Genomic DNA, 72,089 nt, shown 5'->3' with positions numbered 1-72,089 from the left:
ACACAAAGCTGAACATCACAAAACGGACTTCCTGTTCAACAGCATAAGCATCATTATTTCCAGGTACAGTTCAACATTCTACTAGGGGTGTCCAGCCTTTCGGCGTCTCTGTATTCATGACTGGAAAAAGAAGAGGTGTCCTGGACCACAAATTAAACACACAAACACTAATGAAAACCAATGAGCAAAAAAAATAGGTTTTAAGTAGATTTACCACTTTGTGTTGGGCCGCATTCATAGCCATCGTAGGCCACATGCAGCTCGTGGGTCATGGGTTGCACACTTGGTCCTAGGTTTTTTGCAAATCACTATTACACCAGTTAATGCATAATACCACAAATATCGCCACTTGCCTATAAGCTCACAAAGGGAAAGGACTGTGTTTTGTCTATTGCTGTATCTTCAGTGCCTTGCATAATGGCTGGATCCTGGTGGGAAGTCAGTAAGTAGAGAAGTGGCAACACTTCTCCCAACTTTTTGTGTTTTCTTCCATAGGCATGGAGTTCTACCAGCTGCAATGCTTCTTCTGACTGCTTTTCCTCTCTCATCTGGTTCTTCTATTTTATTTATTTTGTACAGAAACTGAGAAGGCAAAGAAGTGCTATTTATTGCTCCCCCAAACCCACCCAGATCTGTAAGTGGAAAGATGGATAGAGCAAATGAACAAATAAACCTGCTTCACGTTCCTACTTCACTTCTAGTTGTCATTGAATCTATAACCACCAACTACAGAAAGAGAGAAAATACTTCTAAACTTCAAAAAGCTATTCTCACCCTGGCCAGCTCTCAGCTGGGTGGAGCGTCTTCCTGTTAGCCAAAGTTGCAGGTTGAAGCCCTGATCACTGTACATACTAGAATCAACCAATGAATACATGAATGTATAAATAAGTGGAACAACAAATCAGTGTCTCTCTTTCACTCTCCTTTTCTCTCTTTAAAATCAATAAATAATAGACAATTTTAAATAAAATCTATTCTGGTCAAAGCAGATGCCAGAAATAGACAAATGAGTTAAGAAGACTCTGATTTACCTGAACCCATTTATTTTACTCTCTCACAAAAGAATTGCTGCCCTTACACACACACACACACACACACACACACACACACACACAACCATACTCATCAGAGATCCAAGACACCATTAATAATGGTAATACATATTGATAAATGTTTTGAAAGTGTATTATTTCTGCAATTGACATAGACCTTTGAGCGCTATTCTAATCTTGTATTACAAATATATATATTTATGACACATTATCCATAAATTTTAAAATTCAAAAAATAGGTTTGAATGCATTATGTTTGCTCAACAGCTGAGTTTTAAAGGTTGCCTCTCAGATTGAACATGTAAAACTGGAAGATTCCCAGTTGAATCAAAGAACAGATTCTGTTTCCTCTACTTCTAACTCAGTTATGTAATTTGGGACAGTCTCCTTATTTCTGTGCCTGTTTTTTACTGTGTAAAACAAGGGTTTACTAGATAGTTTCTTAAGTCCTGTTTTAGCCCAGAAGTATTATAATTTAAATATAATCCTGGTAATTTATGTTTTAACTGCCTTCCTAAGCTAGTCTTAGAACCTTCTATCTTTTCTTTCACTCTGGCTGGTGTAGTTCAGTGGACTGAGCACAGGGCTGTGAACCAAAGGGTTGCAGTTCGATTCCCAGTCAGGGCACATGCCTGGGCTGCGGGCCAGGTCCCCAGTGGGGCCCATGTGAGAGGCACCCACACATAAATGTTTTTCTCCCTGTCTTTCTCCTTCCCTTCCACTTTCTCTAAAAATAAAAAAACACAATAAAATACTTAAAACAACAACAAAACCTTTTATCTTTTTTTTTTTAAATCTGAATTTCTGTTAACATTACTTTATGAGACAGTGCTCCAGTTATGCTACTCATACGGTTTTAGAAGGGTTCTAACTCCAGAATCTGATTAGGGTAAAAGCAAAGAATGTCTGCAGCTGTGTAAAAAGGAGAAAAAAAACCCAATATAATGAAATAGCACAATCAATAGCTTAATTAAGCCACCAATAATAGGTTTTAATGGAAGGAATATAAAAGGGTATGATGGTTTAGTAAAGAAGAGAGAGTGCCTTTTATATAAAATAAAGAGAAATGGACCAACAGGTGGAATTCCACTTTCCAGAACACAGACAACGTACATGAAACTGGCCTGACAAAAACAAGTGGTCTATCCAGCAAAAAATTATACACAGAAAATACTATAGTAGAAAAAAAGCCATTCAGCAGTACCAGTTTTGAGCATCAGGGGCGACAATATTATTGACAGGAGCTTTACCTTTAAGCTCCCAGCCTCACTGGAACTACAAAATTACAAAACTCACATGCCTGGGAACGTGCAGGCTATTATTCAGCAGGAGAAGGAGGGGGTGTCTTCTTGTAAGAAAGCATGAAATTTATTTAAGGTACATTATGAAATGGCTTGGCAGAATCTTGGTGTGTAAATACTAAGGTTAGCATATTCTTTGTTGTAGCTCTACAGAACATAAAGCACTGTATTTTAAAAATCTTAACATTTTAGAGTGCTTAAAATGAGTACTCTTCCCATTTAATTGGAGCCCTTTTTCCCCTCTGATGGGCAGAGTGTGAGGTTTCCTAAGTGCTTTCCTTATGTCTCTGAATCAAAGAGGTTTGATTGGTTCCTTCCTTCACCAGCTTATTTTATTGTGTTGGTGATGACTTGGCTTTTTATGTAACCCTGAAAGAAAGGGATTTGTTTACACTCCCCTGGGCTTTGGGAGGGGACTTAGGTCTCTGAGGAGGAAGGCAGCTTTGGCTCACATTGAGAAGCTAGGATTTGGTAGTGAAGTTGCATAATGAGACCTCATTCTCTCCAGGACCGAGCACACCTGGCAAAGGCAACCGGCTCAGAGCGTTTGATGCCGGAGTTAAAATTGATTCAGTCTTCTTTGTGAATGAAATCGTATTCTTTCCTGTGTTCCGGAGGCCCAGTTACAATTAGCCAGTTATGATGACATACATCATGGCAGCTATAAAAGCTACAACATCCTTTCACCACGAGGCAGAGAAAGCAAAAGAACTGACAAAACTGAAGGAATGGTACAGCTAACTCCTTCCATTCCTGTAATTTATAAGAAAATGATTAAGATGTTAATATAAACAACATTAATGAAATACTTAATAGGATTAATCTCCTGCAAAGAGGAGAAAAAGTGTTGAAATAACTTTGTGCTCCGCTCTGCTGGGTTTCGGATGGCCCCCCTGTTACTGAGGCACTTGCTTTAACATGCAGGAGGTTAACCCCCTCAGACAGGACCCAATCAGCTGTGAAAGGCTTTCTATCCCACAGAAAGATTATGGTGTATCCAGTAGCATCCACCTTAGAACTCATAGCCAAAGGACCAGAATTGCCTGTCCTAGCCCAGTGTCCTATCAGTTCAGATGGTTTTCCCCAATGACAAGGCTATCAGGAGAGCTTCAATTTCAACCTTCTAGTGCAGGCAACAATGTGTACATTCTTGTCTGTGTTAACTCTTCAACTTCTTAATAGAAGGCAGACATTTAGAAAGAAAACCATCACAAAATTGGCAATCCCTCCAGAGTTGCCTCACAATTTTCTCTATTAGACAACATGAATGTTTTCATAGTTTCTCTTTCTGCTTGACACGTGAATATGACTGTTAAACTAAAGATAAAAAGTACAATTCCTCATAACCACCATGATATTTGGGGGGTAACTGCACTGATGAAGTAATTAAGTGTTAAAAGCTAATGGAGAATAGCACATATGAGTCTACTGACAAAAAACGATGGAAACGTATCTATTTCTATCTAGAAGGATACACGCCAAACACTCCAGCTTGGAAAGGATATTTTGCTTTGTCAAGAACGTTTAAATTTTTAAGAAATGAAATGGATTAATGTGTTACTTGCATTGAACTGAAAACAATTTATAACATAAAGCACTCAAACTTCAGACCCAGCAAGACTTAATAACATACGTATTTTGCTCTGCTTTGGCAGGATTATATTAGTCATTACATTCTCCATAATAGTGTATTGAAGAGGCATCAAGGACTCAGGCTGTCTGAAGTTAAAGGGAATTTTGCATGCTGCTGCTTCACCCAGACTACTCTAGTATACCATTTAGCCCACAAGAAACGGATGGATGAATGGACAGACAAATAGATGCTAAAAGCAATATTGCTAAGGCCTTTTGGACTTATCATTCATCTTGGCTGACTAATAAGAGAAACATATAAATATATGGGCCTGGTAGTTCTTTTGAGCAATTTTGATTTTGCAGTAGGTTTAGAATTGCTAGTTTTTACAGTGCCACTGACTGCCTTTGACAGAGAATCCTGATCCTGTTCACGGACAGCTTTTCCATATTTGGTGTGCTCTGCAAGTCAAAAAACCACAAAGCAAAATTTTAAAGAGTTTCTTAAAAGCAGTAAGCCCTAAAAATTCTATTTGCCTCACCAAATGTAAAGCTTCTTCTCATGGAAATACCTTCCTACAGCAGACATTGGAACTCCATGAATTCCTATGAAAACCAAAAAGAGAAAATAAATAGAACAGGGACCACTTGTCTGTTTCACTAGTTTTACTCCTCCTCAGCTGAAACTATGGTTTGGTTAAGGGAAAGACAATCAGTAAAATACCTAAACCATTTTAAGTTTTCTTTAAATATTAATGCTTTTTCTTTATGGCCCATACTTAAATTTAAATGCTTTTTATTGAGATTAGAAGCAAGGTATTAATTAATTAATTAATTAATTAATTAATATTATCAGACCTCCTTTAAACAGACTTTTTAATATAAATTTTTAAATTTATTTTTAGAAAGAGGAGAGAGAAGGAGAGAGAGAGAGAGAAATATTGATGATAGAAGGAAACATCAACTGGTTGCCTCTCACATACACCCCAACCAGGACTGGGCCCACAACCCAGGCATGGGCCATCACTGGGAACTGAACCAGCAACCATTTGCTTTGCAGGATAATTTTTTGTTTTGTTTTGCCTACTTTATTAAACAAACATTAAAATAAACCTATTTTGAAATAAAAAGCAAATACAATGTATATTCATGATGCTCTTTTGTATAGTACTAATTTTTAAAACAAAATTCCACTAATACAAATTTAACTGCATACAAAAACTTAGACAAATTCAAATGAAAGAAAAACTAGGTGAGTATAGACTGTTAGGAAGCCATGAAATCCTATGAACTTTGTAGCTCAAATGACTAAAATACTTTATATGGTCATGTAACTATACTGTCCAAGTTATTTTTATAATAAATTTATTGAAATCACTCAAGAGAGTTAATAGCTCATTGAAAGGAAAATACTTTCTATGAAGGAATAATTTATTCAATTTCAGGACTTTTCCCTTTTCTATAAATTACTGATAACAGTTATATTAGGAGATAATCATCTTTCCTCATAATTCTCAGGTGGCAAATTTAAGACTTACCCTATGAATGAACATGATAAATGAATTATCAGCATTCTCTGGCCCCCTGTTACATCGGAAAAGTTTTACCCAGAGTCATTATGGTTAGAATGTCTCTTAGAAAGATCACTCTTGCCTTAAAACTTGTAAGAATTTCTAAGGACGAGCTTAATAAAATTCCTATAGTAAAATGACCAACCAACAAAGGCACGCTGGTCAGGGCTTTATTTATTTATTTTTTTAGAGAGAGGGGTTGGGAGGGAGAAGGAGAAGAAGAGAAACGTTGATCAGTTGCCTCCTGTACATTCCCCAACCAGACACCCAACTGTAGCGTAGGCATGTGCCCTGACTGGGAATCAAACTGGCAACCCTTTGTTTTGCAGACAATTCCAAACCAACTGAGCCACACTGGTCAGGACTTAAACAGATTTTTAAGTGGACAATACAGTATTAACTATAAACGTAATGTTGTAAAGAGAAATAGAATTTATTTATCTTTCCTGACTATAACTTGATACCCATTGCTTAGCATTTCCCCATTTCCCTCTTTGCCTAGATCCTGGAAACCACCATTTTACTCCCTGCCATTCTGAATTTGACTATTTTAGATATCTCATATAAGTGGAATCACACACTATTCTTCTCTGACTGGCTCTTTCACTTAGTATAATGTCCTCAAGTTTCATCCATGTTGTCACACATTTCATGATTTCCTTCTTTTTGTTTTTTTTTTAACTCTCAATCTGTTGTCATTACACTGCAGTAAATAAATGAAGTCAATGGTCAAAATGTAAATTATCACACACACACACACACACACACACACACACACACACACACACACACAGCCTGTAAGTCACCAGAGAGGTCATGGAAATAGGCCACAGACCACAGAATTTGGGACGAACATGTAGCCACGTTCTAACATCTGGGAGGAATAGCTGCACATGGTGTAATGAGGCAGGTACATAACAATGATATTGCCCTTTGACTACCTTCTCTAAGTTTCCCTCATTCTTGATTTTTCACTGAGTCCTCTAATGTCCTTTCATCATAGTCTTAACATAGTCTTGTGAACTGCTTCTTCTACTTCCCATTTCCTTCACTCCCAGCCGTGCTGCTTTTGCCTGGGGATCCTAGAAACCATACCTTCATTAGCTGTGTAATCTTAAATTAAAAAATCAGTGAATCACTGTAGCTCCCTACCTGTAAAATAAGGGTACTAGCCTGGATAGACCAAGGTTACTTCCAGGTCTAACATTTGATATTTCCATGCCTTAGTAGTAGAATTATTTCAGGTAGAAGCAGCAAGACTCACCACCCTTGAGTTTCCAACCCCTTTTCTTGCTGATGATTTCCCTAGTAACGACTGGCAGACCTCAGACTGTCCTCACAAACCCTGTCCCAACAATTCAGATGCTCCTGGGTGTCCAATGATGATTGAATCAAATCAGGAAAACATGCCACTGGCTCAGAGTCACAGGATTAAAAAACAACATAGGTGGGCATGTTATAACACAGATTTTTGTTACTGACAAATGTTACGTCACCATTAAAACAATAATAGTGGCAAAGGGTTGGCTCAGATTGTGAGAAATCATCTTTGATAGCTTTAATTAATTGTTGTGGACTGCTCTGCCTGATTCTAAGAATTGTAACTCTAACCCCTGTGGCTAAGGATGAGCGAGCCTGGAATTCAAGCCACAGGAGACAAAGGCTTGTCTCTGGTAGCAAATGCTGCCTCAGTTTCCTCTCCCTGCCCCCAAAGCATGGTCGGAAGTCAATAACAGGTGAGACCCCTCACAGCGGGGGGCAACCTAAGCCAGACTCAATCACTTGTGAGGCCTTCATGGAAGGACTCAGGGGGCTGCAGCAAAGAGCAATGGACTCTTGCCCCCTGGCTTTGACATAGCCCAAGTCCCGATGTCCTCTGGGAGAAGCGCTTCCTGAATCTAATCCCCTTAAGCCTGAATACCTGATGGGGAGAGGTACAGCTCCTTGCCTGGCCAGAGGGTGCCCTGGGGGAAAATCTGGCATCACAAAGACTTCCTGATAAACCTGTGAAATCTGCTCTGCTAAGAGTGCTTTCATTCATATGTTAAGAGTTCGAGCAGGAAACCCTAAAACTCTGTTCCTGACAGACTCTGACTCAGACTAAGCCCTCAGATTTCTTTGAAATGTTATCTACTGTTTGATCCTTGCCGCCCTGTATTCCTGTGTATTAGAACCCAATAAAAGCCCCTATAGGAAGGGGCTCATTGCCTTTTCCCCTTGAGAAACTGGCCACTACTCAAGGCCTTTTTCCTCTGGGAAACTGGCCACTTCTCCTCCCCAAGCAGATCATATCAAGTCTCAGTCATGTTTACTCTCATCCGTGGCACACAGGGGGACTTGCGAGGAAAGTTGCCCCCACAATTAATAAATCTTTAAAGGTTGTGATTCTATGACTACCAATATATTTTTGCTCCAATAATAGAGGGAGCAATCTGGCACTGGCTTATCACATTCTGGTTAAAGGAAGATAGGCTATTACCTGAAGAAATAACTTGTCCTATGGCATTCATTTCATCAACATTAAGTACCTAGGCTATGAGAATATCATCCTCCCAGCTATTAAAGGTGGGGGAAGCATAGGGTGCAGTGGGGAAATGTATAGGTTGTGATAACCAGTGTTTCAAAGTGCCTGTCTAGATCTGATAACTGAGAAGCAATAAATCCACAGTGTCTAAGTATAGGTAGCTGTTTTATAAAAACACTTGTAATTTTTATTCATGTTAAGAGTTTTACTGAAAAATTTTCTAATTTAGCATAATTAAAAGAATAGCTGTTTTTTAAAATGCAGCTGAAGAGCCAAATAAATTCCCTTTATAAGAAAATAACACATGGATGCAACCTAGTTCAGGATTGCAACTTTGTGAAATCTTTCTACCAACCAATACTGAAAGTTTTCATAACGACTTATATTTCTCCTTTCAAACAAATGCTTTAACCTTAGTACTTTGCTAACCCCTTCCTTTATATCTTTGCAAATCAATCTCTACTTCTATGAGAGACATTTAGTAAAAGATATATGATTTATTTTGCCTGTCTCATTCTATGTTATATGGACTCTAGGTCTTAAAACTACAGGTGGAACCTGTCTATAGTAAATTGTTCCTATCTATAGTTTCCCAAATATTTCAGTGTTCAATTAACCATAGTTTAAATTAATCAGAACATCCAGGAAATGAACACTGGTAAGACTGAATGAGGCAGAAAATTTGATTGTGTTATACATGAAATTCAGCTATTCAGTGAAATTCCCCAATTGTGGTAATTCCACTGTCCTGATTACAATTATTTCCTCTATGTGGTGCATATGTATTTTAATCTTCTCCTGACACTGTCTGTTGTTATAAATGAATTTGTCTTCCCAGCTATTCATGAATACATTTGCATTATTGAGGGCATGTCTGACTATAGGTTTGGTTTCATGATTTAAACAATACTTAACACTAGCTCTTGGATTATTTTTACATTAGATGGTAATTGATTGGAAATCCGCTGACAAATAATAAAGATAAGCTTTGTTAATGAGCCTGCCAAAGGAGGGTTCATATCCCCATATATTTTTAAAAGAAACATTTCTTGACCTTGAATACATTGCTAAAACTCCCTTCTATCATTAAACAGTCACAGTGGAATGTTAAATTTTGCTATTTTTAGTCAAAAGTCCATTTAGGTATGGGCATAATTCCTCTAAAATTGAAGACTCAATATGTTTTCAGCCCATGATAGTCTTGATCTCTGGAAGTGAGTCCACTTCTATTAAATTCTGCATCCATATTTTCCTTTCTTCTTTTCTTTCTTTATTCCTCCTTTCTTCCTGCTTCCCTCTTTTCCTCCCTTCTTTCCCTTTGCCCTACTTTATTTCTTAATTCCGTAATTTCTTTCTTGTTCTTCCTTTCTTTCTTTCTCTACTGGGTATCAAAATTGCTTTTTCTACTTTCCATTGTTAAGGCTGGATTCCACAGGGGAAAAGGGGAAAGGAATTGCAACAGCTTCAGAAGAGCAGGAAATATTTGGGGGTGGGGGGGCACATGACATATTTTTGTGTCTCCTTTTACTTTCTCTTCACTTAAGTTTATTTTTATTTTATATGTCACTCCATTTATACAACAAAACCCAAGTCTTACTTTAAGTTTTAACTTCATTTTTCAATTCTTAAGCAGCTATTTTAAAGATTGTTTCATTTTTCTCCAAAAGGAAAAAAACCACTGACATTTTTATTTAATAAAATTTTTGAAAATTTAAAGACATCTTTTTTGAAGAGACCTCACATAGTCTCCAATCAATACCTAGATGTTCCCACTACCAGTTCAAATTCCATTACTGATGGACTCATAGCATGGTTTTAGAAATCACTGAACTTCTTTTTTATCCTTGTTATTGCTACTTAACTTTCTTATTAGCATTTTTTTTTTGCCTAAAGTAGGGACAGTGATAACATTCTAACCAAAAAAAAGTATAAGAGGATCTGTTATGGATTGAGTATCTGATAATACAAATTGCTTTCACCAATAATTTTATTGTGTGATTAAAACTAACAACAAATCCCTGAAAGATACTGCCATCACCCTGGGCATCCAAGTCTAAGGACTACTTTGTGGAATTGTGTGGGACACAGGGAAAGGAAGGAAGATATTTTCAATTAAGCATTTCTAGCAATAAGATTTGCCAGACTCAACTGTGCAGATGGGTTGAAATTTGGACTTCTTCCATTATTGATATATTCTCTATTAATATGTCATCTAAGAATCATGAGCTAATCAAACTGCCTCTTACACTGCCAGTTATTGTAATTTAAAGACTGATGATTCATATAAAAATATGTGCATTTAAAAGCCACTCAAAAATTCCTCAGGAGTTGGGTAGAGAGGAACTATTTATTACCTAAAGCAGTTTGTGTATCATCATCTTAGGTTTTCTTGATAAGGAAAGCTTTTACTGCATAATCTCAAAATTGTTGTTAAGGTCTCTTTCTTCAATGTCAGTATCTTTTCCCTTTATTCACATTAGATATGTTGATAAAGGGGAAAATACTTTCTTGGTCATCTAATTACTTTGGAGATCCAATAGTACAATTCTTTTGTTTTTGAACTCCAGAATTTTTAATGATGATGCAATTATAGCTCTCAACCATTTAATCTTCATCTTCTACATTCAGACATTGTCTTACATAAAGTTGGGTCTTTTTTCTGGTGGGTAATTAGTGTCATAGAAATTCACCTTAGGGGAGATAAAGTACCCACAGAGAGAATCACACTCATTAAGGCACTTTTTCTCATTTATATGATATTTAGAAAAAACTCATTTGTGAATGCACAGGGCCAGGAAGTGAAGGAATATGTTACTGGTAAAAATTACTTTATTTTCTGACTTACTTAATTTAGTTACATTGAATAAAGTATTAAATGATAATCATTTAAATGATGAAATTAGACATTACGAGTAACAATAAGAACTGTTTACAGTACGATACTCTGCCTGGATATGCCAAGAGAACCCAATGCCAATGTGTTTCAAACTAAACACACACACACACACACACACACACACACACACACACACAGAGTTGACCAGACTTTTCACTCCCCTCGCACTCCTGATTTCAGCTGCTGGCACCTGCTCCCTTGTCAACCACACTATCTCAGTTCAGGCCCTCCTCCCCTCTCACAGGTGCGGAGAGCTGTGGAGAAGTGGAAAGGTGCAGAGAGGCACAGAGACGTGGAGCAGCGCAGAGAGGTGCACAGAAGCACAAACAGGTGCAGAGACACTGAATGGGTTAGTTCCACATCCACGTGTGGTGGGTAAAAATCTGGAGGGATACCTTTGGAGCAAGAGATCCCAGCCCCAGGCCAGATCACACAGCCCATGGTTCCAGCACCAGGAAGACTAGTCCCCATAACTTCTGGCTACAAAAACCAGTGGAGGTTAGGGCAGCTGAAGAAATAGCAGGATCCTCAAGAGACTCCTCTTAAAGGGTCTGAAATGGACTTAGAACTCATGCAGGTTCTGGGATTCAGCACCAGGGCAACAGTTGGAAGGGCACAGGTGGCATAAGGGGAGAAATTAAAGTGACTGCAACAAGGCGAGTGCCAGGAGGCAGCTTCATCCAGGGCAAAACTCCAGAGGCCAGGCAATGGCATTGTCTCATCTCCAAGCCCTCCCCCACATAGAGCCACAGAGCAGTGAAGTGGGTTGCCCTGCTCTGGCAATTACCTAAGGCTCTGTCCCATATGACTTACAGGTATGCTTTTCTACAACAGGCCATACTACTAACACAGGGAGTCAAAGCAACTCTACCCAGTAACAAATACAGGGAACCTGCCAAATGAGGAGACAGAGAAATATGGCCCAAATGAAAAAACAGAACAAAACTCCAGAAAAAGAACTCTGCACAATGGAGATAAGCAACCTATCAGAGGCAGAGGTCAAAACACTGGTATTAGGATGCTCAGGGAACATACTGGGTACTTCAATGGCATAAAAAAGACCCAGGCAGAAATGAAGGTTACATTAAGTGAAATAAAACAAAAAACCTACAAGGAACCACCAGTGGAGGGGATGAAGCCAAGAATCAAATCAATGATTTGGAACATAAAGGAGAAAAAAGTATTCAATCAGAACAGCAAGAAGAAAAAAATACTTAAAAAAAAAAACAAGGATAGACTATGGAACATCTTAGACATCTCCAAACATACCCGCATCTGAATCACAGGGGTGCCCTGATGAAGGGAATAGACATACAAGTCCAGGAATCACAGAGAGTCCCAATCGAGATGGACCCAAAGAGGACCACACCAAAAAACATCATAATGAAAATGCCGAATGTTAAAGATAAAGACAGAATCTTAAAAGCAGCAAGAGAAATGCAGATAGTTCTGTACAAAGGAGTTCCCATAGGTTGTCAGCTGATTTCTCAAACTTTGCAAGCTAGAAGGGACTGGCAAGAAGTACTCAAAGTGATGAAAAAGCAAGGACCTACAGCCTACATTACTCTATCCAGCAAAACTATATAAGAAAAAGAAGATCAAAATGATTAACATTAAAATGGCAATAAATTCACAACTATCAGCAATTGAATTTAAAAAACAAACTAAGCAAACAAGCAGAACAGGAACACAATTATAGATGTGGAGATCTTTTGGAGGGTTATCAATTGGGAGAGGGAAGTGACAGTATGGGGAAAAAGGTATCAGCATTAGGAAGTATAGGAAAAAGGTACAAATTTGTAGGCACAAAATAGACAATGGAGTGTTGAGAACAGTATAGGAAATGGAGTAGCCAAAGAACTCACATGCTTTAACCAGGGGGTAGATTGCTGGAGGGAATGGAGGTACTGGGTGGAAGGGGGCAAAGGAGGAAAAATTGGGACAACTATAATAGTATAATCAATAAAATTTATTTTTATAAAGTGGTTATACAAATAAACTTCTACTAGTAGCATGTGAGAATTTCTGTTGCTCAACATCACTGTCAACACTGTAGGTTTTGGTTGTTTTTATTCTGAATTTGCCCTTCTAGTGAGTGTATAGTTATTTTATTGTGGTTTTAATTTGTGATTTCCAATGGATGAACTGGCTATTTGGACATCTTCTCTGGGAAGCGCATAATCAAGATTTAGGCCATTTTTTAAAAATTGGTTTGTCTTAGTTTTCTTTGACTTGTAGGAGTTCTCACATTCTGAATACAAGTCTTTAATATAGGAATTATTTATACATACTGGACATTAATTATTATTTATAGTGCAAATATCTTTTTCTACTCTTTGGTTGTATTTTCACTATTGAATTTATGAACTTTAATGAAGTCTTATTTATCCATCTTGTTTTTTTCCCCCTCACCTGAGGACATACCTATTATTTTTTTTAGAGAAAGGGGAAAAAAGGAAGAGAAAGGGGGAAAGAAACATCTACGTGAGAGAGAAACATTGATCTGATGCCCTTCCTACGTGCCCCATATCTCATATGCACCTCGACAGTTGACCAAACCCTCAACCCAGGTATGTGCCCTGACCTTAAATGGAATCCATAAGCTTTCAGTCCACGTAATAATGCTCCAACAAAGTGAGCCACACCATCCAGGGAAATCCATCTTGTTCTTTATAGTGAGTGCTTTTTTGACTTATTTAAGAATATTTAGACTTCCAGCCAATATGGAAGCATAGGTAGACACACTATTCCTCCTCCCACAACCAAAAGGACAACAATGATTTAAAAACAAAAAACAACCAGAACTGACAGAAAATCAAACTGTATGGAAGTCTGACAACCAAGAAGTTAAAGAACACATTCGTCCAGACAGGTAAGAGGTAGAGAGACAGGCAGCTGGGTGGAGAGGACTCATGGCAAGGTGGTAGCTGGCGGACCCAGTGAGGTGGGAGATTGTGGACTGGGTGGTCCCACATTCTCTCGCAGATAAACTGGGAGAATCAACTGGGCAGCGAGACAGACCATGCAACTCAGGGTCCCAGTGTGGGGAAATAAAGCCTCAACCCACTGATTGAAACCACCTGTGGGGATTGAGGCAGCGGGAGAAACTCCCAGCCTCACAGAAGGGTTTTTTGGAAAGACCCACAGGGTTCTAGAATGTACACAAACCCACCCATCTGGGAATCAGCACCAGAAGGGCCCAATTTGCTTGTGGGAAGTGGGGGAAGTGACTGAAACCTAGCAGAGAGCAGAGCAAGTGCCATTGTTCCCTCTTGGGCCCCTTCCTCAAATACAGTGTCACAAGGCAGCAATGTGGGTTGCCCCACTCTGATGAACACTTAAGGCTCCACCCCTCACTATGTAACAGGCCTGTCAAGACAAAAAAAAAATGACCCGAATGAAAGAAAAGATCAAAGGTCCAGAAAAAATACAACTAAGTGACAAAGAGATAGCCAACCTATCAGATGCACAGTTCGAAACACTGGTAATCAGGAAGCTCACAGAATTGGTTGAATTTGGTCACAAATTAGATGAAAAAATGAAGACTATGCAAGTGAAATAATGGAAAATGTACAGGGAACCAATAGTGATGGGAAGGAAATGGGGACTCAAATCAACAGAGTGGACCAGAAGGAAGAAAGAAACATCCAACCAGAAAAGAATGAAGAAACAAGAATTTTAAAAAAGGAGGAGAGGCTTAGGACCTCCAGGACATTTTTAAATGTTCCAACGTCCGAATTATAAGGGTACCAGAAGGAAAAGAGGAAGAGCAACAAGTGGAGAAGTTATTTGAACAAATAATAAAGGGCAACTTCTCCAATCTGGCAAAGGAAATAGACTTCCAGGAAGTCCAGGAAGCTCAGAGAGTACCAAAGAAAGTGGACCCAAGGAGGAACACACCAAGACACATCATAATTATATTAGCCAAGATTAAAATGAAGGAGAGAATCCTAGAAGCAGCAAGAGATAAGCAGACAGTTACCTACAAAGGAGTTCTCATCAGACTGTCAGCTGATTTCTCAAAAGAGACCTTACAGGCAAGAAGGAGCTGGAAAGAAGTATTCTAAGTTATGAAAGGCAAGGACCTACACCCAAGAACGCTCTATTCAACAAAGCTTTCATTTAGAATGGAAGGGCAGAAAAAGTGCTTCTCAGATAAGGTCAAGTTAAAGGAGTTCATCATCACCAAGCCCTTATTATATGAAATTTTAAAGGGACTTATCTAGGAAAAATAAGATAAAAAACATGTACAAGTAAAATGATAGTGAATTCACAATTATTAAGAACCACCCCTAAAACTAAAACAAAAGCAAACTAAGCAAACAACTAGAACAGGAATAGAACCACAGAAATGGAGATCACATGGAGGGTTATCAACAGGGGAGTGGGAGGGGGAGAGATAGGAAAAGGTACAAAGAATAAGTAGCATAGATGGTAGGTAGGAAGTAGACAGGGGGAGGGTAAGAACAGTATAGGAAATGTAGAAGCCAAAGAACTTATGTGTACGACCCATGGACATGAACTAAAGGGGGAGCATGTGGGTGGGTGGGATGTGCAGGGTGGAGGGGAGTGAAGGGGGGAAAATGGGACAACTGTAATAGCATAATCAATAAAATATATTAAAAAATATAGGTAGGTATAAAATAGATAGGGGGAGGGCAAGAATAGTAGGGGAAATATAGAATCTAAAGAACTTGAGATATGTGGTCATAAACTAAAGGGGGGGAATGGTGGGGGAAGGGGTGTGCAGGGTGGAGGGGAATGAAGGGGGGAAATAGAACAATTGTAATGGCATAATTAATAAAATATATTTAAAAAGAAAAAAAAATATTTACCTATCTCAAGTCATGAATATATACAGGGGAGACCCAAAAAGACCTGGAATTTATTTATAAAATACTGTATTTATTATTACATGTTTAAACTTCAGTCACATTCAAAATACTCTCCATTTGATGTAATACACTATCAAGATGTTCTTCCACTGCTCAAAGCAGTTTTTTGAACTCCCTGATTTTGATGCCTTTTAGTGCTTCTGCCATTTTTTGTTTCACCTCTTCCACATTGGCAAAACATTTCCCTTTGAGGACTTTGTGCATCAGGGGAAACAAAAGATAAGTTGCTCAAGGTGAGATGGGGTGAATAGGGAGGGTGGGCATGAGGGTCGTGCTGTTTTTGCTCAGAAACACTCAGTAGGGTGTGGACAGGTGTACTAAAAAATCACCCATCATGAAATGGGCAAAATGTTGAAAGAGTCTTCAAAAACAAAATAACTGAAGTCGAACAAAGCCTCTCGCAGCAATGCCAGCTAGCACACTGATACAGATTGGTTTCTAGAACACTCATCTAGTGGGGGAAGCCTGTACTATAAGTGGCCTGCCCTCCAGAAAGTAATTCCAGGAGTTTTTTTTTTTATTTTAGAAATTCTATTCTTTTGCTTTTCATATTTAGGTCTAAAATCCACATAGAAGACCTATGGTTTCCACTCTGATGTGTAAAGAGCTTGGATGCTGTCACTCCTGTCCTCACAACAAGAAGGCATTTGAATCCACTGAAAATCAGTAACTCTTCTTATATTCATCAGAGAATTTGGGGCATAGAATCAGCCACTGCCTCAAAAAGTGAAGACAGGGCAATACAGAGAATCACCACTTCTCAGGAGCAGAAGCTACTACCTGGAACCAGCACCCACAGGAACACTTGACTGTACTAGACAAATTGCTGGGAGTGCAGTGTGAGCTAGGATGAAGTTAAAAACTTTGGGAGCCCAGCCCTAGGGAGGCCCCCATACTTTTAAGAGTTTTACCTCCAAGAGGCCTATCAGGTTATCATGGTGAGGATCTAAGAAAAATCTGGTCTTCCTTCCAGAAGGGAAAGGATAAAAAGTAGTCATCTTGCAGTATATATACTCGGGTGGAAATTACACATTTTGAAAAATGCCCAAAGTGCTTCTCTTCTCTGCAACAAAGGCCAGATCTCAAGGGAGACTACAGAAGCCTTATGAGCTAGTCTTAGTCTCATGTAAGGAAGGGGGACAAGACTAAACACCTCTGGAAGTCACAGATCAGGGACTCTCCCCCATCAAAAAGAAAGAAAAAAAGTATATCTAACCCTAAGATAATAGACTATTATATAGACTATCCCAATACAATAGAATATTCCAATATAATAGTATATATACTGTAATATATATACTGTAATATACAATAGACTACTTTATAGACTATCCCAGTGTCTTGCAATCACATATGCATGTGATAGAATATAGAGAGAGAATATTCCAATATCTTGCCATTATAGTAACAGAGTTCCAGGATAATAACAGGGGATTACAACTGAGAGAGCTGCAAAATATGGACAATTTAAGAAGTTTCTAGGAAAACCCAACAGAGGGAACAAAAGCAAAGACACGAGAAGAACTTGAAGCCTCTGATACCTACAGCTATGGCAAACAGTAAACATAGCCTAACTTCTTACCAGGAAAACAAAAGCTCACACCAAAGGCCTATTTTCCTCAGTTCCTATTACCCAATACATTATGTCTAGCTTTTAACAAAAATGACAAGTCATGCTAAGGCAAGGAAAAAAACAGTCTGAAGAGACAAAGGAAGCTTCATGACCAAATGCATATATGAATTTTAGAATTCAGACCAAGAATTTAAAACAACTTTGATTACTAGGCTAAGAGCTCTACTGAGAAAGTGGACAACATGAAAGAACTTATAGGTAATACAAGCAGACAGATGAAAACTCTGGGAAAGAATCAAAAGGAAATGCTAGAAACCCAAAACACGGTAAAATACTTCAGTGACAGAATAACATTTCTCTCAAATTCATGTGGAACATTCACTGTGACGGACCACATTCTGGGACATAAAACACATCTGTAAAAGTTTAATAGACTATAAATCACACAATGTATGTTCTCATCCCACAAATGAATTGATATAGAAATAAATAACAGAGAGCTACCTGGAGATTAGACAATGTACTTCTAAATCATATACTGGTCAAAGAAGAAGTTTCTAGAAAGTTTAAAAATATTTTAACTAATAAAAAAGAAAATATATTTATCAAAATGAGCAGGATTCCATGAGACCAGCACTTCAAGAGAAATTTATAGCATTGAATGCATATATTACAAAGGAAGAAAGTTCTAAAATCAATCGCCAAGCTTCAACTTTAGAAAACTAGAAAAATAAAAGCCATATAACCCTAAAGCAAGCAGAAGAAAAGAACTCATAAAAATTAGAGCAGAAATCAATCAAGTTGAAAGTAGAGAAATAATAGAGAAAAACAACAAAACCTAAAGTAGGTGCCTTGAAAAGATCAATAAAATTGATAAACCTCTAGTCAAGAGAAAAAGAGAGGATACCAATTACTAATATCAGAAATGAAAGAGAGGCCATCACGACTGATCCCCTGTCCATTACAAAAATAGTAAGACTATTATGAACAACTCTCTGCTCACAGGTTTGATAAAATGGAGTGATCCCTTGAATGATACAATCTGCTAAAACTCACACAAGGAGAAACAAATAATCTGAATAGGCCTAGATCTTAAAGAGATGGAATCAACAACTAATAACCTTTCAAAGTAGAAAGCATCCAGAAGAGATGGTTTCACTGGTGAATGTTTCCATTAAAGAAAAATGATAGCAATTTTCTACTGTCTTTTCCAGAAAATGGAAGTAGAGATCACACTTCTTAGTTCATTCTACAAGGCCAACATTACCCTAATATCAAAACCAGACAGAAGAGACATTACAAGAAAGCAAAATTACAAGAACAAAAGCAACCCAATAGAGAACGGGTGGTCTTAGCTGGTACAACTGTACATTCAGATGCAAAAGAAGAAAATCCAGACACAGACCTTACTCCTTTCACAAAAATTAACTCAAACCAGATCAAAGACCTAATAATAAAATGTGGAGCTATAAAACTTCTAGAAGATATCATAGGAGAAAATATAGGTAGTCTTGGGTTTGATAAAAAGTTTTTAGATATAACACCAAAAGCATAATTCATGAAAGAATAAATTAGTATATTGGACTTTATTAAAGTTAAAATTTTCTGCTCTGTGACACTGTTAAGAGAATGAAAAGGAAAGCCACAAACTAGGAGAATATGTCCAGATATGTTCTTTACAAAACACATATCCGATAAAGGATTTGTATTCAAAATATACTAAGAACTTTTAAAATTTCACAATAAGAAAATAAACAACACTATTAAAGATGGGCAAAAGATCTAAACAGACACATGACCAGGAATGATATACAGATGACAAGTAAGCAAATGAAAAGATGTTTAATGTCATATGTCATCGGTAAATTCCCAGTTAAAACAATAATGAGGTATCATTACACACTGATTAGAAGGGTCAAAGTTCAAACCAAAACACTGACAATACCAATGCTGTTAAAGACATGTAAAAACAGGAGTTTTCATTCATTGCTGTTGGGAATGCAAGATGGTATGATCACTTTGGAGAAGTTTCACAGTTTTTTAGAAAGATAAAAATAGACTTACCATGAAAATACCAATGTACTTCTAAGTATTTACCCACAAAAGTTGAAAACTTATGGACACATAGATATTTATAGCAGCTTTATTAATAACTGTCCAAAACTGGAAGCAACCAAGGGTCCTTTAACAGGTAAATGGATAAACCAAACTATGGTACATCCATACAATGGGATGCTATTCAGCACAAAAGAGAAATGAGCTATCAAACCATAAAGAGATATGGAGGAACATTAAATATATTGCTAAGGGAAAGATGCCAGTCTTAAAACATTACTTACTCTATCATTCTAACTATGTGAGAGTCCAGAAAAGGCAAAACTACAGAGACAATAAAAAGATCAGTTGCTGCCACAGATTTGTCCAGAGTGCTAGGAAAAATGAATAGATGAAGGAAGGACAGGGGAACTTTAGGGTGCTGAAGCCTCTATAGGATGCTGTAATGGTGGATACATAACGTTATGCATTTGTCAAATCCACAGAACTGCACAGCACAAAAGAGAACCCTAAATTATGGACTTTAATTAATAATAATGTATCAATATTGGTTTGTCAATTGTCACAAATGTACCACATTAATGCAAGATGCTAAAACCAAAAGAAATGGTGAGCAGGGAAGAGGCAGTATATGACAAGTCTCTATACCATATGCTCAATTTTTCTGTAAACTTAAAATGGCTCTAAAACATAGTTATTAACTTTTTCAAAGTTTGTATAGAATTGATTTGTATGTATGTTCTGAACTAGGGACTATGATTCTATCTATATTTATTTAAATATATGTATGATTCCATAAGCATATATGATTCCACATATATGGATATGTATATATATATGATGTGTATGTGTATATGTATATTTCATATACATTGATGTTAAATTTACTCAGCACTGCAGCAGGAGACATTTATCATAAAATAAAGTGATAAGTGTCAGAAAAAATATATCTCTCTGGTCTCTCCAGTGTTTTGCTCAAATTCATTTCTTCAGTTCTTATTTCTCCCCTTAATTCCAGGCTCATAACGGCCAACAATGTACTCAACATCTCTGCCCAGGTATCTAATAAGTAGACATCTAAAATCTACCATAATAAGACACAAGCATTAATTCCCACACCTTGCCCACCACACCTTGCCCACCACACCTTCTTCTGCAGCCTCTGCCATGTCAGTTGCTCCAGGTTATGTAAGATTACACGTCTACCTTATAGTTGCCCCACGTCAGAAACCGTGAAGTCATCTTTGACGCTTGTCTTTTTCTTATATCTTACACCCAATTCGATAACAAACCCTCTGGGATCCAATTTTAAAATATATCCGAAATCCAACCATGTCTCATTATGCTCACTGCTACCACTCAGAGATCTGAGCCACCGTCACCCTCTAACTGGAATATTGTGACAGCCTCCTAACAAGTCTCCCTGCTTTCATCATCACTCACCCCCTCTCCAATGCACAGTTAATCTATTCTTTACCCAGCAGCATGATCATCATATTGTTCTAATCAAAACCATCCAGTGATTTTCCATAGTATTTAGAGTAAAATCCAAAATTCTTGCATAAGCTACGAGACTCTTTCTAACATGGTCCCTTGATATTTATATGATCTCATATTCTATTGCTCTCCCTCTTGCTTGTTTTGCTTCAGCCACACTGGCCTCCTTAGTGAACTTAAACATGTCAAGCGTGTTCCTACTTCTGGGTTTTGTGCTTGCTGTCTCCTCTGCCAGTGATGCTCACATCTTAGATATCCATACGACATTTGTGCTGAAATGTCATCTTTATGAAGGCATCCCTGTCCATACCCTATACAAAATAGCACCATTATTTTCAACTTGTTATTCTGCTCGATTTTCCTCTGTACCACTTCTAAGAAAAAATATATACTGTACGCTAATTTTCTGCCTTCCCCCTTCCAGAATGAAAGTTCTTCAAGAGCAAGAACTTTGTTGTTTAATGCTGCATTCCTAGCAATAGGACAAAAGCCTGACACCTAATAGGTGTACATGGAATATTTGTTATCAATGACAAAGCTTCTACCCAACCTTCAACACCTCTTTCCCAGAAACTTCCCTGACCTACTCAAGAATAACAAAAGAACTTTTTTCTTGCTCTAAACTCCCAAAGAATATTGTTTAACATCCCTTCTGTAAACTTCTGAAGATCTCTTTTCACTATTTGATGGTATCCTATTTGTATTTGATTTCCTGGCACCTAGTATGTCATCCTTTAACATATACTTGATGAATAAATAAATAAATGTCTTGAAAAAATTTCTACATTATAAGCATAACTAGTGGGTAAATATTGTGAATAAATCCTCCCTCCCTCCCTCTCTCATACATCTACTCTTATCCTTTTTCCAACCATCCCACCCAAACCCTGGAACTTACTGTTAGCATCTCTCTTACCCACGCCTTCTCATGGTCACACCTTCTTACTCTTACCTTTCATGGATCCCAGATAGACAATCTCAGAAACTTATTTTAAAGTATAAACAGAAAATTTTAAATCACTGAATATAAGCAGCACTGGAGTTAAATATCTAATAGTTAATCCTCACCCTGTCCTTTCTTCAGGGAGACAATCTTCCATTGGGAGTGTATCACCAATAAAAATTGGAGACAGCCCTCCTCTCCTTGGCAGGAATCAGGCATGGGGTCCAAGTCCCTGGAATGTACAGAGAGAGGCAGCAGGAAATGGACAGCATCACGTCTTCATGGTTTTCAGCCTGCTGATTCTATTCTCAAAAGCCAGGGCACAGGTAAAAGAGAGAGAGAGAGAACAGTCAGAGTCAGGAATAAGTTATACTTCCAGGAGCAGATTTTTTTAAAAAAATATTTTATTGTTTATGCTATTACAGTTGTCCCAATTTTCCACCTTTGCCCCCTCTACCCAGCCCACCCCTCATATGCATAGTCAGTCCCCACACAATTGTCAATGTCCATTGTTCCTTTATATATTCATTGTTCTTTGGCTAATCCCTTCACCTTCTTCCAACCAGTCCCCACCTCTACCCTCCCCTCTTACAGCTGTCAGTCTGTTCCATGTTTCTTTATCTCTGATTCTATTTTGCTTGTTAGTTTATTTTGTTCATTAGATTCCACTTATAAGTGAGATCATATGGTATTTGTCTTTCACTGACTGGTTTATTTTACTGAGCATAATAGTCAACGGTTCCATCTATGCTGTCACAACAGGTAAGGATTCCTTCGTTTTTACTGCTGTGTTGTTATTCCATTATGTACATGTACACAGCATTTTTATCCACTAATGTACTGATGGGCACTTAGGCTGATTCCACATCTTGGCTATTGTAAATAATGCTGCTATGAACATTGGGGTTCATGTATTCTTTTGAATTGGCATTTTCAGAGTCTTAGGATATATTCCCAGTAGTGGAATCACTGGTTAGAAAGGCAGTTCCATTTTTAACTTTTTGAGAAAACTTCATACTGTTTTCCACAGTGGCTATACTAGTCTGCATTCCCATCACCGATGCATTAGGGTTCCCCTTTTTCCACATTCTCACCAGCACTTGTTTGTTGATTTATTAACGATAGCCATTTTGGCATATGTGAGATAATATCTCATTGTAGTTTTAATTTGCATCTCTCTGAGGGCTGGTGATGTTGTGCATTTTTTCATATGTCTGTGGAACATCTGTATGTCCTCCTGGGAGAAGGGTCTATTCAGGTCCTTTGCCCATTTTTATTGCTGTTCTTCCTGGCATTGAGTTGTATAAGTTATTTGTATATTTTGGAGATTAAACTCTTGTCCAATGTATCATTGGCAAATATGTTCTCCCATAAATGGGTTTCCTTTTCATTTTGATGATGGTTTCTTTAGCTGTGCAGAAGCCTTCTAATTTGATGTGGTCCTATTTGTTTATTTTCCCTTTATTTCCCTTGCCCTAGGAGATATATCAGCAAAAATAGTGCTATGCAAGATACCTGAAATTTTACTGCCTATTTTACTCTAGCATTTTTATGGTATGGCAACTTATATTTAAGTCTTTTATCCACTTTGAGTTTATTCTTGTGTATTATATAATTTGGTAGTCTAGTTTCATTTTTTTGCAAGCACTAGTCCAGTTCTCCTAATGTGATTTATTGAAGAGACTGTCTTTACTCCAAGGTATCTTCTTGCCTGACCATAAAGGAGTGGGTTTATTTCTGAGCTCTCTATTCTGTTTAATTGATTTATGTGTCTGTTCTTATGCCAGGACCAGACTGTTTTGATTATAGTGGCTTTATAGGATAGTTTGATATCAGGTATTGTGAGCCCTCCAAATTTGTTCTTCTTTCTCAAGATTGCTAAGGATATTTGGAGTCTTTTTTTGTTCCATATAAATTTTGGGGATGTTTGTTCTAGATCTGTGAAATATGCCATTGGTATTTTAATAGGAATAGCACTGAATCTATAAATTGCTCTGGATAGTATGAGCATTTTAATAATGTTAATTCTTCCAATCTATGAACACTTTATATGCTTCCACGTATTTTGCATCTTTCTCAATTTCTTTCTTCAGTGGCCTATAGTTTTCCAAGTACAGATCTTTTATCTCCTTGGTTAAATTTATTCCTGGGTACCTTATTTTTTGTTGTTGTTGTAATAGTGAATGGGGATTGTTTTCTGATAATTATTGGTGTAGGAAAATGCCATAGATTTCTGCATATTAATTTTGTATTTCACTACTTTGCTGAATATACTTATTAGATCTAGTAGTATTTTTGTAGAGCCTGTGGGGCTTCTATGTACAATATCATGTCACTTGGGAATAAAAACAGTTTTACTTCCTCCCTCTCAATTTTAATGACTTTTATTGCTTCTTCTTGTCTGATCACTATGTCTAGGACTGCTAGTACTATGTTGAATGAGAGTGGTAAAAGTTAATATGTCTGTTTTGTTCCTGATCTTAATGAAAATGCTTTTAATTTTTGCCCACTGAGTATAATGTTGGCTGTCAGTGTTTTGCATATGGTTCTTATTATGTTGATGTATGATCCCCCGTTCCTACTTTTCTGAGAGCTTTTATCATAAATTTGTGGTAGATTTTAGCAAATGCTTTTCCTGAATCTATTATTATGATCATGTGATTTTTTTATCTTTCATTTTTACGTGATGTATCATATTTATTGATTTGAGAATATCATGCCAAACTTGCACCCTCAGATTAAATCCCACTTGATCCTGGTAGATGATCTTTTTAATGTATTGCTGGATCCAGTTTCTAATATTTTGTTGGCATTTTTAGCATCTGTGTTCATCAGGGATATTGGCCTATAGTTGTATTCTTCTGTTGTGTCTTTACCTGGTTTTGGAATTAAGGTAATATTGGCCTCATACAAGACCTTGGAAGTCTTTCCTCTTCTTAAATATTCTGGAATAGTTTGAGAAATATAGGTGTTAGTTCTTCTTTGAAAGATTGGTAAAATTCACCTGTGAACCATCTGATCCAGGACTTTTGTTTGCTGGGACTTTTTTGATTACTGCTTCAATTTCATTAGTTGTCATTGGTCTATTTAGGTTTTCTGCTTCTTCCTGATCCAGTTTTAAAAGATTGTATGTTTCTAGAAATTTACCCATTTTTCCTACATTGTCCAATTTCTTGGCACATAGTTGTTCATAGCCTTTCTTTACAATACTTTCTATTTCTGTGGTATCAGTTCTTACTGCTTTTCTTTCATTTCTGATTTTATTAATTTGGATCCTCTCTCTTTTTTTTTCTTAATAAGCCTGGTTAAACATTCATTAATTTTCTTTATCTTTTCAAAGAACCAGCTCCTGGATTCCTTGATTTTTTAAAAATGTATTTTAGTCTCTAAGTCATTTATTTTTGCTCTGATCTGTATTACTTCCTTCCTTCTACTCACTCTGGCCTTCGCTTGTTGTTGTTTTCTAGTTCTTTTAAGTGTAGGGTTAGGTTGTTTATTTAAGATTTTTCTATCTTTAGGTAGGCCTGTAATGCTATGAACTTTCCTCTCAAGACTGCTTTTGCTGTGTCTTACATGTTTTGGGTTGGTGTATGTTTATTTTCATTTATTTCCAGGTCCTTTTTTATTTCTTTCTTTATTTCATTGTTGACCCATTCATTATTTACAAACATTCTATTTAGCCTCCATGTATTTGAATTTTTTGAGGTTTTTTTTTAAATTGGGGGTGATTTCTAGCTTCATGTCATTGTAATGCAAGAAAATACTTGATATAATTTTAATTTTCTTGAATTTGTTAAGACTTATTTTGTGTCCTGCCATATGGCCTATTTTTGAGAATGACCCATTTGCACTTTAGAAGAATGTGTATTCTGCTGTTTTTGGATGTAATGTTCTGTAAATATCAATTAAATCTATTCAATCTAGTGTGCCATTTAAGGTCACTGTTTGTTTATTTTTTGTCTGGAGTTCTATCCATTGTTGAGAGTGGGCTGTTAAAATCCCCTACAATGACTGTAGTGCTATTTATCTCTTCCTTAAAGTTCATCAAGATTTTCTTTATATATTTAGGCACACAGATTAGGTGCATATATGTGTATAAGGGTTATATTCTCTTGTTCGATCAATCCCTGTCTCTTTTTATAGCCTTTGTTTTTAAGACTATTTTGTTAGATATAAGTATTGCTACCACATATTTTTTTGTATCCCTTTGCATGAAATATTTTTTCATCCCTTCACTTTCAGCCCATGTAAATCTTTTGTTCTGAGGTGGGTGTCTTGAAGACAGCATATATATGGGTCATATTTTTCTATTCACTCCGCTACCTTATGTTTTTTGATTGGAACATTTAATCCATTTCATTTAAGGTTAGTATATATAGGCACTTATACATTGCCATTTTATTACTCTATACTTATGTTCTTCTGCCTCTATTCTTTCTTATTCTTAAATCAGACTCTTTAATATCCCTTGTAATGCTGGTTTTATGTTTATGAACTCCTTTAGCCTTTATTTATATTTTTTGTTTGGGAAGCTTTTTATTTCATTTTCAATTTTAAACAATAACCTTGCTGGATAGAGTAGGCTTGGTTGCAGGTCCTTGATTTTCTTTACTTTATATATTCAAGGCAATTCATTCTGGTCTGAAGTGTTCCTGTTTAGAAACCAGCTGACAGTCTTATTGAAACTCCCTTGTCTGTTACCAACTGTTTCTCCCTTGCTGCCTTTAATTTTCTGTCTTTAAATTTTTTTATTTTAATTATGATATGTATTAGTTTTGTTTTTGGAGGGTACATCTAGATTGGGACTCTCTGTGCTTCCTGAGCTTGTGTGACTTTTTCCTTCACCAGATTAGGGAAGTTTTCTGTCACTATTTCTTCAAACAGGTTTTCTATCCCTTGCTCACTTCACTTTCTTCCCCTTCTCGTATCACTGTGTTGTAGATATTGCTACATTTTATGTTATCTGAAAAATTCCCTTAAACCATTCTCAGCCTTTATATGTTTTTTGTTGTTGTTGCTCTGATTTGGTGTTTTTTCTACATTGTATTTCAAATTACTGATTTGATCCTCTGCTTCATCTAGCCTGCTTTTAATTCCTTTTAATATATTCTTGTTTTCAGATACTGCATTATTCATTTCAACTGGTTCTTATTCAGTTTCTATGTTCTTTTTCATGCTGTTGTAGTTCTCACTAAGTTCCTTGTAGTTCTCACTAAGTTTCTTCAGCATCCTTATAACCATTATTTTGAACTCTATGCCTGATACATTGCTTGCCTCAATTTTATTTAGCTCTTTTTCTGGGGATTCTTTCTTTTCTTTCATTTCATGGTTGTTTCTTTGTCTTTCCATTTAGCTGACTCTTTTATTTGTTTCTATGCATTAGATAAATCTATTTTGATGCCCTATCTTTGTGGAGTGGACTTATTTGGTAGGAGTCCTGTGGGACCCAGTGGTACAATCTTCTTGATGTCCTGATTTGGATGTTCTAGGAATGTTCCTTGTGTGGATTACATGGGCTCTCCTGTTGTATTTTGTTGCTGATTGTTGTTAGCCTGTTTAATTGTGGGATCTCTTCTCCATCTGGCTGACTGGTAAGCTCAACTCCTATCATATCTTGCATTCCATCCCACAGGTGCTGACAGAACAAAACAAGACAACACAACACACACACACACACACACACACACAAAACAGAACCAAAACAAGCAAAAACAAAAAAAATCCCTAATGAGCAAAATCAATGATAAAAAGTAGAGATACAGACTTCCGGCCAAGATGGAGGCATAGGCAGACACACTATGCCTCCTTGCATGACCAAAATAAGGACAACAAAAATTTAGAAACAACAAAAAAAGCCAATACTGACAAAAGAATGAACTGTATAGAAGTCCAACAACCAAGGAGTTAAAGTAGACACACTCATCCAGACCAGTAGGAGGGGTGGAAGCCAGTGGCCGGGTGGAAGGGGCCATGGCAAAAAAAGCAGTGGCTGGTGGACCCTGGATACAAGGCAGCAGCTGGCAGACCCAGTGAGGCAGCGAACTGTGGAGGGGTATGGCGTGCAGGAAGGCTGGCAGACCTGGTAGTCCCACATTCATGCACAGATAAACCAGGTGAAACTGGGGAGCAAGACAGACCACACAACCCAGGGCTCCAGCGTGGGAAAATAAAGCCTCAAAACACCAATTAAAAATACCTGTGGGGGTTGGGGCACTGGGAGAGACTCCCAGCCTCACAGAAGAGTTCATTGGAGAGAGACCCACAGGGTCCTAGAACATACACAAATCTACCCACACAGGAATCAGCACAAGAAGGTCCCAGTTTGCTTGGGGGAAGTGGGGGAAGTGACTGAAATCTGGCAGAGAGCAAAGCAAGCGACACTGTTCCCTCTTGAACCTGGACCCCACATACAGCATCACAACCCAGCAACTAGGTTGACCTGCTCAGGCAAACACCTAAAGCTCCACTCCTCACTATGTAACAGGTGCATCAAGACAAACAGAAATGGCCCAAATGAAAGAACAGATCAAAGCTCCAGAAAAAAAATACAACTAAGCGATGAAGAGATAGCCAACCTATCAGATGCATAGTTCAAAACACTGGTGATCAGGAAGCTCACAGAATTGGTTGGATTTGGTCACAAATTAGATGAAAAAATGAAGACTATGCAAGTGAAATAAAGGAAAATTTACAGGGAACCAATAGTGATGGGAAGGAAACTGGGACTCAAATCAATGGTATGGACCAGAAGGAAGAAAAAAACATTTAAGCAGAAAAGAATGAAGAAACAGGAATTCAACAAAATGAGGAGAGGCTTAGGAACCTCCAGGATATCTTTAAAAGTTCCAACATCCGAATTATAGGGCTATCAGAAGGAGAGCAACAAGTGGAGAAGTTATTTGAACAAACAATAAAGGAGAACTTCCTCAATCTAGCAAAGGAAATAGACTTCCAGGAAGTCCAGGAAGCTCTGAGAGTCCCAAAGAAGGTGGACCCAAAGAGGAATGCACCAAGGCACATCATGATTATATCACCCAAGATAAAAATGAAGGAGAGAATCCTAGAAGCAGCAAGAGATAAGCAGGCAGTTACCTACAAAGGAGTCCCCATCAGACTGTCAGCGGATTTCTCAAAAGAGACCTTACAGGCAAGAAGAGGCTGGACAGAAGTATTCCAAGTCATGAAATCCAAGGACCTCCATCCAAGACTGATCTATCCAGCAAAGCTTTCATTTAGAATGGAAGGGTAGATAAAATGCTTCCTAGATGAGGTCATGTTAAAGGAGTTCATCATCACCAAGCCCTTATTATATGAAATCTTGAAGTGATTTATTTAGAAAAAATAAGATAAAAAACATGTACAGTAAAATGACAGCAAACTCACAATTATTAAGAACCACCCCTAAAAGAAAAGCAAACTAAGCAAACTACTAGAACAGGAACAGAACCACAGAAATGGAGATCACGTGGAGGGTTATCTACAGGGAAGTGGAAGGAAGAGAGAGGGGGAAAAGTTACAAAGAATAAGTAGCATAGATGGTAGGTAGAAAATAGAAAGGGGGAGGGTAAGAATAGTATGGGAAATGTAGAAGCTAAAGAACTTATAAGTGTGACACACAGACATGAACTACAGGGGGGCAATGTGGGTGGGAGGGGGTGTGCAGCATAGAGGGGAGCGAAGGGGGTAAAATGGGGCAACTGTAATAGCATAATTAATAAAATATATTTAAAAAACAAATGTAGAAAGAGAAATAGAATAGTAAAAGAAAACAAAAAGAACATGAGCAGGCCAAAGGCAAGAAATGTGATTATGAGAGAAGGAACAGAAGCAATAAGAATAAGGAATATGAAAGGAAAATCAGCAAAAAGAACAAAAAAGAAAAAAATAAAAATTAGAAAAGGAAAGAAGGGAAAAAATGGAGTAAGAAAAGGGAAGAGTAAAATAAGAGATATGAAAGAAAAATAAAGAGAAATGAAAAAGTTTAATAAAAACATTAAAAGGTGACGCAGAAGAAAAATTAACAAAAATAATAAAAAAGAACAAAGAAGAATTTGTCTCAGCAGAGTTTCATGCTTGCTGGCTGGGTTCTGCCTTTGGACATGGCCCTGATGTTGGTGTAAGGCAATATTGGTGTAAGCCAATGTTCAGAGGCTGTCCATGTCTGGCCCTTGGCAGCCTATTGAAAGCCATAAATGATCCACAGTTTGTGGCTTCTCCTCAAGCCTTAGCTGCACCCAGGTTGCACTGCAAGGCTGACTTTTATCAGCACAGAACCCAGGGGCTGGTCAGCAAACATTCGAAGATACCTCAGGATCCGCCTCTCCCTGCCTCGGCCTATCAGCTTGCTATTAGTCTTCTCAGCTTGCTATTAGTCTTCGTCTAACCACTGGCCCGACTGTTTCCGAGAGGGCCTCTGGCAGAATCAGGAAGACGAGACCCCTGGATCTCCCATGGGAGGTGCCATTCAGACTTCAGGGAAGACAGTTTGTGTGTTCCCATATCCCTGTGCCACAGGTCTCAGTCTGTCCTGGTTTATTTCCCTGAACTCAGACAGGCAGAGCAGAGCCCCTACCAGGAAAGTGGGTGTGGCCTCCAAAGCCCAGAGTTTTGGTCTTCCAGAAACCAGGAAGATGTTTCTATGGCTCTCCTGTGAGGGAAGGGGAACACCAGTCTGGTTCCCCAGAATGTGTATGAAATGGCCACACCCTAAAGCCAGCCTCTGACACCCTCTGAGTCTGCCTGTCAGTGTTGCTGTCTCCTCAGCAGGGGTTAATATGTAGGTGGGGGAAAGGAAGAAAAGTAAAGATGTAAGCTGGGGAGAGCAGGATTCCAGAAGGTGGGGCGGGTGGTTTCCCCTAGGGTGGTATAGTTGTTTTTCCCGAGAGGGGCTCACTCTTCTCAAGAATAATGGCTGCGGTGGTATTGAGGTGTGTGCCGGCACAGGAATCCCAGCAGTTTCCCTCCCAAAGCCTCCCACTCCAGACTCTCAGGTGACTCCAGTTCGCACCACCTCCCTTCTCTTGAGCCCAAGGTGAATGGATGTGAACAAAAAAAAACATGCTTTGGGTCCTCAAAAATACTATAACTTTTTCTCCAGCGAGATGCATCTCTCCCTGGCAGACTGAAACCCCATGGCCTTTCCCCGCTAGATGCTACGTGGCAGCTGATCCCAGCACTGGCACTCTGTGCTTGGGGGCCCAGTCTGGGGCCCAGGCTTCACTTCTCTCAAGGGGGAGCTCCCACAGCCATGCTGTAACTCTGGCCTGCTACCCAGGGGAGCAGTACTGGCCCCTTTCATGTCTCTGCCTTTCCTACTGGTCTTGAAGTGGTTTCTGTCCCCCCTTGGTTAAAAGTCTCCTCTTCAGGCACTCTTCAGTTGTTTATGTTGAGTGGCTGTTCTCCTCATTTGTATATCCAGTTTGGTTCTTGGAGGAGGTACAAGAAAAGTCTTTCTACTCTACCACCATCTGGCCCCCTGCCCCCCAGGAGCAGTATTTCATGACATTCTTAGAAAGCTTCCTAATAAAGATAATTAAAATACAACAAATATTCAAGTTCGTGCACTTTCAACCTCACTATCAGCACTACCTTTATCCCCCAAAATTATTATTAAAACCTATGACACACCATAAGCAGTATGGAGAAAATTCTGAGGTCAGTGGCTCTGGGAGTCACAGTTGCAGAGGCAAATATTACAGTTTCGAGCAGTTATCCACAAGTGAGACACTTCTCCCGTGGGAGCTGACCACCTCTTTCTCAGAAGAGAGATTGCAGAACTGTGCAATATCAGAGCATTAAGCCCAACAGACTGGCCTAAGATCACTCAGCAAATAGCTAAATCAGAACTTGAACTCAAACTCAACTTCTGGAAAATCACACACACACACACACACACTAATGTAAATTCTGTTATCTTTAGATGTGTTTCCTTTTTTCTTTATCCATGATGGTAATAACAAGAAGTGAAAGCTCTTTTATTTAAAGTAAACTTACATTTTTTCTTCTTCATAGGTTTTCAGATTTTCCTCTAAAAGTATTTAAAAGTGCTGCTCTGACTGTTCTTATTTGTCTAGAATGATTTATGCTCCCATTAGCTTCTATAGCACCATCATTAGAAAAATGGGCTGTATTCCTTAACCCTCCGCATGCAGCCAAAAGTGGGTTACTTTAAAGGGCAAGATGTCAAAAGCAGATAAACCCTTTGTACTATAATGATCATAATGATGAAAATGGCACTTATGTGCAATAAATGATGCCCGGCCCATAAACAGCCTTTCCAGCCACATACTCTAATGCAATAATATATTCCAGGTAATTTGTGCAACTAGATGAGAAATTATTTTAACCAAGAAGGCTAACTGTGGAATTTACTCAAATACACCATGTTGAAAATAATTAATGGAAGCAGAGTTTGCAGAAGTAAAATTATATCATTAAAAAAAAAAACCCATTACAGAAATTTATCTTCCAAGTGGCCTGCCTCATAGCAGCTGTAGAGATGAGGGCATTGTGGCATGGCTGATGCTGGTAAAAATAATAAAAATAATGACACACTAATAATATCTATATACCATGGTATTCAGCCCTGTTGTATTTGTTTTAGGAACACAGATGCTAATCCATAGGGTCTCCATTATCTCCCACCTGGACTACTTCAAAACCTAATCAACCTCCCTGCTGACTTATATTCCACAGGAGAAACAGAATAATTTTTAAAAATGTAAATCATATCATATCATTCCTCCAGTCTAACTACTTTACGGTTTCCCACCAGATTTAGAATAATCCAAAATCCTGACCAAGCCATATAATACTCTAACAGCACCTACGCTGGGCCTACCTCTTTGACATCATCTCCTACTATTCTCCCCCCTTGCTAGTTAAGGTTGGTTACACTTGCTGTATTGATAGTCCTTGGATATTTTAAGCTATTTGTGCCCCAGGGCTCTTGTTCTTTCCCTGAAACTCATTTTGCATAGATTTCTTCCTTACCACATTCAAGTGTCTGCTTATATATCACTTCTAATTTTTATTTCCAACAATCTAGCAGACCTTGGGGGGACAAAGTCTCCCCAGCATAGCTAAAAATGCTAGATAACATATTTTTTTAAGTTTTTGCATATATTTGAAGAGAGAGAGAAACATCAGTTTATTATTCCACTTACTTATGCATTCACTGGTTGATTTTCATATGTGCCTTGACCAAATATCAAGACCTATAACCTTGGTGTATTGGGACAATGCTCTAATCAACTGAGCCTTGTGACTAGGGCTAGATAATATATTTTTAAACATTTTAATGCATAGTTTAATGGAGAAGTTTTTCTTAGAAAAAAAACTCTTTAGTATTTTATGTTTTATAGATATATTTATGTACTATAATGCTTTGTATCAATATTGAATATATATCTGATTTTACATTTTAAATAGTATATTAAAGTCATGATTTATATGTTATAGATAGTACATTATCTAACTAAAATACTAGATATTTTTTAAGTATTTTTAATGTAGAGTTTAATGGAAAATACATTTTTTTAAATCCCAGAAACAAAAAGTTAAAGCAAAAACATTAATCTCAAAAGATGAGAGAGCACTGAAAATAGTCTCTAATATGTGGGCAACTGCTGATCTCAGATAGTCTAGATCTGTGCTAATATAGCCCAAACTTGCCACATGTGGCTATTTAAATTTAAATTTTAGAATACGAGGTAAAACTGAAAGCTCAACCCCTCAGTTGCACAAGCCACATTTCAGGTGTTTGATGACTGCAGGTGGCAGTGGTACCATGTTGGATGGTAAAGATGCGGAATATCTTATACCACAAAGTAAAAATGATTCCAGCTGCAGCCTAGCCTCAGCCAGCTCCTGTGCAGAGCCGTGCAGGAGGAAAGCACCGTACAGTTGTCCCACTTCGAGACAAGAAGCCTAGGCATGTTTTAAAAGACCCACATAGCACTTATTAATTTTTTACATCAAGTATCTTTTCCATCAACAGAATTTGAATTGGTACTTTAGAGCTATGTTTACACAAATAATGTAGGCGCTGTTTAAAAACTTTATTTTCGAACAAGGCCAAAGGACTTCCACCAAGATGGAGGTGTAGGTCGAAGCACTGCGCCTTCTCACACAACCAAGTTTAAAAACAACAAAGTTTAGCAACAAAAATGTAGCCAAACCACAGAGGATTGAACTACATGGAAGTCTGACAACAACTAACCCTTCGGCCAAACCGGTAGGAGGGGCAGAGCCAGCAGCAGAGCGGGTTGGGCAGGAAGGATCCACCGGACCGACCTTGGCATGTGGCCCAGATGCATCAGCAGCCGTAGGCGGATCCAAGGTGTGGAGAGGCGGGCGGACCCACTGAGGGTGCAAGGCGGTGGACTTACTGAGGGCTGGCCACAGCTGCACATTCGAGCGCAAATAAACCAGTGAAGGAGCGAAGCGGTGAGACAGACCGTGCAGGCCCCAGTGGCAGGAAGCAGTAGAGGGGACCGCCATTGTCCCTCTCTGACCCCGCCCCCACATACACAGTCACAAACCAGCGACCTGGGTGGCCCCGCCATGGTGAACACCTCCTTGTTTGTAACAGGCACAAACAGATCAAAACATGGCTCAAGAACAACTCAGAGCCCCAAAGCCAATAAATCTAAGCGATGAAGAAATAGCCAAACTTTCAGATGCACAGTTCAAAATGCTGTTGATCAGGATGCTCACATAACTGGTTGATTATAGTCACAAATTAGAGGAATATATGAAGGCTAAACTAATTGAAATTAATGGAAATGCACAAGAAACCAATAGTAATGGAAAGGAAACTGGGGCTCAAATCAAAGGAGTAGACCAGAAGGAGAAAAAAAATGACCAAACAGAAAAGGATGAAGAAACAAGAATTCAAAAAAGTGGGGAGAGGCTTAGGAACCTCCAGGACATCTTTAAATGTTCCAACATCCGAATTATAGGGGTACCAGAAGGGGAAGAGTAACAGCCACGAGTGGAACACTTATTTGAACAAATAATAAAGGAGAATTTCCCCAATCTGGCAAAGGAAATAGACTTTCAGGAAATCCAGGAAGCTCAGAGAGTCCCAAAGAAGTTGGACCCAAGAAGGAACACACCAAGGCACATCATCATTACATTAGCCAAGATTAAAATGAGAGAGAATCCTAGAAGCAGCAAGAGATAAGGGGACAGTCACCTACAAAGGAGTTCCCATCAGACTGTCAGCGGATTTCTCAAAAGAGACCTTACAGGCAAGAAGGGGCTGGAAAGAGGTATTCCAAGTCATGAAATCCAAAGACCTACATCCAAGATTGATCTATCCAGCAAAGCTTTCATTTAGAATGGAAGGACAGATAAAGTGCTTCTCAGATAAGATCAAATTCAAGGAGTTCATCATCACCAAGCCCTTATTATATGAAATGTTAAAGAGACTTATCTAAGAAAAAGAAGATAAAAAAGATGAACAGTGAAAGGACAGCAAACTCACAGTAATTAACAACCACACCTAAAACAAAAACAAACTAAGAGGACAGGTAGATCAGGAGCAGAACCATAGAAATGAAGATCACATGGAGGGTTAGCAACAGGGGAGTGGGAGAAGGAGAAGGGGGGAGAAGGTACAGAAAATAAGTAGCATAGACAGTAGGTAGAAAACAGATGGGGGGGGCAAGAATGGTATGGGAAATATAGAATCTAAAGAACTTGAGACACGTGGTCATAAACTAAAGGGGGCATTGGTGGGGGAGGGGTGTGCAGGGTGGAGGGGAATGAAGGGGGGAAATAGAACTGTAATGGCATAATCAATAAAATATATTTTTTAAAAAACTTTATTTTCATTTGTTTTAGTTTTTTCTATATAGTAGTTTTTTTTAGATTTTTAAAAATTTATCCTTAATGGGGAAGGGAAGGAGAAAGGGGGAGAAATATCAATGCATGGTTGCCTCTCGTGAGTCCCCTGCTGGGACCTGCCTTGTAAACCAGGCATGTGCCCTGACTGGGAATCAAACCGTGATCCTTTGGTTCGCAGGCCCATGCTCAATCCACTGAGCTACACCAGCCTGGACTATATAGTAGTTTTAACATGTGACATTTTTTGTGTTCTATTACATATATGCCCAGTAGAAAATTATAGGAAATATACCAGATATCAAGATATTCACTACTAAAAGGTAAAGGGATCATAAAAAATAACTCATAGACACAGACAACAGTAAGGTGATTATGAGAAGGACAGTGGGGTCAGAGAGGAAGAAGACGGTGAAGGGGGGATAGATGGTGATGGAAGGAAACTTGACGTGGGGTGTTGAACACACAGTACAGTACACAGATGATGTGTTACAGAATTGTACACCTGAAACCTGTATAATTTTATTAACCAATGTCACCCTAATCAATTCAATATATAAGAAAAACATACTACTGAGATTAAATATCTATTAATATTTTGCTATATCTCTTTAGATTGTCTTTATTTTCAGAGAATCAAAACATTGCAAATGCAGCTATAGTCCCGCCTTCCATTCTTCCCCTTCATCCATACCTACTCAGAGGCACCCCTGTCCTGAAACAGGTGTTATCAAACTTGTATACATTTTGTTCTTCCTTTGGGTAAACTTCCTAAATGTTTTGTACTGTATCTACGCTCAACTTGTTTTTTTTTACCTACAAGATTATGTTTTTGAGACTTATCCATGTTGGTGCATTCAAATTTACTTCATTCATTTTCTTTCTTATGCTTCCCATTGGCCCAAACTACAATGTATTTTTCAGGTCTCCTTTCGTCTGACAAATAGGTTGTCTTAGCCTTGTAACAATGAACAAATAATTCAGAAATAAATGCCTTTGTACATGCCTCCTCGGACATGAGTTTCTCCCTAATAAGCAAGCCCCCAAAGCAGAACTGCTGAGTATGGAGAACATACATGGCCAGCGCACTTGGTACTTTCACATGGCCTTCCAGAGTGGTTGCACCCACTTTTCCTCTCCAAGGCATGCTTATTTCTCTACATGATCACTAGTTAATATCAAAAGTAATACAATTTTAAATATAAAATGGTATATTTTTGTTTTCATTTACATTTCACATTACTGAAGAAGCTTGATATCTTTACATATATTTGACATCTATCCTTTGTCATCTGAATTTATTATTATATCTTTTGAAATATTTCTCTTGCTGATATTTTCAATTTCTAAAAACTTTGATATATTTGGACATTAACATTTCCTGGGTAATAATAGTTGCAGCTATCTCTCCTCAGTCTACTATGACTTATATTTTCATTTTTGTTACCTTTTATCATAGAGAAGTTTTCTGTTTTAAGGAAGCGAAATGTATCAGTATTTTTTTCTTGCTTTGTGTGTTTTGTGTTTAAGAATTATCTCCTGCTAATGCCATAAAGATATCTTTCCATCTTTAAGCAATCTAGAATGTATTTTTGTGAATGATGTGGTTTTAAGATAACTAATCTTATCTTATAAAATAGCCAATATCTTCAGAATTATTTATTCATCCTCTTCCTATTGATTTTACTATAACTTCTCTCATATACAAAATCCCTAAATATGCACTGGCCTGATTTTTAGTCTCTCCATTGCTTATTAGTCTATTTGTCTATCTGAGCTAGCACCTCATGGTTTTAAACAATGCAGCTCCATATTACTGCCTAGTATCTGGTAAAATGATTCACCACCTTTTGTTGGTTTTTTTTAGTCACCTTAGTTAAGGGCTTAGGCTCTTGCATCCTCCCCTAATAGCGGTCAGTCATTGGTTACAGTCTACCCTCAAGGAAGGAGGGACTAGCATCCCAGGCATTGGGATTAGCATCCCAAGTCCAAAAGCCATCCTCTGGAAAAGTGCACAGTTGTACACCATCAGCAGCAAACACTCACAGCAGTGGAACGAGGTGTCCTGGTCTAGCTGAGGGGATCTGGGTTGGGGGGACATTAATAGTTCCTAGCACAGGTCTCAAAAAGAAATAGATGGCCCACTCAACTTGGGATAATTTAAAGATAGTGTATTTGCAAACAGACAATTTATAAAGATGTACTTGGCATTAGGTAAACTACAAGGGCCAGAGCTGTTGGAACTGTTCTATTTCTGGAGCTAGATGAGGGGATAGAGAGGTGACTAGTGCCAAGAAAGAGAGGTGTTGTTTAGAGAGAGCTGCCTTGAGAGAAGCACTGATTTTCATTGACCTGAGGTGACTACTGGGAAGTGGGAATCAGGGAAGTAAATACCCAGTTGTGCTTTTCTTCCTCCCTCTGATCTCCTGCTGGGCTGCCCATTTGCTATGCCCAATGGGAAGCCAGAGAGTTTTTAATATTGTGCGTACAGGACAACTCCTGTAGAAGAGCTCAATAGGACAGATGAATAATAAACCTAGAGGGGCAAATGGACAATGTTCTGCACAAAGAACAAAAAAAGATGTTTCAGACAAATAAATGTCACCTTCTCTGAGCAGTCTTTCCAACCATTCTGTGTAAAATAATGTGCCTCCAGATTGAGCAAAAAGGAAAAAGGACTCACAGACGTGGACAACAGTGTGGCGATTGCTGGGGGGAGGGGGGTATCAGGGGACTAAAAGGTAATGTATAAAATACAATAAAGATTAAATTTAAACAAATAAACTAAATGAGTCCTAGGAGACATTAAAAAATAAATGAATAAAATAAATGTGCCTCCAAGTCTCTGACCTTTGTCATTCCTCTAACCAGTTACTCTGCTATTTGTCTCCACTTTGATTTATGAGAAATTACATTAAAACTTGCACAAAATAATGAAGAAAAGCAAATACATAAATAGAAAATGGGCAAAGTACAAAATGTAGCAATTCATAAAGAAAAGTATAAATGTTTAACTACATTAGTAATTAAACAAATTAAATACATTATAAAATACATAATTTTTGCCTATAAAATTGACAGATATTTAATATATAATTTTCAATGTTAGGGTTTGAGGAAAACACCAAGGTGGGAGTATTGAGTAGATATACTTTTTTAAAATATATTTTATTGATTATGCTATTACAGTTGTTCCATTTCCCCCCTTTATTCCTCTCTGCCCTGCACATTCCCTCCAACCCACATTCCCCCACTTTAGTTCATGTCCATGGGGCATGCATATAAGTTCTTTGGGTTCTCCATTTCCCATACTATTCTTAACCTCCCCCTGTCTATTTTCTACCTACCATTTATGCTACTTATTTTCTATACCCTTTCCCCATCTCTTCCCCTCCCATTTCCCCACTGATAACCCTCCATGTGACCCCCATTTCTGTGGTTCTGTTCCTGTTCTAGCTGTTTGCTTAGTTTTTTGGTTTTTGGTTTTCTTTATTTTTAAGGTGTGGGTGTTAAGAGCTGTGAGTTTGTTGTCATTTTTTTGTTCATAGTTTTGATCTTTTTTTCTTAGATAAATCCCTTTAACATTTCATATAATAAGGGCTTGGCAGTGATGAACTCCTTTAACTTGACCTGATAAGGGAAGCAATTTATCTACTCTTCCATTCTAAATGATAGCTTTGCTGGATAGGGTTTTCTTGTATCTAGGTCCTTGAGTTTCATGACTTTGAATACTTCTTTCCAGCCTCTTCTTGCCTATAAAGTTTCTTTTGAGAAATCCAGGGATAGTCTAATAGAAACTCCTTTGTAAGTAACTGTCTCCTTTTCTCTTGCTGCTTTTAAGATTCTCTCCTTATCTTTCATCTTGGGTAATGTAATTATGATGTTCCTTGGTGTGTGCTTTTTGGGTTCAACTTCTTTGGGACTCTGAGCATCCTGGACTCCCCGAAAGTCTATTGCCTTTGCCAGATTGGGGAAGTTTTCCTTTATTATTTTTTCAAATAAGTTTTCAATCTCTTGGGCTTCTTCTCCTTCTGACACCATGTAGAGTTGGATGTTGGCATGTTTAAAGATGTCCTGGAGGTTCCCAACCCTCTCCCCATTATTTTTGAATTCTTGTTTCTTCATTCTGTTCTGGTTGAATGTTTATTTCTTCCTTCTGCTCCAAAACCTTGATTTGAGTCCCGGTTTCTTTACCATCTCTGTTGGTTCCCTGTAGATTTTTCTTTATTTCACATAATACAACCTTCATTGCTGCCTGGGTCTTTTTTTATGCTGTTGGAGTACCCAGAGAGTTCCTGGAGCATCCTGATAACCAGTGTTTTAAACTGTGCATCTGATAGGTTAACTATCTCTTTGTCACTTATTAGTATTTTTTCTGGAACTTTGATCTGTTCTTTCATTTGGGCTTTTTTGTTTTTTGTCTTGGCACAACTGTTACATAGTAAGGGGAGGAGCCTTAGGTGTTCACCAGGCCAGGGCAATTCACATTGCTGTGTTGTGTATGTGGGGAAGGGGTCTGAGAGGGAGTAATGCTCCTCGCACAGCTCTGCCGGTTTTCAGTCACTTTCCCCACTATTCACAATCAAGTTGGGCCCTTCTGGTGCTGGTTCCTGGGTGGGTGGGCTTGTGTATGTTCTAGGACCCTGTGGGTCTCTCCAACGAACTCTCCTGTGAGGCTGGGAGATTCTCCCGCTGCTGCCTCAACCCCCACAGGTGTTTTTGGTCAGAGGTTTGAGGCTTTATTTTGCTGAGCTAGAACCCTGGGGAGCCTGATCTGTCTCACTCCCCAGTTTATCCTCCCAGTTTATCCACACACAGATGTGGGATCTTCCACTCTGCCAGCTGCCACCTCGACTGGTCCGCCAGCTACTGCCTTGCCACAAGTCCTTGCCACCCAGCTGCCCAACTCTGCCCCTCCTACCAGTCTGGATAAATGTCTCTTCTTTAAATCCTTGGTTGTCGGACTTCCATACAGTTTGATTTTATGTCAGTTCTGGTTGTTTTTTGTTTTTTAAATTGTTGTCCTTCTTTTGGTTGTACGAGGAGGCACAGTGTATCTACCCATGCCTCCATCTTGGCCGGAAGTCTGTGAGTAATGCTTCTGAAGAGCAAGTAGAGAATTTATATTAAAAATTTTGAACATGCTATTTTATCCAGCCATTTCTTTTTTAGGTAAGTACTTACAAAATAATTCAAGATATTCTCAAAAATGAAAGTTATTTACATTAACTAAAAACTTCCAATAATCTGTATGTTTGATAACAGGAAATACCTTATCAATGTTTCTGAAAGTGTGTTCCTTACAGCACTAGTCTCATAAGATTCTGCTTTAAAAAGGGTTCCACAGTCAAGTAAAACTTCATTCCCTTAGAATGAAAGGTAAAATTTACAAACCAGGCTAAAATGGCATAATCTGTGGTCAGCACAAAAGCTAAGACTACCTGGGTTTATAAGTGGATCAAAAATCACAAATTTAGCCTCATTTTCCCTGTGTTCCAACTTTTAGAACTCACCAGTCTAACCACATGTTCCAACCATTGGAACTCACGGAAGCAGGTTGTCCAGGAATGGTTTAGCCCCAGATCCACCATGAGCCTGCTGTTTCCTGACCCACAAGGGGGCCCCCTTTCTACCACATCCCATTTCCAGGTGAAGGGCTCTCTCCAGCCCAACCAGGGCAGCAGGGCGTGAGTGTGCCATACAGGTGAGGGCTACAGCCTGCCTGTGGGGACAGCTAGGGCAGCTCTCTGAAGCCAACAGACTGGGAGGCTACGGGGGTGGTGGGGGTCAGAGGCGGGGGACTGCCATATCATTCTGCCTCTGTGGGATTCTGACTTAGAGGCATCCAGCCATAATGCCACAGATGATAGCTTCACCCTTTGGCTCCTCGGCCAAGCACATACACCAAATGTCTGCCTGGTAAGTTCCAATGTAACATTACTGATTTAACTAATTGCTCAACTAGTTTAACCAATTTAACATCATTTTGACTGAAATTTGTTTTATGTAATAAATGAGATGCTTCATTGTTTCTTATTTATTGTGTAATAGATTTCCAAACACTTAGAGGATTAAAATCAGGAACATTTATTATCTCACAGTTTCTATGGGTTGGGCACCTGGGCACAGTTCAGTTGGATGCCTCTGGCTCACAGCCTTCCATGAAGTCACAGGCAAGCTGTCAGCTCAATGTGTGTCTATCTTTGAGGGCTCGAGAGAGAAAAGAGATGCTTTCATGCTCACTCATGTCACTGGCAGCGCTCAGCTCCTCACTGGCTGTTGGGGCCGCCTGATACCATGCATGGGGTGCCTCTAACATGGCAACCTGCTTCTCTCCGAGTAAGCCAGAGAAAGTGCCAGAGAGAGCTTGAGAAAGAAGCCAGGATCTTCTTGTAACCTAATCTCAGAAGGGACTCTTCATCGTTTTTTGCCACATCCTATTTGTTAGAAGCAAGGCACCAGGTCCAGCTCACATTCTAGGAGGGGAAGGGGGTTATACACACAGGCAGGAACACCAAGAGGTGGGGACACCTAGCAGCTGCCCACCATGATCACTAGTATGAAAGCCCTTGAAATTCTTAAGTGACTAAGACTTGCTAAATAACCCCTTTGCTAATGCAGGTCTGACAGAAGGTGTGGAGGAGAGAAATTGAATTTGTAAAACAGATGGATAAATACTTAACATCATGGGTTTCCCCCCCTCAATTTAATTTGGTGAAGATCCCCGCTGACTAGGGGAAGTTTGGGTGCTCCTGGGGTAGGAAAAGGGGAGTGGGTGACAGGACAGGGAAAGGGTACAGGAAGAAATAGAAATGTCTCCGAAACCAAGAGAATGGAAACCAGGCCTGTTTCACAATTTTGCCGAGGGCTCACTCAGTTTTGTCACTATCATGTGACTTCAACACTTGAGGACTGCAGGCTCATTTCTTGTGTGAATTATCTAGGAGTCCTGTGTGTCATCTGCTCTTTCTGCTCTTATGGAGTTTTTGCCTTTCTTACTCTTTTGTAACTCTGGAAAATTCAGAAGGGAAAGAAGAAGTGAAATTTAGATCGGTCCAGTATTTTGTTATTCTTTCTCTCCAGAGTGAAAGAATAATGTTCTCCACCCTGGTTCCAATGCTCGTATATGTACACAGATAACTGGAGAAGTTAAACAGGGAAACTCTAAATAATTACACAATTCGACATGACCAATGTGAGAAATTTTAAAAACTTCTTTTGACCTTGAAACCCTCAAGGTGGGACCTCAGCTAACAAATTGGTACCCCTCTTTCCCAATATCAGCAGGAATACTGGTTTTCCTCCTGAATTGACACAAACAGTCTCATCCTGCCACCTGTAAGTTACTCAGTGAGATGAGTGAAGAGTGTGGTCTATTTTTGGCTGCCCTGGCGAAGCTGCCTTAGGGTATAATCTATTTCTCTGCCCTGCCTGCGTTGGGCTAGATGACATAGGAGATCTTTTCTATTTCTAATTTTACATTTTTCAGCAAACAGATGGTAAACAATTTTAATACAAGGCCATTGTCATTATGTCTACTAGAGGAAGAGTCCCCAATCCTGGGCTGCTGACCGGTAACAGTTCGCGGTGGCCCGTAAGGAACTGGCTGGTACAAGCAAAGCTCACGTCAGTTCTGCCTCCAGCCTCCCCTGCCCCCGACCATCCACAGCGGGGCCACGAATGAAGCTCACCTGAGCTCTCCCCCACCTTCCTCCAGGAAACTGGCCTGTGGTGCCAGAAAGGTTGGGAAATGCTGCACTAGAGAATATGTCCCTGCATTAAAATAAATAGTAATAATACAAAAAAAAGTTTGCTCATACAATAATAGCAACCTTCCTAAATTACAGCGATTGTGCAGCCCAGCAGTATGATACAAAATGTGGTTTTTATCTCAGAAGACACAGAATTTATTATTTTCCACCTACCTGACATTTTAGAGCAATTGGAATCAGGTTTCTGAAAGAACAATTCAGCACATTAGCTCTCAAATACAAAAAATATATTTTCAGCATTGAAAGGACTCTTTGAAAGCAGCACTTCAACAAAATGCTGTCCATCCTGCCCTGGTAATTATGTCACGTCTCGTATGTACTAGTTTACACAGTGTATTGTTTTCCTGCATAATTAAGGTTATGAAGCTGAATTCAGAGGCTACGGTACACCTACAGCCCTTAATTAATTTAACAAGCAGGTAGAGAAGTTTCTGACGGAGTCCGAGCCTGGTCTTCTCACTGCTGGTGGGAAAGATGCTGAAGCAATGGACAAGAAGGGCTATTGCCTGGAACTCTCCTTCAGTCCCAATTTTCTGTCCACAGGGGGAAACCATACAAAGCCATTTCCCAGAATGTAGACACTGTAATTCACTGCCCTACAATCTCTCATCATTGAATCACTAAGCAGACACAGCATTTAAAAACAAAAGCATATACTGAGATTGATTACCACTTCTTCATAATCTCATCAGAGTGAGTGAAGAATTTTCCGATATATTTACTTTGGGCTCAATTTGGATACTACCTTTGCAAGGGTAATACGCTAGATTAAGTTAGGGGAAGTGCTTTTGCCACACTCTTCATTCCCTTAGAAGCCACTGAAAACCCATCTCCTTCTAGTAACAGTAGGCCTAAGTATTCTATGTGTCAGCCACTAGCTTTCCTTACCTGACACATGAAGAAATGATCATTGGCCTTGGCTGAGAAAGAACTATGAACATTTCTACTTTCTTTCACACAATACCAATACCGTGCTTCACACCACTGTGCTAGCCTATAACACCACCCAAAATCACTGAAAGTAAGTGAGTTACCCACAAGTATAGACCTTAAAGATCTTTTTTTATGGTTATAATAAGACAGCCTTTTCAAACATGTTCTCAAAAATTAAAAATCTATGATGTATCTTATAAATGTTCTCTTATTAAAAAAACTTTCTATAAAAGTAAATTTGTATCACAAAACAAAGATATGTTGCGAATTTCACAACGATTTAATTTTTGGCAAATTTTACTCCTCTCTTTCACTAGTCCTAGTGATTCGTATTCGATTATTATGGTTGTACTAATTATTACAGGAGTAATAGTTAAATTAATTGAATTTAATAATGAAACCTATGTTCCAGAACCCCAATGCTTTGGCCGGAGAAGGGGGAACACACTGTATGAAATAATCCTACAAACCACACACATGCCAGCATATGGTACTATTCTGTGTATGTTCCTGCAACATAATTAGGAGATCAAGTATAAGAAAATTCAGGACTCTTTAATGCACTTAAAATCACTGTCATGAAGCAATGGATGGCGAATTTGCATGTGAAAGGACTGTGAACAGCATGTAGAAAGAATTGTGAAAATTACTATAGTATTTATTATTATAACTTGGTGTCATGCTAGTCTCATTTTAGAATGAACTATAAGAATAGATTAAATTAGTGCCATTTTCTTCCCTTGTTAACATCGTTGTCACCAGAGCAAGCTGTCAGAATTTTAGTATCTAAAATAGACCATGGAATGTTCCTCATAATAGTTGGTCTTTTCTAAACTCTGGGCTTCGGCTGTTCTCAACCCTGTCCTGCAGATATGTGGGTTGAACACAGGGAAATAATAATTTTTAAGCAACTATTCAGGCTGCAGACACCCTGATAAAGGTAGGAAAGACAGTATAATGTTACCATTTTAAAACAATATTTGATCATAAAATATTATCTCATAAGAAAATGCTTTTGACCACTGCCGCAAAATAGTTTGACACGTGATATTACAATCATCACAGCTCAGACATGTATAATTTTAATAGCATCTCTCTGGGTTTTTTCACTTCACAAGATAATGGACAATGGACATTTCTCTGGGGGTCAGGAGCACCCTGCCCTATCAACCTTGAGACATATGATGATCAGCATTCAGTGATCTGCTGCTTTCTTCACATATCATTATCTCACTCACTGGTCCCCTGGGCCTCAGTTTCTATAGGCAACATGGATGCTGTATGAGTCAGGGTTCTCCAGGGAAACAGAACTGATTGGATATAAAAGGAGATTTACTATGAAGAACTGCTCACCCCATTATGGAGGATAAGAAGTGCCACAATCTGCCTTCTGCAAACTAGAGACTCAGGACAGCCTGTGGTGAAATTCACTTTAAGTTCAAAGGCCTGAGAAACAGGGGAGCTGGTAATGTGCATCTCAGTAGATGGGCAAGTTAAGATGAGGCGAGACCACCCACACTGGGCAGGGTGGCCGGCTGTATGGACTCCACTAATGCAAATGCTGATTTCATCCAGAAATGCCCTCACGGACGGACCCAGAAATGCTTAGTCAGACATGTGGGCACCCCCTGATCCAGTCAAACTGCCACATAAAAGTATCTGTCACAGATGCCCCTCTCCACTGTGATCTTCCCCTTCCACAATTCCCCACAATTCCCCACAATGAGGGCGACTGTAAGTCTTGGTTTCCTGCCCCACTTTGTATCTTAACTTAATTATCAGCAGCACCTTCTTTAACTCTCAAAAGTGTTTCAGTTTAAACAATACACTATGTGATCATTCTACCCAAAATGTTTTCTCAGGGCCTAAGACTTACCATTCTTTATACTATGTTGTACTAACATATGGCTGTATCTTAGCTCCCCTACTAGACTGTCACTTAAGGACAGAATCTAACCTAACTCATCTTTTTGGTTATCACAGGGCCTTACACGGAGTAAGCAATCAATAATTTTTCTCTTCACCCACTCAGTTTGAATGAATGACAGTACCGCATCACATACTACAATTTAGGGTGAGAACTCTCTAATAAACCTTTCTGGCATTAAAATTGCTTCCTTTCATATGATCTTAAGTTCCTTCTCAAGTAGAGCGAGGAGAAGGCTGAGTGGGCCCTAAGTTTCTTGGGAAAATCTAAGTCGATGTGTTCTCGCTTTGCAAGGAAATGGGGCAGGGAGAGCAAGTTTTAACCCACAAAGAAAGGACTAACAAGCAATAAACTTACTGCCCCCTCCTTCCTGTGAGGCCTGTTTGCCCTCAAAAAGGAACCACATGCTTAACCCACAGGTACTTTACCGATGTAGCAGTGGCCCACATTACTTATATCTTGCAGCAGAGAGCACTGGCCTCCTCCTGGATCCTCTCCCCTCCTTACCACCTGCGGTGGTGCCAGGGCACGGTTGACCTCAGCCATCTGAGACCCATCTGAGACCCCATCAAGGGGGCCCATAGTTCCCCTTGATCACAGGGTCCTGGTTGTAAAAAAGCCTCCAGCAGATCAAGCAACAGCTTCTCTGGCATCAGCATCTGCTGCTGTTGCTTCTCCCAATTTTACATCCACCTCAGTCAGTAATCATCCAGTTCGTGGTTGAGAAGCTGCCATGCAGGTTGGGTAGCAGCACAGGGACCTGATAGCCACCATCAACGGCCACTCTTCAGGAGGGGTACCAGTCGAATCCCAGGCTCACGTGTTTTCAGTGTTTGGTGAAAGACGGTACAGGGGTTGCATTCAATGGTTGCCTGTTTTCCTGCAGAAGCAGCACAGGATGCCCCAAACTGCTTCCTCTTCACAGCTTCCCGAGTCTGTGTCCTAGAGGATCTGGCCAGTACTTTGTTTCCTCCTTTCATCATCATGCTGGTGAATTGACTGATCAATGGGTCTTCGAACACAGAGCACGTTTATGTTGCTGGGGCAACTTTCATAAACTGAGTGTTCCTGAGCTCCTGTTTAAACTTTTCAGTCAGCTCTGCCAAGGGCTTGCAGCGACAACCCTTGTCAGGCTGAGGACCCCCGTATCAGAACCAGAGCGCTTCACATCACTGGGTTAGTGCTGGAACCTGCAGGCCCACACCCCACACACCTGACACTAGGCCTGACCACCCTGCACATGGCCTCCACCCTGGCAGCCCTGGAAGTGCCTGAGCGAGTGACAGGAGACCGGGAACAGTATTCACAGGGACCTAAACCCACACATCATGTCAGTAATTTGGGCGTTAAGAGTCTCTCACTCCAAGGTCCAAAGGAACACCCTCCCATTATCTACCTCAGTCTGGCACAACCCTCAGTGGTATCACTTGCTCAATATGTTTAGATTAATGAGAACATAGTGTTAAATCACTTCAGGGCCTAAACTACCATCATTAATATGTTTTTTAAAAACTTGTACTACAACTATAGTGTCTAGGAGAAGAGAGTCTTACTTCGTACGGAACAGATTGAGCCCCGCTTGAAATATCTTGTATAGCAAGTGATGGGGCTGCTGTGCAGAGTTATCGGTATGTACCTGCCTTGTGCAGAGGGTGCCCAGCTGAGGCAGCCGGTGCAGCCGGTGCAGCCGGAACCCAGCCTCGCTCCACTTGTCATTTAATGTGCTATTTGAGTGAGTGGAGACCCCCTACCTGGTTTTCAGAGGTCAGTACAGGTTTTATGGGGCCTGAAGTTTACATAATTGGGGAAAGACCTTTCCAGGAAAAAAAAAAACATTAAAATTATGAATACAAAATTAGGCATGAAAGTGAATATTTATTTGGAATAAGGAGTCAAATCAAAAGCTACTAAGGTATCACAAATCTATAAGAATAATGTAGTGTTTATAATACCTAACTGCCTAACATACCTCTTTAATACTTTTCCTTCAATACTTGACCATATATGAAGATTTGCTTGGGGGCTCTCAATGCTATTTTGTTGGTCTATCTCCTTATCCCAATACCACACTGTTTAAGTTACTATAGCTTTGTATTGTTTTTGAGTCAGAAAAGGAAGCTTCCAACTTTATTCTTTTTTAAATTGTTTTGGCTATTCAGAGTCCTCTGAAAGTCCATGTTTTTCACTTCAAAATTCAAATCAGGACTATAGTGGCTAGAATAATTTAACTCTACACATAGTTATTACAAACCACCAAGATGGATCCTGCTGAGTTCAAACAATGCATTTAAAATCAGCTTCCCCTTAGTCGTATCCAAGAATTGCTCAAGGCCATGATGCCACCCTACCTGAGTGGAAGTGTGATGGATGAGAAGTTGAATTGGAAAAATGTGGAGTATAACCCCAGTGGTTAGGATACCTTCTTTTAGCAAATTTTACAAAGATATGTGCCCATATGAACAGATTTCTAGGGCCCCATGGGAGTGAGATACTTCGAAATTTACCTTCACAGTGGCTCTTGTTGTTCGCATGCTTTTACAGAAAGAGGAAATGTGATTTAAAGAAGAAAGAACTAGAATAGAGAAGGCTTTATGGGCACACAGAACAACCCTCCAGCACTTTTGTATAGAAGTCGTATTGGGATTTAACTGAGTGGGACTAAACTGAAGATACTGAATGTATGTTTTAATCTCTAAGCATGATTGATTTAATAATTTGTATTTCGAGTCCAAACCACACCAAAGCAGTTTTGTAGAAGGTAAGAAAGAAACCCAGTCAATCCTCTCAATATATCAACTGCACGATCTTGGATAGCCAGGTATACAGACAAAACTTTTGGCTCTTCAGTTTAGAAGATTATCAGTGAGAACACTATCTTCCTATTCCCATATTTTTCTTTGTCTCATTGTTCTTAAGTTTCTTCTATCTCCAGAATCTAGCTCAGCACCTAGCTGTACATAGGAGGTACAAATACATGTTTTTTTGAATCAGTTAAGAAATCAATAGAAGTTTAGATTATGAACCCACAATTATTATTTAGTGATTATTGTACACAAAGCATTTTGTGGGATAACATCTCTTATCCATTAGAAATCACATTCTATTTAAAATAATAAGAATTATGGTGAGAAAATGATAGTTAATTCAAAGGAATCGAATGGCTCTAAGTGAAATAATAGATTATTAGAAGTTGCTTGGCCACCAGTTCCTGGTCAATGTCACATTTGCTCAGGTTTGTCTGAGGCCTGCAGAATGCAGATGCTCTATGACTCTTTCAGATTAAAAAAGAATCATTCCTTCAGCAACAACTTGTGTAACCTTCCTTATGGCAGGACTGTGCTGTCCCTTAGAAGTACACTAAGGTTGACATGTCTCTTTCATTGGAGTCAATAGTCTGAGAACTACATACACACAATCACAGGTGAGCCTGGGATTCAGCTGTACATTGAGCAGCTGCTAGTATTCTTTTACTATTAAGGGTATCCTGCCTCCAATTTCCAATGGCAGGGGTTCCCTTCCAACAATGTCTGCCCAAGATAGAATCAGATTCCACAGGTTAAGAATCCAGTTCTGTAAGACTGTCCTCACCTCACAATGCCCCCTCTGCTTCAAATGCCAATGGCAAGCCCGAGGTGTCGTTTAGGTTTCAGACCCAAAGACTATTGATTAGAGGTTTCAATGACCCCTTTCTTGGGTTTGTTTAATTTACTAAGGTGGCTCAGAGAACTCAGAGAAACATTTTACTTACTAGATTACCAGTATATTACAAAAGGGTGACTCGGGATCAGCCACATGAAAGAGAGGCATAGGACGAGATATGTGGGAAGAGTCATGAGGCTTCCATACCCTCTGCCACGCTCCCATCATCACCTCCACACGGTCATCAACCCAGAAACTCTCTGACTCCAATCCTTTTGGGCAGAGGTGTCCAGACCTTTGGCATCTCTGTGCCTCACTGGAAGAAGAGTTGTCTTGGGCCACACATAAAATACATTGCAACACGTAATCATTAATAGATCTCATAATGTTTTAAATAAATTTACAATTTTGTTTTGGGCCACATTCACAGCCATCCTGGGCTGCGTGCAGCCCATGGCCTGCAGTTTGGAAAACCCTTTTTGGGGGGCATTATGGAGACTTCATTACATGGGTATGATTGATGAAAGAACTGGCCATTGATGGTTGAACTCAGTCACTAGCCCCTCTCCTACTCCCAGAAGTTGGGGGTAGGATGCAAGTTCCAGCCCTCTGATCACATGGCTGTCTCCACTGGCAACCAACTCTTATCTTTAGGTGCAGTCCAAAAGTCACCTCATGAACAACAAAAGAGAGACAACTTTATAGCTCTCATTATTTAGGAAATTCCAAAGAATTTAGAAGCTCTGTGTCAGAAATGGGGAAAACATCAAATACATATTCCTTATGAATTACAGTATCACAATTGTTACGTTGATTGAGTTCTGTCTCATGCAGTTTTTGGGTGGCGGCAGCTGCCCAGGTGAGGTAATCTGAGATCCCATCCAGGAATGAGCTACAGGTAGCAGTTAGCACCGCCAGATTCCCGCAGCACTAGACACTGACCTGAGACTCTAAAGCAGAGAGAAACTGAGAATTGTAACAAAAGAATTTTTAGTTGAATTGATGTTGTGAATTAAATGTATGCGACTCCCCAAAATTCATATGTGGAAACCCTAATCTCAATGCGATGGTATTTGAAGGCAGGGCCTTTGTAATTAGGGTATCCACATATTTTAGGGTGGAATCCTCAGGAATAGGATTAGTGCCTTATAAGAAGCCAGAGAATCAGCTAGCTGACTTTCTGTCACATGAGGGCACAGTAAGAAGGCAGTCATCTGCAACCAGGAACAGGGCCCGCACTAGAATCTGACCATGCGGGCACTCCAATCTCAGACTTCCAGCCTCTAGAACTGTTAGGAGTAAATATATGTTGTTATAAGCCACCCCGTTTATGCTATTCTTGTTATAACGCCCAAAATGCTTAAAACAACTGTTCTCAAATTTTCTTCACTTCTACTTCTTTTTCTGTGTCAAGTTTTGACTTTCAAATATTAACCATGCTTAGTCAGTAGATGTGCTGTTTACGAACAAGGACAAATAAAATAAATAAAAGTCAGGGCTCAGCCCTGGCCAGTGTGGCTCAGTTGGTTGGGTGTCATCTCACAAAGCAAGAGGTTGCTGGTTCAACTCCCAGTCAAGGAACATGTCTAAGTTTTGGGTTCAGTCCCCCATCAAGGTGCATACAAGAGGCAACCAACTGATGATTCTCTCTCACATCACTGTTTCTTACTCTCTCTTTCTCCCTCCCTTCCCCTCTCTTAAATAAGTAAATAAATAGCACTGGCTTATCTCAGTAGACTGAGCGCTGGCCTGTGAACCAAAGGATTACTGGTTTGATTCCCAGTCAGGACACATGCCTGGGTTGTGGGCCAGGTTCTCCAGTGTGGGGCATGTGAGAGGAAACCATACACTGATGTTCCTCAAAAATTAATTAAATAAATAAATAAATAAATAAATAACAACCAAAGTTCAACTGGCTAAAAGCAATGTCAATCCAAATCTCAGATATAGAGACTTCCGCCAAGATGGAGGCGTAGGTGGAAGCACTGTGCCTCCTCCCACAACCAAGTTTAAAAACAACAAAGTTTTAGCAACAAAAACGCAGCCAAAATCACAGAAAATTGAACTTCACAGAAGTCTGACAACAACAAACCCTTCAGCCAAACTGATAAACCGGTAAAGGAGGGAGCGGTGAGACAGACCGTGCAGGCCTCAGTGGCAGCAAGTGGCAGAGGGGACAGCCATTGTCCCTCTCTGACCCCGCCCCCACCTATAGCGTCACAAACCAGCGACGTGGGTGGCCCCACCCTGGTGAACAACTAAGGCTCTGCTCCTCATACCTAACAGAAACGAACAGATCAAAACATGGCTCAAGAACAACTTAGAGCCCCAGAGCCAATAAATCTAAGCAATGAAGAAATAGCCAAACTTTCAGATGCACAGTTCAAAACACTGGTGATCAGGATGCTCACACAACTGGTTGATTGTAGTCACAAATTAGAGAAATATATGAAGGCTAAACTAATTGAAATGAATGGAAATGCACAGGAAACCAACAGTAATGGAAAGGAAACTGGGGCTCAAATCAAAGGAGTGGACCAGAAGGAGGGAAAAAAAATGACCAAACAGAAAAGAATATAGAAACAAGAATTCAAAAAAGTGGGGAGAGGCTTAGGAACCTCCAGAACACCTTTAAACGTTCCAACATTTGAATTATAGGGGTGCCAGAAGGGGAAGAGGAACAGCCACGAGTGGAACACTTATTTGAACAAATAATAAAGGAGAATTTCCCCAATCTGGCAAAGGCAATAGACTTCCAGGAAATTCAGGAAGCACAGAGAGTTTTGGGTCCACCAAAGAAGGTGGACCCAAAAAGGAACACACCAAGGCACATCATCATTATATTAGCCAAGATTAAAATGAAGGAGAGAATTCTAGAAGCAGCAAGAGCTAAGGGGACAGTCACCTACAAAGGAGTTCCCATCAGACTGTCAGCGGATTTCTCAAAAGAGACCTTACAGGCAAGAAGGGGCTGGAAAGAAGTATTCCAAGTCATGAAATCCAAAGACCTACATCCAAGATTGATCTATCCAGAAAAGCTTTCATTTAGAATGGAAAGGCAGATAAAGTGCTTCTCAGATAAAATCAAATTCAAGGAGTTCATCATCATCAAGCCCTTATTATATGAAATGTTAAAGGGACTTACCTAAAAAAAAGAAGATAAAAAAGATGAACAGTGAAAGGACAGCAAACTCACAGTTATTAACAACCACACCTAAAACAAAAGCAAACTAAGAGGACAGCTAGTACACATGGAGGGTTAGCAACAGGGGAGTGGGAGGAGAAGGGGGGAGAAGGTACAGAGAATAAGTAGCATAGACGGTAGGTAGAAAATAGATAGGGGGGAGGGCAAGAATAGTAGGGGAGATATAGAATCTAAAGAACTTGAGACACGTGGTCATAAACTAAAGGGGGGGCAATGGTGGGGGAGGGGGTGTGCAGGGTGGAGGGGAATGAAGGGGGGAATAGAACAACTGTAATGGCACAATCAATAAAATATATTAAAAAATAAATCTCAGATATACTAAGAGTGGTATTATGAATGGTAAGCAATAGAAAATAAAGCAACATGAAAATGGATGTTGGTTATTTGGGTTAGGTGGAAAAGAGACAGTCATGTTTTACTTCCTACAATATATTTGATACATTCAGTAAAATGAAGTTTAAGTACTTTAGTACTATAAACCATAATATTATAAAGAGAAAAATTTAATGTGTAGCATCAAGAAGTATAGATGTTTGTTATGTCTAAAAGAGACAATAAGAGGAAGTTGTCACTGGAGTTTAGAACAAGAAGTGCCCTCAGTGAAAGCACTGGGACGACACACGCAGGCCTTGGTAAAAGACGGCCTCCACCCCTTCCTAACTCTCAATGTTGAGCCTGTACCTTAACCTCTCTGAGCCTCAGCTTCCTCATCTGCATAGTGGAGAGGAGGTAAGATGATATTTTACTCTCTTTTACTACATGTAACCTACTATTCCTACTTTAATTATACTGATTTGTGTTGTGAGGAGTAACTTAGTTAATTCATTTAATTCCTGGCACTTTGTAAACACTCAGTAAATTCTCAAAAGAGCATCTTTCAGATTTCACTGACATTTTCACCTGGTTCTATAAACTCATAATGTCACTTTTTCTAAGATTAGTTTTTAAAGACCGCTATTATTACTGTAAATATTGAGTGCCTATTACTACATCATAAAGTGGGTAAGAGCATCTAAGTACACTGTATGGCAACATTCAGCATTTAATCCAAAAGGGCAATCCTGGACCCTCTTGCAATTTTTTCCATATAGTAATTTGTTATTAGGTTCATCTGGAGGTGCCATTTGTGCGACCCTGCACAACCAAACCATTAATCAGAATTAATCACGGAAGTAAGATAAAAGCCCACGGCCTGCCCTGGGCCAGAGCAGCCGGTTACACAATCAGAATGCATTAAAATCACAGCCATGTAATTTCTTGTAAAGGCTGCGGGGGAAGGGAGCGAAAATAAGCAAACATGTTTTAAAGATCATAGACAATATTCTCTTCAAATGAACCTAATTTAATGCCTCTTGCAAGGTCAGATCAAGGGTGAAGAAATAAGAATTGGCCAAACACTAAAGCAATTTCTAGCGAAATAAAAAGCCAGATATTCTTTTCTTCGCTGACAACAGAAAGTACACTGAGGGACACGGAGGGTTGATCATTGATGCCAAAAATGTACTTTCCATTCTCTGAGGCATCTAAAGTCTCTTCTTTTATCCATTTTCTATTTTTCCTCATATTGCCCTTCTCTGTTTTTGTCAATGACCTTTCTTCAAGCCAACTCAGCCTCTGTCTAATGGCCTGAAGAGGACTTCTTCACATGATAGAAAGCTTTAGATTTAAGATCCCCCTCCTTCATTAGAGGGAAAAGTGAACAGCCTCTATGTGCTGGGTGTTAATGAATGTGAAGAAAGATTTTTTTTGTATGTGTTTTACACATTATGTTCTTGACTCCTAGAGGTGCTACAATAAATTGCCACGCTTCATTTACAAGGAGCCATAACAGAAGCAAAATGAGAATCTGGCGACAAATTGCTTCTCAGTCACCCTGGGTCAGGCTGTTGGGGCTAATGAGAAGAGGGGCTCTAATTTTAAACTCCTCCTCAACCAAGCCATTCCTGCATTAATGTTCGCTGTTGTAAATTGTGAAGTCAAATGAAGGAGCACTGTTGAAAATTAACCAGTATTTTTATCCTTTGAGTACCCAATAGAGCATATTTTGGCTTCCGTAGCTGGTGGTTATAGAAGGCGGCTCAGCTTACACCAGGGGTGGCAGCCTCCTCCGTGGACTCCCTCCTCCTCCACACACCACCACTCTCCTAAGTCCTTCTCCTTTTACCCCTAAGCCTGCCTTCCACCTTCACGAAGAAAAACCCACGGGCAGAAGGAAGTAGTAGGTTTTCAACAAGATTATAATGTCACCTGTAGCAGCCGTGTTTGAAACCAGCCTCTTTGTGGGTCCATTTGGCAAGATACTATACACAGACGTTAAAAGTCAGAGAATTGTCCTATCCATTCAGTCCTGCTTCATGCTTAATGATCTGTAATTGTGTGTATGGAGGCAGAGCCAGCAAATCACTGACCCTCTGATGGCTGGAAGCGCTTTGCCGCTGGAAGCCTAAAGCAGGATTTGAACAGATAATGAGAAACCAGAGCAGCACCTGCCTCACACAAAATACTTTCCTAATCCCGCTTTTCCAGTTTATAAAATCAAGTAGCAGGCAAAAAGAGGTGAGAATAAAGGAAGATGTTTTATTAAAGTATGCAGGGTTTTGATCCCACATGGATGTCCAGGCAACAATTCAAAATTCAAGTTTGTTTTTTTTTGGGGGGGGGGGTGGGGGCAGAAGGGTTTGGTCACGTGTTTCAAGTGAGTATTAATGAAACGAAGTTCCCCTGTGTGTAAAGTGCCTGTCCGGGTGCATTCTTCCATAAAATCACTACATAAAATACAAATTAACCACACTACCCTAGTCTAATCATTGTAATCAGTTATGTTTTCATGTGTACATTAGTGATATATAAGGCTGTTGTAGTTCTTGTGTGTGGTTTAATTGCTTGTTTTTGCATATCTTGTGTGATTGATGATGTTCTAGAAATCTTTTCCCCTAAAGGAGACTTTGTAAATTACTTTGTTTAGATGCTAATGATTGTATTTCATTAGTGGCCCTCTCATCCAGAATCATCTTTAAATGAATGAATATGCCATAATTAAAAATCTGAATTATGAATTACTTTGAAAGGAGACAACATTGTCCCGATTTCCCACTGCGACACAGTGTTATTTCAATTATGTAAATATGTTTAATCATTCCCCTTTTGTTTTTCTAATTATTTAATATTAATGTTGCTTTACCCCTTTATTGCTACAAGAAGGGATATGGCATCTTAAATGAGAGTACTTAGACAAGTGATACACAGATGACTAGATTAAAGCAGACATTTATCAGAATGCATAACCCATTTCAAAAACAAACATGCTATTAACATTCATACTAATATAGCAATACTGGCTATAATTGCACTTCATGCATGTTTTGTCTGTACAAATCTAATGTATTCACAATGAACAATTTCCAATTATTTTTTTTCTTATAGAAAGTCTGAAACCCCCTGGTGAAACTTTCAGATATCTTGAGGTGTCCATCTGGACCCACTGTAAGACAACCATTTTTTCTACAGTAGGAAACTGGCAGCTGCTCCAGTACTCCTAGACTTGACATATTCAAATTTCACCTAACCACACTGAGACTTCAGAAACTATTGGCAAAAAAAAGAATATGTTTTTAAGTCTTTCTTCTCTTTTTTACTTCCTCCCTGAAGCGAGAGAAACATTAGGAAATTTACTCTTCTGCTCAGCGGCTCTCACATAAGCCTTCAAGAAACTCCCCTTACGAGAGAGGCGTGAACCCAGCGGAGGGGAGGCCTAGAGGGGTCGCTGTGTATGACAGTCAACTTTATACATTTAGACTTCAGGCGTCTTTGTCAAACTAACTGCGGAAGTCTGATTTGTTCTTCAGAGAACAGTGCCCCGACTTCAGTGTAGACGTTTCTATTTCAGTGCAGCTTAACTACATAGGAGGACATTCCTCTACTATTTAGCAATTTAGATGTTTTCAGTATTATTGCTAACTGACTCTTAATGTATAAGAGCCATAATTACGTTGATTTAATGTTTTGTACTTAAATATTATTATTTGTGAACTAACAGTGGGAAATCCTACTACAGCCCCCATGTTTCTTTCTGATTTCAATGTTATAATAAAATACGTTAATGCTGACTGTCTTGTGAAGCTTTATTAATTATATTAGTAACATTAAGATTATGCTCAAAATGCAGGCATAGGCAAAAGTAGGTTTACAGTTATTCATATGGAAAAAGACATCGAGGTGATAATTATTACAGTAGCTTAATTAACTCAAAAGAATGTCACAATGACACAGTAAACCTACTTTTGCCCACCCCTGTATTTGGTCTTTCTCTGCATATTAAAAGAGTGAGCAATCTTTAAAGACTCTTTTCCAAACCACTATTTTTTTCTAATCTGAACCCTTAACGTTAAGCAACCCTGGAAACAAAGATGGGTTTAGTACAGCCCATGGGTATAACTCACACACAAAGATTACTTACTTTGCTTCAGCATGGGCTACCCCGACGAAACACTCATGATGTTTAGTATTATACACAGACAAGAGAAAATGATATTTACAGATGAGCTATACAGAAAATTGTGTAAATTACTTTCCATCTAATTTAACACAGTTTATTTCTCATATATTTTTTCTCTCGTTGAGAGAGAAAAAAATTATACAAGGGAACTAATGATTTCCCTTATTATACAAGGGAACTAATGATTTCCCCCTAATTAAGGGAAACCTTTCTATTAAAAATGTGTTATGGTTAACAGGATAAAGCCACATGTAGTCAAGATCAAGGGGGAAAAAACAAAGTTTTATGTAGATGACAAGAAATTAAGTCATTTTACTGACAACACATTGGTTTTAATGAATTTTTGCATAATAATCTCTTTTGGAATTTGCAGATATGATTTTCCTATTACTTTAAATATATTTTTCCACACATCTAACTGGAAATCCTGAAATTTTGTAATACCAATATAGAGAAAAATCCCAAAAATTTATTGAAACTAATGTTTGGTGTTTAAAGATACATTTTGCTTTTGATCAGCTCAATATTCTGTCAATCCTTTAGAATCCACAGGAAGGAAATTTATGAGAAGAGAGTGGGAGATGAGAATTCACGGAAATCTTCAGCTGAGTTTTTAAATCATGATTCTACTGGATTTTTAAAAAGTAGATAATTAGGATGTGGTCTAAATATTCATAATCAGGAAGAAAGATGAGGGAAGGAAGTATTGGGAAGTCCATACCTACATCATTAGCAATATTATTTGGATATTTCATTTCAAGCCAAATTGAAGAACAAAGAAGGATCTAGATCTATTTCCTTGAAGGCCAGGGCTGCTGCTCCCCAAGACAGAAGACGGACTGGACAGGCCATGGAACTGTGTGACAGCCACATGTCAGGGAAATCAGTCAAGGCCAGCAATGTCCCCCCTAAATGCACCTCTGTCTCCAGCATAGAAGGAAACCACACTGCTTTTCACTGAAGAAGCCTTAAGACAAACAAATGGTCTTTCCATGCAAATCCTCCTCAGACCGAGTACCCTAGCAGCTTGACTTTAGCAGCTACATGAGACGGACAGTTAGAAATAGAAGTACACTTGTGCTTCTCCAAACCTGGCATTTCAGGAAGACAACACTTGCCAATAGTCTTACTAGACATGTGCGAAATATAAAATAGCCATAAAAATGGCCTTAACTTTAGATCCCTAGAAAATTCCTCCCTAGGAGTTGATAAACCCACATAAAATGATTTAGTTGGTTCCAAGTCCAACTACCAACTCTTTTAGTCCCACTTGTACTTGTAAAGGTCAGCGCAAGGCAATTATATCCTGATTAATCATCACAGTTATGGCCAAGCAAGATGGAAGGGAATCATTTTTCCCCTAAGTTTTTCTTCATTCACTGAATGAATATTCTAAGTGTCTACAATAGTCAAAGCCCTCTTCTGGGGCTTTGGAGGCTACATCAGTGAAAAACAACCATTGCACTTACACAACTTACTAAAATATGTTTGATATTTCTTTGTCTTGTCCTATTGACCTATAACTGCATAATGTTAAACAGGAGTGAGGAGAGCAGACATCCTTGCCTTGTTCCCAGTCATAGGTATGTAGCATTCCATTTTTCACTTTTGAGTATAATATTATTGGTAGATTTGTGCGTGTGTCAATGCCTTTTATCAGGTTGATGAAATTCACTTCTATTCCTAGTTTATTAACAGTTATTATAAATGAATGTTGTGTTTTTCCCAAATGTTTTGACTCCCTCAATTAATAAAATTATGTGGATTTCTTCTTGAGGTTGTCAATATAATGCAATATATAGATTGATTTTCAAATATTGAGTCAAACTTGCATTCCCACACACAATTGATCAATATTGTTTGGCTGTGCTGCATGGTTCTCTTGTATATTGCTGAATTTAATTTGTTAATTTTTTGTTAAGATTTTTGCAGGTATGTTCGTGAGAAATATTGGTCTACAGTTTGGGGGGGGTTTGTTTGCTTGTTTTTGTAATACCTTTGTGTGATTTTACTATCTGATAACATTGGAATAATAAAATAAGCTGGAAAGTATTTTAACTTTCTCTATTTTTCTGGAGGAGATTGTATAGAATTGGTGCTAATTCTTTTTTAAATGGTTTACAGAATTTGCCAGAGAAACCAACTGAGCTTGGAGACTTCTTTTATATGAAGTTCTCAACTACACATTTGATTTCTTTAATAGTTATAGAACTATTGAGGTTATCTATTTGTGGTAAGTTTGAAGAATTTGTTGTTTTAAGAATTGCTCCATTTAATTTAATTTATTGAATTTAGTAGTACAGTTTTGTTAACATTCCTTCATTTTTCTTTTAATGTTTGCAGGATCTGTAGTGATGTCTCTTTCTACTCCTGGAATTGGCAATTTGTGTCTTTTTTCTTTAGCAGCCTTGCTAGAGTTTTGCTTAATGTATTTTTATTGTATTTTTTCTATTACCATTTATCTTTCTTATGCTCCCCTTCCCCCTGGAATCACCACACTGTTGTCTATGCCCAAGAGTCCCTTTTCTCTTTTGATTGATCCATCCACCTCCTAACCTCCATTGCCAATAGATGTTCTGCCCTCTATCTATGAGTCTGTCTCTGTTTTGCTTGTTAGTTCCATTTGTTCATTAGATTCCACATATGAGTGAAATCATATGGTATTTGTCTTTCTCTGACTGCGTTATTTCATTTAGCATAATGTTCTCCAGGTCCATCCGTGCTATTGCAAAGGGTAAAATTTTCTTTTTTTTTTTTTTTTTACGACTGAGTAGTATTCCACTATGTAAATGTCCCATAGTTGTTTTCTCCTTCCATCTACTGACAGGCACTTGGGGTGCTTCCATATTTTGGTGATGTAAATGACACCGCAATGAATATAGGGGTGCTTATGTTCTTTCAAATTAGTGTTTTGGATTTCTTTGTACATATTCCCAGAAGTGGAATCACTGGGTCAAAAGCCAGACCCATTTTTAATTTTTTGAATTATGTCTATATTGCTCTCCACAGTGGTTGGAGCAGTCTGCATTCTCACAAACAGTGCAAAAGAATTCTGTTTTGCCATATATTGTTGGCACTTGCTGCCATATCTTGACAGTACTTGTTGTTTGTTGACTTATTGATGATAGCCATTCTGACAGGTGTGAGGTGATATCTCATCGTGGCTTTAGTTTGCATTTCTCTAATCATTAGTGATGTCAAGTATCTTTTCATATGTCTATTGGCCATCTGTAGGTCCTCCTTGGAGAAGTGTCTATTCAGGTCTTTTGCCCATTTTTTAATTGCATTGTTTGCTAGAGTTTTTGTAGATTCCATTGGTCTTTTCAAATAATCAGCTTTTGATTTCCTTGATTTTCTGTTACTTATTTTTTTTTTTTGCAATTTTAATATTATTTCTGCTCCTTATAATTTTCTTCCTTCTGACTGATTTGGGTTTAATTTTCTTTTTCTTCAGTGGTCTTAAGGTAGAAGCTTACATTCTTGGTTTGAGACCTTACTTCTTTTTAAATACATATATTTAATGTTAAAATTTTATTCTAAGCACTACCTTTGTTTCATCCCACAGTTTGTATTTTCATTTTTATGTGTCTTAGAATATTTTCAAATTTCTTCTGAGACTTTTTGACCCATTAATTAGATATTTGATAATAAATTTCCAAGTATTTAGAGATTTTCCTATTATCTCTGCTACTGATTTCTAGCTTGATTCTATCAGTCTTAGAATATTATTTGTCATTTCAATTCTTTTCAATTTGTTAAAGTTTGATTTATGATCTAGAATATAGTCTATGTTGTTCAATGGCCCGTGTGCACTTGAAAAGTTCTCTGCTTCTGTTGGATAGTGTTCTATAAACAGTCAGTTAGATCCAATTGATTTATGGCGTTCTTCATTTTTTCTATATCCTTACTCATCTTATATCTATTCTTTATAACTATGACAAAGAGAAATGTTAAACTCTTCAACTACAATCATGCATTTGTTTTTATTTCTCCTTTCATTTTTGTCAGTTTTTGCTTCATGTATGTGTTATTAGTTACATATACGAGGTCTGTCCAGAAGGTATCCAGCCATGTAATATGAAAAATAGACTTTACAAGATACAAAATACAAGAAACATTGTACATAGCATAATAAGGACTCAATCCCCTTCTAAGTAGGCACCTTGGGACCTCACGAAGGTCTCCCAATCACCACCAGCTGCTCTGTCATATTTTCCTGAATTTCATTGATGTTCTGAAATCTCTTCCCTTTCAAAGGTAATTTTAGTTTTGGGAAAAGCCAGAAGTCACAGGGTACCAAATCTGGGCTGTAGGGGGACTGAATCACCTGGGTGATTTGATGTTTTGCAAAAAACTCTGCATGAGACATGAGACATGATGCATGAGCAGGTGTGTTGTCATGATGAAGCTGCCAACCACTGGTTGCCCATGGCTGTGGCCTTCTGAAGCATCCAAATGGTTTCTGTGGGGGAATGCTCAAACTTATCCAAAATTTGCTGCAGAATTGTTGCTCTACTCACTCAGTTATTTTGAATGCAGCAGCCACATAGTATACACGCTCACTCAACAGCATCTATCACCCCCACTGTCTAATAAAATGAAGTTGTCATTGCTCACACATGTGCATTCCAGTTCACCCTCCTTGGCTGCTAGGTTACATCATGCAAAATGTTCTTGTTATATTAGCAATGGCTAGACTTTTTCCGGACAGACCTCATACATTTAGTATTTGTATGTATTCACTGAATTAATCCTTCTAACAGTATGTAATATCTCTATTTCTGTCAATCTTCTTTGCTCTGAAGTCTATATTAGTCACTCCAGCTTCTTTGTATTCATATTCTATGATACACCTTTTTTTTTATTCTTTTACTTTTAACTTACCTATATTATTATTAAATTAGAATTGTCTGGAGTGAAGGTGGGGAGACTAGGGAATAATTGAATGAATAAAAGAGAAAAGATGAGAAAACAGAGTTAGGACATTTCTCCCTGAACATTAGGCCTTTCTTTCCCAAGCCTCAAGACAAGAAGAGAGACTTCTCCTGGAACTCCGTTTGAACTACCGTGCTCACTTCTATGTGCTCAGGCACACTGAGTTCAAATTAGAGTATTACCAGGGGGAAAAATGATAAATGCACCCCTAATTTTATTGTACTTCAAGTTCCATGTTGCTCTAATCTGTCTGTTGCTATTTCATTTTAAAAATCTTTCAGTACTATCCCCATACATACTGTCCATGTTGTATAACTCTATTCAGGGGGAGAGATAAGACAAAATATGTTTACTCCAGCTCATTCATAATTATAATTTTAGTTTTAATATTTTTTTAATGTCACATCTGAAAGTAGTCTATGTAACTGCTCCCCACATATTGCTGGTGAGGACTCAGTCTATATTCCCTATTTGCAGAATCCCTCACGTCTGCTGAGAAAAATCAGAAAAAGGCTAAGAAATGTAATTTTCACATCCAAAAAAGAAAAAACTGTGGTGAATGCATAGGATTTTTCTTTACCCTTTTGATTATTGAAATATTTCATTCTTCTTTCCACATGAAAACACCCTACTCTAATAGAGGAAGAAATCCAAAGGCCCATGCAGTTGCTGAATCCAGGCTCAAAATCCAGGCTCAAAATCCAGGCTCTCCAGGTCATATTCAGTCTGCCTTTTTGGGCTCCCTTTGGGCTGGTGACCATGACTAAAAAGACAGTTCTCTGCTTCCACCACACTGTTATACAATAAGACAGCAAGGGCATGGTACCCACAATAAATACCATTATAAATGGAAAATATAAAGAGATATACTGCATTCTCTGGTCCATGGCAATCTTAAAATCCTACTGGTAAAAACTGTGAAACAATTCCCCATTCCCCAGGCCCTGCATCCTTCAGGAAAGGAAGATTTCTTGATTAGAACCTGATGCTTCACTCTGGGTGGAAGGAGCTCCTTTGTCCATTTTTCTTCCTTTTGTACCTGCAAGTACATTCTGCAACTTCAGCGGATAGGTTTGTACCAATTAGTATATCAATGCTAGAAAGAGAATAGTGTGTGAAATCTTAAATGCTACTGATTAATCCAAAATAAGACTTCTATATTGCAAGAAATCCTTTATTCTGATAAAGCTTTTATCTTGACACCTCAAAGTTTAAGTGTGTAGGTGTGTGTCTTCAAAAGAAGAAATATATTTGGTTTTAAAACAATTTTGAGCCTATAGTTTTACATCAGCATTTAAAGAATTTAATTGGTTGAAACAAACATTTAGGTGTTCATTTTGAAATCTAAGACATATACATTTCTGCTTGAAGATTATTTTATAGGAAAAAATTTCTAAATGCATTGGTTCAGCTTCAGAGAGTATTCATATCACTTATTTTTTCTCTTCTAAATATATGAAACTATTTCAGACATAAGCATAAATAAAATATGTGGATTTCCAATTTATCTTCATTTATTGCTCTTTCAATCTTAATGGGTATTTGAAATAAATGCTTTGTACTCTGTGAATCACTTTCTTGTAGTTCACATCTTTGGTACTGTGTATTATGTGCCACACCGTATTAGGTCTAACTGCTGTAGAGTGACTGACATGGTTTTGCAAAATCTACCTGTAGTACAAAATCAAATCAATGTGTAGCAGTTATAAAAGTGGTCCTTTTTCTCCTGTCTTCTTCCACTGTCTCTTTGCAAAAAAATATAGAGGTTCAAGTTCTTCATTTGTCCCAAGTGAGTACAGCTTTGACTTGACACGTTATGATCAGGCAAAGACACATATTCTCAATATAAAATGAGGAAGCAGAAGAAGCAGACTCTGTGGACTCTCCTATGCTCTGACCAACTGCTTTGCTGTACGGGATGGAAAGTAGATTTGTCTTATGCTCTCTTAGCTCGAGAACTTGGGAAAGTGAGGAAGAGTGGTGATAAAGAGAAGAAAGGAGAAAAGCCAATGATGTTTTTGCAACTGGCTAAAGCTTCCCTGGTTATAATTTAAAAACTCATGAACAAATCACTTAATACTGATCAGCTGAGCAAGCTTCTAACAATTTGCTGAATCAACTTATTCATCTATTCAACAGTTGAGATGGTGTTGCTTGTGTTAATGGAAAATAAAACTAAATTTAACATCTACACAAATGTGTAGGGTAAAATAGAAAATATTCTATGGCCTAAGAAAAGTATTCCTATAACCAAGGTTTAGTCACATGGTGAGAATAGTATGATTTTATCTTCTATTGATACAAAAAGCCACAGCTTAAATAGGAAATAATAATAGTGTCTTATATTTACACAGCATTTGATACATTTCTTTGTATTTTCACAAAGATCTTGTAAGATCAGAAAGCCCTTGTGTCTTGTGGCGCACATTCTGGAACATGGGAATCGAAGGCTCAGAGAAGCTAAGTGGCACACCTAGTCACAGAGGGTGCAAAGCCGTCCTTCGTCCCACTCAGTGCTCCGCTCCCCACTCCCTGCTACCATCAACACTATTCTTCTACCATAAATGTGAGGCTTTATTGCTAAACAAATCCTACAATACACAGATTGAAATAAGTTAATTTGACTTAAATTTTTGGTACTATTCACATTCTTTTTTAGATAGATTTGAATTTGTTTTTTAAATTAAAATTATCATTTATACCTCAAGTTTTTATCTAAAAATTGGCATAGTTAGACTCTTTTTAGAGACTGAAAAATCTATCTCATTCTCCAGCCCATAAACACACTTGACTTGTGTGGTGTCGGAGCAACCTTCTAACTCCTTTAGGCCGTGACTTTCTCACCTGCAAAATCAAGGTAATACTAATAATGCCTCTCACAGGGCTGCCATGAGGTTTTTAATGCAACACTGATGACTAGACATTTAGCCCAGTGCTTGGTAGCAAGTGATAGAATCAGAATTTAACTCAAGTTTTTCTTGCTCTAAACCAAATGCTTAACCTCCACACTATAGCATGTTGGTTGGCACATATTAAGAAATAAGAATAGAAAAGTAGCATATAGCATACTAAATTATAACACTTTGGCAATTTGAGCTATTACAGATGTTTGAGCAGAAACAGAAATGTTAAAGTAAAAAAATCTAGGAAAATCATTTTAAAGACATATATAGGACAGATTGAAAAGACAGTGTAAGAAGTTTGATTTATTAGGATACTGTTTCACTTTTCTTAATTACTACTAATATAATCAAATTAATAATTATGAACAAATTTTTTTAGCATGACAATATTTCTTAATTTTGTAGTAAATCAAATTAATTCAGAGTCTTCCTGAATTGTCAATCCTTGCCTTTAGTAATTGGTTTGTGAGTCTCTGTACGGAAAAAAAAAAAAAAATAACCTAAGGAAAAACATGAACAAACAACCAAAGAGATAACTCACAAAAAGAAAAATCAAACAGTTTTGGAGATGGTCTTGATTTAAGAAATCAATCTCCATGAAGAATGTAAAAATGCAATATAAAACTGGAATATTGATACCTAAAGATCATTTCTGTTTTACTGATATTTTAAAAATAGATTAATAATAAAGTTAAAAGATTTATCTCTCTTTATTTTTATATTAAATGAACGTTATTTTATCTTTATTTTAAAATACTAACTTAAAATTACAAGGCTATATCTACTTAAAAGAAATAAACTTTGGTATCCATTAAATAACAATAGCTAAAACTAAAAAGGTATCAATCAAAATTACTTTAAAGAGAAAATAATGCAGATGTTCTGTCTGGTTGTGGGTGTTCAGGACCTAGCTGCTGTGGAAACTGACTCAAACCGGCACATGACCCTGGATTCTTGAGCTCTTAGTGTGTGGCCCTCCTCCTTTGTGGGGGCCCTGACCCAGGGGACCACCTGACACTTTCAGGGCTCTGGGCTGTGTGGAGCAGCAAGAGCAAAAGGGTCACTGGGGAAAGTCTGGAACGTGGACTCCACGGGCGCCAGTGTTTTCCTGTTGCGATCATCCTCTTTCCTTAGCAATTTGAGCTTTCTTCTCAGATCACGCAGCTGCCACCCAGGCTTTTTGCATAGAAGGTGGTCTCCTTTGGGTGGTGGGAAGTGCTTCTCTCCAATTCCTTCCCCTGTGTTCCACCATCTTCCTGTAGAGTTTGCAAGTTTTGTATGTGGAGCGCATGCTTCTACACACATTGAGAAATTTCTTCATTTCTAAGCAACTCTATTCCTCTTCTAACAGTTTATTTTCCTGAAGTTGCATTAAATGATATTCATGGGATTCAGGCAGAATTTGAAGCTTCAGCTTCAGCTGCTGAACCTCATTTTCTGGGTGTGAATTTTTGCGCTGCAAAGATGCTTCCTTCACTGCTAACACGTGGGAGGATTGGCCTCCACCCCAGCGGCCTGAGGGAGTCACCGGCTTGCGTCATTGGTCCAACATTCTCACCAATGCCTGCCAGACTTCGTCCTGCTCAGAACACCTTTTGCCTAGCGTCTTCACACTTAGAGTGTGCCACCTCTTTATGGTCAAAGACACCACAGCACAGACCCGGATCGCCCAGAGAAATGCAGGGAGACCTGGGACCTGTCTCAAATTTTCAGAAATTAGCCGCAGAACCCCGCACGGGTGCTCCAGGAACTGCTGGAAGGTGGATGCGGCGGCAGACGGCAGGCCCTCTGAGGCCGCTTGGGCTCAGAGCGCTGCCTCCAGTGCCAGTGTCCTGTGGGCCACAAGCCACCACTCAGAACCCTGGGAGAGTTCCGTTTCTAAGGTAAACAGGTACCTAGCAACCAGGACAGATTGGTTGGGCTGGGGGAGGGGCAGCCAGTAGGTTCTAGAAAATAGTTTTCCCTAACTTTGCTCGGAAAAAGAAAGTGATCCCATGTATACAGGCACCGGGGCACGTCGAGACTGCAGTCTGCAGAATGCAGAATTCACATTAGGCCTATGCCCTTTCCTCCCCCATAGTGCCCCTTACTAGTAACACCTTGCCTTAATGTGGTGCATTTGTATAACTGATGGACCAATATCGATACATTATTATCAACAAAAGTCCATAGTTTACATTAGGGTTCACTCTTTGTGTTGTGTAGTTCTATGAGCTTTGACGAATGCATGATGGCATGTACGCTCATCACAATATTATACAGAATAACATCACAACCCAAAAAAATCTCCTGTGCCTCACCAGTTCGTTCCTCCCTCTCTCCTCTTCAACCCCTGGAAACCACTGATAACTTTCCTTATTCTGAAGGCTGCTTTGTCCGATATTAAAATGGCTACCCTTATACTCTTTTTGAAAACTTTAATTTTTTTACTCTTTCAGTTAGAGTTGATATTCAATATTATTTTATATTAGTTTCAGGTTTGTAGCATAGTGTTACAGAGATATTTATATAATTTATGAAGTGATTGCCCTGATAAATCTAGTACCCATCTGACACTATACATAGTAGAATATTACTAATTATACTCCATATGCTGTATTTTGCATCCTTATGACCATTCTGTAAGCACCAATTTGTACTTCTTAATAGCTCTGCCTTTTCCATCTAGCCCTCAACTCCCCTCCCACCTGGCAACCCTCAGTTTGTTCTCTGCATCTATGAGTCTGTTTCTGTTTGTTTGTTCATTTTATTTTGTTCTTTAGATATCACATATAAGTAAAATCACATGGTATTTGTCTTTCTCTGTGTGACTTATTTCACTTAGCAAAATACTCTCTCGGTCCGTCCACATTGCTACACATGATAAGTTTTATCCCTTTTTATGGCTGAATAATGTTCCTTAAATGTACGTACCACCACTTTTTTATCCACTTGTCTATTAATGGGTATTTAGGTTGCTTCCATATCTCAGCTATTGAAATAATGCTGCAATGAACATGGAGGTGCATGTCTTTTTAAATTAGTGGCTTGGATTTCTTCAGATAAACACCCAGAAGTGGAACTGTTGGGTCATAAGATAATTCTATTTCCACTTTTTTGAGGAGGCTCCATACTGTTTTCTATACTGGCTGCACCAATTTGCAATCCCCCCAAGAGTACATGAGGGTTCTCTTTTCTTCACATCCTCACCAGCATTTGTTGTTTGTTGATTTTTTGATGTTAGCTATTCCGACTGGTGTGAGGTGATGTCTTTTTTAAGTATATTTTATTGATTGTGCTATTACAGTTTTTTCCTCCCCTTTATTACCCTCTGCCCTGTACTCCTCTACCAGCATTCTCCCCCACTTACTTCAGGTTCATGGGCCATATATATAGCTTGTTAATTTCTCCATTTCCTATATTATTATTAACCTCCCCCTATCCATTTTTACCTACCATTTATGCTTCTTATCCCCCATACCTTTTTCTTCATCATACCCCCTCTCTCCCACGCAATGATAACCTTCCATGGGACCTCCATTTCTGTGATTCTGTTCCTGTTCTCATTGTTTGCTTAGTTTAGTTTTGTTTTTGTTTTTTAGGTTCAGCTGTTGAGAGTTGTAAGTTTCTAATCATTTTACTATTCATATTTTTGATCATCCTCTTTTTCTTAAATAAGTCCCTTTGACGTTTCATATAATAAGGGCTGGGTGACAATGAACTCCTTTAACTTGACCTCATCTGGGGAGCACTTTATCTGCCCTCCCATTCTAAATGACAGCTTTGCTGGATGGAGTCATCTTGGTTGTAGGTCCTTGCTTTTCAGGACATTGAATTACTTCTTTCCAGCTGCTTCTTGCCTGCAAGGTTTCTTTTGAGAAATCAGCTGAGAGTCCTGTGGAAACTCTTTTGTAGGTAATTGTGTCCTTTTCTCTGGCTGCTTTTAAGTGTCTTAATTTTTTTTAAATGTTATTTATTTATTTATTTTTAGACAGAGGGGAAAGGAGGGAGAAAGACAGGGAGAGAAACATCAATGTGTGGTTGCCTCTTGAGCTCCCCACACCAGGAAACTTGGCCTGCATCCCAGGCATGTGCCCTGACTGGGAATCAAACCAGCGACCTTCTGCTTTACAGTCCAGCGCTCAATCCACTAAGCCACACCAGCCAGGGCTCTTGTCTTATCTTTAATCTTGGGTAACTTCATTATGATGTCCTTTGGTGTGTTCCTCCTTGGGTCCAATTTCTTTGAGACTCTCTGTGCTTCTTGTACTTCCTAGAAGTCTATCTCCTTTGCCAGATTGGTGAAGTTCTCCCTCATTATTTGTTCCAATACATTTTCAATTTCTTGTTCTTCTTATTCTCCTACTGGCACCCCTATAATTCAGATGTTGGGATGTTTCAAGTTGTCTCACAAGTTCGTAAGCCTCTCTTTTTTTTTTTTTTTTGAGTTTTTGTTTCTTCATTCTGTTCTGGTTGAAGTTTTATTTCTTTTTTTCTGGTCCAAACTGTTGATTTGAGTCCCAGTTTCTTTCCCTTCCTTGTTGATTCCCTGTTATTTTCCTTTATTTCTCTTTGCATAGACTTTACTTCTTTCTCTATTTTGTTATCATTCTCCACCATTTCTGTGAACATCCTGATTATCAGTCTTTTGAACTCTGCATCTGATAGGTCAGCTATCTCTTCTTTTTTCTTTTTCTGGAGTTTTGATCTGTTCTTTCTGCCAGTTCTGGTTGGTTTTTGTTTTTAAACTTGTTGTTGTCTTTCTTTTAGTTGTGCAAGGTGGCAAAGTGTATCTATCTATACCTCCATCTTGGCCAGAAGTCGAAATTCTCAAGTTGGTATCTCATTAGGGTTTTAATTTGCATCTTTCTGATTAGTGACACTGAGAATCTTTTCATATGTCTATTGGCCATCTTTCTTGTTTGAAGAAATGTCTATTCCGGTCCTATTCCCACTTTTTAATTGAATTATTTGGAGCTAGGGGTGGTGTTAGGTTGTGTGAGCTCTTTATAAATTTTGGATATTAAACCCTGATCAGATGTATCATTGGCAAATACCTTCTCCCAATCAGTAGGTTGTCTTTTTGTTTTGTTGATGGTTTCCTTTTCTGTGCAAAATTTTTAGTTTGATGTAGTCCTGTTTCCCTTACCTAAGAAGATGATATATCAGAAAAAAAATATTATTAAGAACCATGTCCAAAATTTTACTGCCTATGTTTTCTTCTGGGAGTTTTATGGTTTTGAGTCTTATATTTAAGTCTGTAGTCCATTTTGAGTTTATTTGGTGTAAGAAGCTGATCTAGTTTCATTTCTTGCATCTATCTGTCCAGTTCCTCTAAAACTATTAATTGAATAAATCAAAACTCATTTTATACTTTTGCCTTTTTTGTCATAGATTAATTGGCCACATAGGCTTGGATATACTTCTGGTCTCTCTATGCTATTCCATTGATCTCTGTGTCTATTTTTATGCCAGCACCATTATGTTTTGATTACTATAGCCTTATAGTATAGTTTGATATCAGATAATGTGATACCTCCAGCTCTATTCTTCTTTGTCAAGACTGCTTTGGATATTCTGGGTCTTTTGTGGTTCCATACAAGTTTTGGAATTATTTGTTCTAGTTCTGTAAAAAATGCCACTGGCATTTTGATAGGAATTGCATTGAACCTACATATTGCTTTAGGTAGTAAGGAAATTTTCATGATATTAATTCTTCTTATCCATGAGCATAGTATATGCTTCCATTTATTTGTATCTTCAGTTCCTTTCTTCAGTGTCTTATTTCCTGAGTGCAGGTGTTTTGCCTTTTTGGTTAAATTTATTTTCAGATATTTTTCTTTTTTGTTGCAACTGTAAATGGGATTGTTTTCTTAATTTCTCTTTCTGATAGTCCATTATTGGTGTATAAAAATGGTACCAATTTTGAATATTTATTTGGTGTCCTGCCACTTTTTTTAATTCATTTATCAGTTCTAGTTAGGTTTTGGGGGGGTTTTGGTGGAATCTTTAGAATTCTCTATATATAGTATCATGTTATCTGCAAACAATGACAGCTTTACTTCTTCCTTTCAAATTTGGATGCCTTTTCATTTCTTCTTGTCTGACTGCTATGGCTAGAACTTCCAATACTATGTTGAATATAAGCAGTGAAAGTGCACATCGTAGTCTTGTTTCTGGTCTCAAGGAAAATGCTTTTAGCTTTTTCCTTTTGATTACGATAATAGCTCTGGCTTTGTTATATAGGGCCTTATTTTGTTGAGGTACATTTTCTCTATTTCCACTTTCCTGTGCATTTTTACCATAAAAGAATGCCGGATTTATCAAATGCTCCTTCTGCCTCTATTGGTATGATTATATGATTTCTATTCTTCATTTTGTTTATGTGGTGTATCGCATTAATTGATTTGTGGAGTTTGTACCAACCTTACATCCCAGAAATAAATCTCATTGGATCATGGTGTATTATGTTTTTAATGTACTGCTGAACTCAGTTAGCTAATAATTTATTGAGGATTTTTGCATCTATTTTCATCAGGAATATAGGCTTGTAATTTTCTTTTTTTCTAATGTC

At 38.6% G+C, this 72,089-nt stretch overlaps 2 pseudogenes; one reads left to right on the top strand and one right to left on the bottom strand.

Moving 5' to 3' along the window:
* The first annotated feature begins 22,070 nt into the window (after nucleotides 1-22,070).
* LOC119062932 (uncharacterized) lies at nucleotides 22,071-22,205 on the top strand (annotated as a pseudogene).
* A 24,657-nt stretch (nucleotides 22,206-46,862) lies between these two features.
* Nucleotides 46,863-48,890, bottom strand: LOC119062919 (28S ribosomal protein S7, mitochondrial-like; annotated as a pseudogene).
* Between the last annotated feature and the right edge of the window lie 23,199 nt (nucleotides 48,891-72,089).

The sequence above is a fragment of the Artibeus jamaicensis genome, unplaced genomic scaffold (genome assembly GCF_021234435.1).
Source record: "Artibeus jamaicensis isolate MK-2021 breed Jamaican fruit bat unplaced genomic scaffold, CSHL_Jam_final contig_760, whole genome shotgun sequence".
Taxonomy (NCBI): domain Eukaryota; kingdom Metazoa; phylum Chordata; class Mammalia; order Chiroptera; family Phyllostomidae; genus Artibeus; species Artibeus jamaicensis.
Note: the sequence above shows the minus strand (reverse complement) of the source record. Positions and strands in the feature narration are given on the sequence as shown.